Source organism: Pleurodeles waltl, chromosome 3_1, assembly GCF_031143425.1.
Source record: "Pleurodeles waltl isolate 20211129_DDA chromosome 3_1, aPleWal1.hap1.20221129, whole genome shotgun sequence".
Taxonomy (NCBI): domain Eukaryota; kingdom Metazoa; phylum Chordata; class Amphibia; order Caudata; family Salamandridae; genus Pleurodeles; species Pleurodeles waltl.
This window is the reverse complement of record NC_090440.1, coordinates 334,975,039-335,047,127: the sequence shown is the minus strand read 5'-3', so window position 1 is coordinate 335,047,127 and position 72,089 is coordinate 334,975,039.

Genomic DNA, 72,089 nt, shown 5'->3' with positions numbered 1-72,089 from the left:
GCAGGGGTTCTGGGCACTAATAACTATGAGACTACATCAAATACCAGGCAAAAAGTGGGGGCTAATCATGACAAAAGAGGCCTTTTCTCACTTACCTAATATGCATAGTAGAGGTAAAATATTGCATGATCATTTTAGATTCTGAATGAAATACATATGAATTAAGGATGCGTAGGCTGAGGTGCCATTCCATTGGCAACTACATAGTTTTCACAGTGGTCTACTGAAAGTGTAATGCATGTTTTTCGGCCGCCCTTCATTTTTGTTATTCAAAAACACTTTCTTCAAGTATGCTTCTGTTACCTATTAAAATGGTTTTATCCTTTTAAAGCCAAGACCCGAAAGTCAAACATTCTATGCTATAATTCATTATTTCAAAAAATTTATGTAGGGTCATTGTAAACCCAGTAGTTGCCGATTTTATTACTTGTGAATTATGTGGTTTATAGTTTTGTTTTTCTATTTTTAAACAATTCGAGAAATTCTTTTAAACATCATTTTTATTGATCTACATCATTTTCTTGTTTGTGTCAAATTACACTGTTTATATTCATTAGAATGTTAAACTGTTTTTTGGATTTTCATTCCCAAAACTATCATTTTCAAATCCATGTGCATGCTTTTCAAAGCTTACCAACGACTTAGGCCTACTTGCCTCTAACAAAAGTTCTACAATTACTCTCCTAAAGGCATCCTCAGGTCATCAGGTACAGGATTGTTAGTCATTTTTAGGTTTTGCCGTGTAGGCCTAGCAGGAAAAGGTGAAAAATGAGTAGTTTTAAAAATTGTGTCGTTTCTGCTCTGGTTGCCACCCTTGTTTGCGCTTTCACTTTCTTCCTCCTTCATTGATTAAATGTATTCACCAATAAGTAGTATCCTTGCTCATAATAAATACATTAACGATTTACCAAGAAATTGGTTGCTCTCGCACTAGAAAATACACAAAGTAATGTACGGATTAAAAGTAGTTCACTTCCACTGATATCGTGCAAAGAATGCAGTGGCAAAATGTCTTCTATTAAAGTGTCAGATTAAATTCCTGGGTTTGTGCGATTAAGGGCTGTAGTGGTCTGCATACGAATTAACGTTACTGTTGAATTTGAAGATAAATCATTTCGTAATTAGCATTTCATAATTACATTATTTTAATTAATTATAATAATACTATGGATTGCGCATTATATTAATTAAGGCACTGATTGTAATTAGGTTAACAATATTCATGTTGTTATTAAATTAAATAATCACATTACTTGCATCGAATTCCATTAAATACGATTCCCTTCATTTAGAATTCAGGCTAATTTTAACAATCAATAAATTATTATTTATCCATTCTTATCAACATACCTACGTTCACAAGAGTACCAATTGTATCACCGAGAGCAGTAGTAAAAAGTGATACATGGAAACCATCCACCATGTCAAACAAAAACAGTGCGCATTTTTGATGTGGCCCCGAAATATTGAGTACAGGACATCTGGGACACTAATATTGTGGACAACATGTCAAAGGAGCAGAATCTCGATAAGTAGTTTAGCATGGATTTTCTACACAACTCCACATAAATGTACCTTGCAAATTATGCTAATCTTCAAGGTACATAGATGTGAAGTTAAGATTAGTAAAGGTGTACTTCCTCTGTGGACCTACCTTTCAATATGTTGTCCCTAAATATATTGTCCATGATATTAGGGTGCCATTTCATTCTTGTACAAGAGTCTTCTTTTGACTCCAGCAGAGGATTCCTTTTTACTAATTGTGAAGCCTTCCGCAAAGAACAAAACTTGCACGATTTCACAAACAAAGGTGGCAGCTTCAGTGAGTCCTCTTAAGTGTGAGACCCGCTTCCTGTGCCCTTCAGAAAACGTGTTGAGTGGTGCCCTTTGACAGTTATCTTACCGCTCTTATTCAGCTCTTAACCCCAGGGGTCACTGCCTCCTCAGCACAAAGCCTTCTTATCCCCTTTCCATACCCGGCACTAGACAATACTTTGCTCCCGAGCCTGAAGCATTTCCCAATCCCGATATAGGGGGTCATGACCGCCAGGGGTCGGGGACGGAGGAAGCACCGCCAACAGGCTGGCGGTGCTTCAGGGGCAATTCTGACCGCGGCGGTAAAGAAAAGGGAAACCGCCATGGGGATTCCAACCCCCTTCCCGCCAGCCTGTTCCTGGCGGTTTACACCGCCAACAAGAGGCTGGCGGGAACGGGTGTCGTGGGGCCCCTGGGGGCCCCTGCAGTGCCCATGCCAGTGGCATGGGCACTGCAGGGGCCCCCTAACAGGGCCCCATTAAGATTTTCAGTGTCTGCAAAGCAGACACTGAAAATCGCGACGGGTGCCACTGCACCCGTCGCACACCAGCAACTCCACCGGCTCCATTCGGCGCCGGCTTCATCGTTGCTGGGGCTTTCCCGCTGGGCGGGCGGGCGGCCTTTTGGCGGTCGCACGCCTGCCCAGCGGGAAAGTCAAAATGACCGCCGCGGTCATTTGACCGCGGTACGGTCTTTTGGCGGTCTCCGCCCGGCGGGCGGCGCCCGCCGCCCGCCGGGGTCGGAATGACCCCCATAGTCTTCTGTTGTTCTCTTATAGTCTTCTGTTGTTCTCTTTTTTAACCTTTTACGTCATGAACACTGGGAGGACTGGTTGGCTCAGTAAATATTGTGGTCATTACAACCCTGGCGGATGGTGTTAAAGCGGCGGTAAGACCGCCAACATGCCGGCGGTAAAAAATGTGCAATTACGCCATAGTCTTCTGTTGTTCTCTTATAGTCTTCTGTTGTTCTCTTTTTTAACCTTTTACGTCATGAACACTGGGAGGACTGGTTGGCTCAGTAAATATTGTGGTCATTACAACCCTGGCGGATGGTGTTAAAGCGGCGGTAAGACCGCCAACATGCCGGCGGTAAAAAATGTGCAATTACGCCGAGGCGGAAACCACCAACAAAGACAGCCACTTTAACACTCCGACCGCCATGGCAGTACAGACAAACAGCGCGGCGGTCACCGCCAACAGACAGGCGGAGGACAATGTCCCACCCACACTCTTACAACCCACCAATCCGCCACCTTTTCCGGAACGGATTCACCGCGGATAAAAACACGGCGGAAACAGGAATTCCGAAGGGAAAACGCTCACCTCTACACACCCCACGAGGAACGAGGACACCATGGACCCGGAACTCCAAATTCTCCCTGTGATAGTCTTCTTGCTCCTCTGCCAGGAGCACGAATGCAGGAGGCGAAGACCACGGTGAGTACTGCACCTACGACACAGGGGAGGGAAAAAAAAGGGACACACACACGCAACACGCAACACCCCCACCCTCACCCACTACAACACACACACTAATGCATATTGATACATCACAGTTACACCCCCTAGCCCCCCACGAAAGAATGCAAAGACAGTAGAAAATGAGTGTAACCATTGTAATCTATTAAAATCAAGCAAAGCCACAGTCTCTCAAGTCTCTACAGTGGGTGGCTTGCCCACTGTTCCATCCTGGGGTGTGCAAAGCCACAGTCTCTCAAGTGGATAACAGTCTCCACTGGTTCTGGAGGGGGCATGGTGCCCAGAGTGCTTCATCCTGCTAAGGACAGAGGTAGTGGATGGATCTCTCCACTGGTTCTGGAGGGGGCATTGTGCCCAGGGTGCTTCATTCTGCCCGTGACGGACTCAGTAGCATCAGTGCCCTTGGCACTCATGGGCCAGCAGTGCTTGAGACCGCGGGGCCCTGTTCAGCGGTGCTTGAGACGGCGGTGCCCTGTTCAGCGGTGCCTGAGACGGCGGTGCCCTGTTCAGCGGTGCCTGAGACAGCGGTGCACTATTCAGCGCTGCTTGAGACGACGGTGCCCTGTCAGCGATGCTTGAGACTGCAGTGCCCTGTTCAGCGGTGCTTGAGATGGCGGTCTATATTGCAGTGACTCAGCTGCTGGCGGACCTTCATGGTCCATCGGGGCTTGTGCTGGCGGTCCTTCATGGCCCAGCAGGGCTTTTGATGGTGGTCCTTCATGGCCCAACGGGGCTTTTGCTGGCGGTCCTTCATGGCCCATCGGGGCTTGTGATGGCGGTCCTTCATGGCCCAGCGGGGCTTGTGCTGGTGGTCCTTCATGGCCCAGCGGGGCTTTTGCTGGCGGTCCTTCATGGCCCAGCGGGGCTTTTGCTGGCGGTCCTTCATAGCCCAGCAGGGCTTGTGCTGGCGGTCCTTCATGGCCCAGCTGGGCTTTTGCTGACGGTCCTTCATGGTCCAGCTGGGTTTTTGCTGGCGGTCCTTCATGGCCCACCTGGGCTTGTGCTGGCGGTGGCCTCCTGGGAAGCTGGGCTTGTGCTGGTGGTGGCCTTCTGGGCAGCTGGGATGATGGCGGTCTTCTCCGGTGTGCTGCTCTTCCCAGACTTGCTGACCTTCTTGTGCCCCTTCCCCACCTTGGAAGGTGTCGCAGTTGACTCCACACTCCCACCTGTACCCCCAGGAGCGGCTTTGGTGGCTGGATCCCCCTCTCCCGCCGGGCACTGGCCAACTTCTGATGCTTCACAGGTGGGGGACTGTCTGTGCTGTGGCTCCGTGCCACACTGGCTGTCCTGGTGGCCGGTGCACTCCATATTCCCGTGACTACAGACACCACTGGTCCCGGAGATGTTGTGGCTGAGGTGCTAGTTCGGGACCTATGAGACGAACGGGGTGGGGGAGGTGTGGGAAAGAGGTCAAGGCTGGACAGGAAAAGTTTTTGGGACACACTGGGATGGGTAGCTGGAGGGGGTTTGGGAGTAGAGGAAGAGGTTGTGGTTGTAGGAGGTGTTCGTTTTCTGACTTTGGGTGAAGGTGCATGCGCTGGAGGCTGTGGTGAGGTGGATGGCTGTTGGGTGGGTGTGTGCCTGCGTTTGTGTATCTTGGGAGGGGGCGTCACAGACACACTGGGAGAGGACACAGGGGACGTGTGAATGGTAGTGGCGGTGGTGACTGCACGTGATCGGGGTGTGGTGGTGGGTGTGCTGGTGATTGATGTAGTGGCTGTAGAAGTAGTGCATGCAGGTGTGAGTGTAGATGAGACAGGGATAGAGGAGGGAGACGAGGAAGAGGGGGACACAGTGGAGGCAGTGGATGTTGCTATGTCTGCATGTGTGTGATGCTTGCATGAGTGCCTGTGGGATGTGTGGTGCTTATGTTTGCTTGAGCTTCCCTTGGGTGTTGACGTGTGTGCATGCTGGTCTGTAGGTGTGCTTGGGATAGGGTGAGGTACAGGGGGATTGGGTCGAGGTGGAGGAAGTTGGAGGGGGGAGGCTAGACACAGGAACAATGGCTGCCATCAGTGCTGAGGCCAGAGTCTAAAAAGCTTGCTGAAGGGCCACCTGACCAGAATGAATGCCCTCCAGGAATGCATTTGTTTGTTGCAACTGCCTTTCTACACCCTGGATGACATTCAAAATGGTAGACTGCCCAACAGTGAGGGACCTGAGGAGGCAATGGCCTCCTCACTGAGGGCAGCAAGGGTGACAGGGGCAGGCCCTGAGGTGCCTGGGATGAAGGTGATGCCCACCCTCCTGGGTGAGCGGGCAGGGGCCGAGGGTGAGGGGCTGCTGGGAGGGCAGTGCTGGAAGGCGGGTGGCGGCTGTACCTGTAGATGGGGGGGAACAGATGTTGCCGCCACCACAAGGGAGCTCCCACCAGAGGACGAGTCCGTGTCACTGGTTTCAGCTCCTGTCCCTGCTTTGGAGCTCCCCTCGCCCTCCGTCCCACTGGTGAAGTCCGATTCTGTAGTGTGGCCCTCCATGGCCATGTGGGATGCAGCCCCCTCGTGCTCCGGTGCCACTGCTCCTCCGCCTGATGATGCTAATGCACACAAGAACAGGGAGACCACAAAAAGGGGGGGGCGACAGAAGAAAGACATGTTGAGTGCATGCATTACCGCTACCGTTGGCTGACACGACAGACACAGAAGCCCCCTGCACTACGCCGTGCTCTTGGGCTCCGCTGTTCAATTCCTGGGAAATGGCCTACAAGGCTATGGACGACATCTGCACACATGGGTGACACAGGGGACATGTGAGAAGATGGCAGCATCCTCCGGTGTACCAACCGTTGGTGGACCTGTCGATAATGGAGGAAAGACATGTGATAATCACATACAGGCTTGACCGTGCCACAATCCAGGAACTGTGTACCCAGTTGGAGCCAGACTTGATGTCCGCTATCCGCCATCCCACAGGAATCCCCCCTCCAGTGCAGGTGCTGTCAGTGCCCCATTTCCTTGCAAGTGGGTCATTTCAAACAACAGTGGCCATAGCATCAGGGATGTCCCAGCCTATGTTCTCCAAAGTGTTGTCCAGAGTGTTGTCTGCCCTGCTGAAAGACATGTGGAGCTACATCGTTTTCCCTCAGGTGGAGGATTTGCCTACAGTGAAAGTTGATTTCTATGCCCTGGGACATATCCCCAACGTCATAGGTGCCATTGATGGGACATATGTAGCTTTGGTCCCGCCCCACAGGAGTGAACAGGTGTACAGAAACCGGAAGAGTTATCATTCCATGAATGCACAGATGGTATGTATGGCAGACCAGTACATCTCCCATGTGAATGCCATGTTCCCTGGCTCAGTGCCTGACACCTACATCCTGCGGAATAGCAGCATCCCTTATGTGATGGGTCAACTCCAGAGGCACCGTGTGTGGCTATTAGGTGAGCACCTGGAAGCTAGTCAGTGGTAATGGTTGTCTGGGTCTGGGGATATCCATCCAGGTTAGTGTGTGTCTAACAGTTGTCCCTCGCCATTTGCAGGTGACTCTGGTTACCCCAACCTGTCATGGCTACTGACCCCAGTGAGGAATCTCAGGACCAGGGCAGAGGAACGCTACATTGAGGCCCATGGGCGAACTAGGAGGGTGATCGAGCGTACCTTCGGCCTCTAGAAGGCCAGGTTCAGATGCCTCCATATGACAGGTGGATGAATATTCTACTCACCAAAGAAGGTGTGCCAGATCATCGTGGCCTGCTGTATGCTTCACAACTTGGCTTTGCGACAACAGGTGCCTTTTCTGCAGGAGGATTGTCCAGGTGGCAGTGTTGTTGCAGCTGTGGAGCCTGTGGACAGTAAAGACGAGGAAGCAGAGGAAGAAGATATGGACAACAGGGACTCAAGTGATCCAGCAATATTTCCAGTGAGATAAAAGGTAAGAATACAAACCTGCCTACTACATGTACTTAAACACTACTACCTCTCTACTGTCTGTCGTTTTCACCCAGTGTATGGTCACTGAGTTGTCACTTTCCCTTACGATTTCACAAATGTGGGTCCCACAGTGTGACATCTGCTTTGATTCCTCATGGACTAGAGCTGTGTGACATAGGTATGTTGACATTACCAATGAAAATGCTTTTTGCTACAGATATTGCTAATACAGTATTCCGAAATCACAGACAGACTCCAGATTGATTTGTGCTTTAAGGGTGTTAATTTAAGTGCTCAATGTTGGAGGGGGTTGTAAAATGGTGAGGGGTGATGGCGGAGGAATGTCCATTGCTGGGTCCAGTCTATTAGTCTCACAGGTGCATTGCCCATATGGGCATAGAAAGTGGAGCTGGGGCAGTTTAAGGATGGACAGGGTGACAAAGTGGGACAGTAGGATGACAATCAGGGTGGTCTCATTTCTTGGCGGGGGTCTTGGCATCGTTCTCTGTCTTTGTCCTGGATCTCAGGGACCGTTTGTGAGGTGGTTCTCCCTCTGCAGGGGGTGGGGTGCTGGTGTGGTGGTCCTATGGTGGTGCCTCCTGTCCACTAGCGCCGGCGGAGGTGGTGGGCAGTTCATCGTCCATGCTAGTGTCAGGGGCCCCTTGTAGTACCACAGTGTCCCTCCTGGTGTTGAGTACTTCCTTCAGCACCCCTATGATGGTGCCCAGGGTTGAATTGATGATTCTGAGTTCCTCCCTGAAGCCCATATACTGTTCCTCCTGCAGGTGCTGGGTCTCCTGAAACTTGGCCAGTACTGTTGCCATCGTCTCCTGGGAGTGGTGGTAGGCTCCCGTGATGGAGGAGAGGGCCTCGTGGAGAGTGGGTTTCCTGGGCCTGTCCGCCCCCTGTCGCACAGCAGCCCTCCCAGTTCCCCTGTGTTCCTGTGCCTCCGTCCCCTGGACCGTGTGCCCACTACCACTGCCCCCAGGTCCCTATTGTTGTTGGGGTGGTGGGTTAGCCTGGGTTCCCTGTAGTGGTGGAAACACAGCTGATTGACGTGTCCTGGGGAAGGAGGTATGGGCCCGCTGGGTGGGTGCTGTGGTGGTGTTTCCAGAGGGGGGAAGCTCTGTAGTGGCCTGTGACTGGGTGAGGGTAACCGACAGTCCCGAGGTCCCCGATGGGCCGGGCTGGTCATCTAGATCCAGTTGGACAGAGGTGCTGTCATCACTGTGGGCCTCTTCTGTTGGTGGTGTGGACGTGTGTGGTCCCTCCTGTCCGGTGACGTTGGGTAGGGGTCCTGCAGGGGTATAAAAGCATGATTATTGCATCTGTGTGTGTCATGGTGTGCAATGGGTGGGTGACCGTGTACCCCAGTGCTAGCATTCCTGTGTGGGACCTTGTGTGATGATGGTTTACGGGGGTGAATGGGTATGTGTAGTGGGCATGCTTTAGTGATGGGTGTCCATGCTTTGTTGTTGCATGCAGGGCTTGGTGTTAGGATGTGTGGTTTGTGATGTTGGGACATTTGTGATGAGTTGGAGTGATGGGGGTGAGGGTGAGGGTGGGGGTATGTGCTTGCATGCTTGTAGGGTGGGGGATGCAATAGTTAAGATTTGACTTACCAGAGTCCATTTATCCACCTACTCCTGCGAGGCCCTCAGGATGCAGAATTGCCAAGACCTGCTCCTCCCATGTTGTTAGTTGTGGAGGAGGAGGTGGGGGTCCAACGCCAGTCCGCTGAACCGCAAGGTGGTGTCTTGAGACCACGGAACGCACCTTCCCCCGTAGGTCGTTCCACCTCTTCCTGATGTCCTCCCGATTTCTTGGGTGCTGTCCCACTGCGTTAACCCTGTCCACTATTCTTCGCAATAGCTCCATCTTCCTTGCAATGGAGGTGTGCTGCACCTGTGATCCGAAAAGCTGTGGCTCTACCCGGACGATTTCCTCCACCTTGACCCAGAGCTTCTCCTCCAAGAACCTGGGGTGTCTTTGCCATGCCCTGGGGTGGTGTAAGTGATGTATGGGGTGGTTTGTGGGGTGATAAGTATGCTGATATGTAGTGGTGTGTAGTGTGAGGTACGTGGAAGTTATGTGGATAATGGTGTTGTGTGCCTGTGGATGCTTGTATTGTTGATGGTGGTGTCTCTCTCTGGCCTTTGTTCGTGATTTGTGGTCGTAAGGGTTTGTGGGTGATGTGGGTGTGTGTTTTATATTGTATTGGGTGTGTGGGAGTGGTGTGTGTATGTGTATCAGGTGTGTGTATTTGGAATTGTCCAATGTGGTTGAGTTTTGTAAGAGTGTGTGTATTTTGAACGCGGCAGTGTGTACCGCCAATGGAATACCGCGGTTGAAAGACCGCCATGTGGATTCGTGTGTCGTGATAGTGTGGGCGTATTTCTGTTGGCGTGACGGTGGAGGATTTGTTATCGCCAGTTTATCACTGACCTTTGGTGTGGCGGACTTGTGTGGGTGACTGAATTTTGGCGGATTCCGAGCTGTGGGTCATAATAGCTGTGGCGGAATTCTGTGGCCGCGGTGGTGTGTTGCCGGTCTTCTGCACGGCGGTATGCGGCTTTTACCGCCAATGTTGTAATGACCGCCTATATCTTGTAACCGAAATGTGTCCGTTCTGATGAGCAGGGCATATTAACACAAAGCACAGTTGGCAAAGTGTGCAAACTCCTTATAATTTCTTCTGTTTTCTGTTATCATGATCATCCAGCACTTTGCCCAAAACTATGCCTTCTGCTTTCATACTTTCCCTGAGATGCTTAGACATATTCGTAATTTGTCCTCTATATGCCTATCATGGGACAATGCTCCCTTGGACCTAAAGTCAGTATTATGATGAAGGTATTTAAATGCTCTGGTGCTATCAAGATTGGGTCGATCCACTTTCTTTCTGGCAGTTTGAGGTAAGTCAAATGTCTATGGCTGCTAGACAGACAGTTTAACATCATGTTTATTGATGAAATACATGTTAAGCACATATGGCAGACAGAGCATCTAACGTGTTTGCTTAGACGTAGATGGCAATTGGCCAACATTGCCATTTGCATGTTAGTTCTGAGTCTGGGAGAAGATTAAAAATGAAATGACGGTCATTTTAAATCGGAAGGATGTGGAATAATAGGTCCTATTAGTTAGTTCTGAGCATGGCGGATGAATCCAAGAAGAAGATCAGAACAATTATGCTAATTAATGAGAAGTGTGAATATCCTTTGTGAGGTAGGTAGCAGCATTGGGGTATGCCAAGGCAGGGGAGGGAGCTCAGAGTGGCAAGAAAAGTCTGGTAATGTTTACAGACCCACATGGCTGGTTGAGACATTGGCTTAAAAACATTTGGGATAGCAATGCTGAATTACTGAACACATATGTAAGCAGCTGTATTACTCAGCCTTCAACTAACATGGTTGTATGGTTGTATGCCAAGTCCATGGCAGCAATGGGGGTTGGGAAAGATGGGAAATCACAATGGCCACAAAAGAAACAGAGTGAGGAGTGAACCCTGAGACAAAAGATGCCACCTAGCACAAAGGTGGATTCCATGTCCTATTTTTGTTGAAATGTGTAACAGAGTAAAATCCTCATGACAACATCTGCACTTAGTTTAAGAAACGTATCCGACATTCTAGGCTAGTACAACAGAGATGCTGACATGTGGATATCTTTCCTCCCAGGAGAATTGATAAATGTGTAATGCAAAAAAGTAGACCAGTGATGGAGGTCGGATGTATCATTGTGCCTGATGCTATTTTCTGACTTGCTTATTATTTGTGCACAGGTAGCTGTCACAGATATAACTCAGAATAAATTGGTTATTGCTTGTTAATAAATATATTTTAATTAGAAATGCAAGTCTGTTGTACCTAAGTTTATTATATTTTGTCAGAAAACTGTTTAAGATGTAAGCTAGGGTTGGCGTAAACATTAGTCCTTTTCCTTCACTATGCCAAAAGCCAGAGAAGCTATTTTTTTCCATGTATCACTGGGTACCAAATACAAATAAACTATACATTTTTATACAAGACATGGGCAGAAGAACGTTACAATGAGGCACATGGGCGAACAAGAAGAATAATCGAGAGGACATTCGGTCTCCTGAAGGCCAGGTTTTGGTGCCTCCATCTAACAGGTGGATCCCTGTGCTACTCACCCTAGAAGGTCTGCTAGATCATCGTGGCATGCTGTATGTTGCAAAGCCTTGCCTTGAGATGTCAGGTGCCTTTTCTGCAGGTGGATGAGGCTGGAAATGGGTGTGTGGCAGCAGAAGACCCTATGGACAGTGACGAAGAGGAGGCAGAGGATGAGGATGAGGACAACAGAACAGCAATCATTCGACAGTACTTCCAGTGACACACATGTAGGACACTGTAAATTCACCTTCCATTGACAGTTTTGTGTTGCACATTGTATATGGCAGGCTGTTTTTCACACTACTATGGCCACTTAGTGAACCCTTTGGCATCTCTATTTGCAGATATCTGTGTCCCACTCTGGCTCCTGGTGTGTTGATTGCAGCCAACTACAGGTCATACCTATGTATACATTACTTTACAGTTGAATTACAATGTTTACAGCTTTTTAAACTAATACAAAGTTCAATCAATTGACAGACTCCATACTTGTAGTTTTACCAAGGGTGTTTATTTAGGGCCTAATAAGTGGAGGGGGATGAGCTGTGGGCTGGGGTGATGGTGGTGGAATGTCCAAGATAGAGTCCAGTCTATATGGATCACAGGTGCATTGTCCAAGGGGCACACAAAGTGGAGCAATGGAAGTTCAAGGTGGACAGGGTGACCAAGTGGGACACAAGGGTGACATTCAGGAGAGTCTTATTTACTGGCGGGGGTCTTAGCAATGTTCTCTAGCTTCTGCCTGGATCGCAGCAACCGTTTGCTGGGTGGTTCTCCAGCTGCAGGGGGAGGGGTGCTGGTGTTGTTCCTGTGGCGCGGCCGCCTGTCCACTTGCGGCAGTGGAGGTGGAGGGATGTTCATCGATGTGGCTAGTGTCAGGGGCCCATTGGTGTGCCACTGCCTCCCTCATGGTTTTGGCCATGCCTGCCAGTACCCCTGCAATGGTGAACAGGGTGGTGTGGATGTCCCTCAGGTCCTCCCTGATCACCTGGTACTGCCCCTCCAGCAGCCGCTGGGTCTCCTGCAACTTGGCCAGTGTCTGGCCCATCGTCTCCTGGGAATGGTGGTATGCTCCCAGGATGTTGGTGAGTGCCTCATGGAGAGTCGGTTCCCTGGGCCTGTCCTCCCCCTGGTGCACAGCAGTCCTCCCAGCTTCCCTGTTGTTCTGTGCCTCTGTCCCCTCTACCGAGTGCCCACTGCCACTGACCCTATGTCCCTGATTGTCCTGTGTTTGTGGGGTGTCAATGTAGTGGTGGACACACTGCTGATTGACGTGTCCTCAGGACAGTGGTATGGGCCCGCTGGGTGGTTGCTGTGGTGGTATTTCCTGAGGGGGGAGGCCCTGTGGTGGTATGGGACGGTGCCTGGGTAACCGACTGTCCGGAGGTCCCTGATGGGCCAGGTTGGTCATCCAGATCCAGGTGTCCAGAGCTGCTGTCATAACTGTGGGCCTCTTCTGGGGGGGAACTGGATGTTGCTGGCACCTCCTCTCCGGTGACATTGGATGGGGGACCTGTGGGGATGTAATAGCAGTGTTATTGTTTCTGCGTGTGATATCTTGTGCATTGGTGTGTTGCCCTGTATGGTTGATATTGCCCTGGAAGCTTTGTCTTGTGTGAATAGTGATTTGGTGGACTAGGTGATGGTCTCTAGTGTGCATGTTTTAGTGATAGTTGTCCATGCAGGTCTGTGATGGGTGTCCATGCATTGGTGTTGCATGCAGGGCTTGGTTTTGGGAGGATTGGGTTGTGATCGTCGGGTGTGTGTGAGGTGCTGAAGTGATGGGAGTGAGGGTGAGGGTGGGGGTATGTGATGGCATGCAGGTAGGGGGGTGAAAGTAGTAAAGAGTTGATTTACCAGAGTCCAGTCCTCCTGCTACTCCTGCCAGGCCCTCAGGATGCAGTATTGTCAAGACTTGCCCATCCCATGTTGTTAGTTGTGGGGAGGAGGTGGGGGTCCACCACCAGTCCTCTGTACTGCTACCTGGTGTCCTGCTACCAAGGAACACACCTTCCCAGTAGGTCGTTCAACCTCTTCCTGATGTCATCCCTTGTTCTAGGGTGCTGCCCCATGGTGAAGATCCTTTCCACGATTCTCCGCCATAGCTCCATCTTCCTAGCAATGGATGTCTGCTGCACCTATGATCCGAACAGCTGTGGCTCTACCCGAATGATTTCCTCCAGCATGACCCTTAGCTCCTCCTCTGAGAACCTGGTTTGTCTTTGTGGTGCCATGGGTGTAGTGTGAGTGGTATGTGTGAGGTTGTGTGGGGTGATGTGTTGGGGTGTGTGCTGTAAGGTGCGTGGATGGTGTATGTGTGATGGTGTTTTGTGGCTCTGGGTCTGTGGGTGCTCTTGGTCTGTCTCTCTCAGTTGTAAATATTTTTGGGTTGTAAGGGGTTGTGTGTAGTGTGAGTGTGTGTTTTATAGTGGTGTGGGTGTGTGGGTGTGGTGTGTGTATGGGTGTCAAGAGTGTGTTATTCAGATTGACGTTATTTCACTCAGGCTTCAGTGGCAGTCATGTGTAAGAATTGTCTGAGCTCCCTATGGGTGGCAAAAGAAATGCTGCAGCCCATAGGGATGTCCTGGAACCCCAATACCCTGGGTACCTAGGTACTATATACTAGGGAATTATAAGGGTGATCCAGTGTGCCAATTAGAATTGGTGAAAATAGTCACTAGCCTGCAGTGACAATTTTAAAAGCAGAGAGAGCATAAACACTGAGGTTCTGGTTAGCAGAGCCTCAGTGATACAGTTAGGCACCACACAGGGAATACATATAGGCCCCAAACTATGAGCACTGGGGTCCTGGCTAGCAGGATCCCAGTGACACAGGCAAAAATAAACAGACACACAAGTAAAAATGAGGGTAACATGCCAGGCAAGATGGTACTTTCCTACAGGAAGACTGCTTAAGGACCAAGGGTGCACAGGCCTGAAAGGCTTGCACATGCCGAATATTAAGACCGGGTTAAGGTCCAACTAGGCCATCACAAATGGTTTCAGAGGGAAAATATGTATCAAACATTCTGGCTTTTTAGAACACTAGCAGGGAATGACCCTCTATGTCTAAAATTTGTATTTTGTCTGTACAAACAACGGAGAGTGCTGCGGTCTAATAACCTCAGTCCGATGCCGACCCTGAAATTCTTTAAGGCCTGGCTTGGAGGCAGCTCCTCTACCCTACTTATGGACAAACTCTGGGATGCCTTGCTGCTTAATCTTCACAGGACTCAGTGTGTTGCCATCTTTAAAAGAGATTTTAAGACTTTGTTGTTTGAGGTTAATATTTTGGAGACTCTGTGTGATATCGTTCTTTCACTGTGAGTTCTGGGAAGCTTCAGCTAAAGCAACTGCTCACTTTACAAATGCTTTATAATAGATTGTTTGATTTTTCTTGAGACCAGAAGGGAGTCCGGAGGCCTGCTTTGACACTATGCTCACTGTGATTTGAGGTCCATTGCAGGGTTCACATGTGCATCTGATGCTGTGATGAAGAGAATACACAAGTAGAAGAGGCCAAAAGGTCAAGAAGCCTCAGAGCGATCCTCACCAACTTCCAGGACTGAATGTGAAACATTGGCATAATTCCCAGAGTTTGTGGACTCAGTGGCTGCAGTGGAGGAAAGGGCATGAATGACGCAGTATACAGATTTAGCTGAATTAAGGGAAGTCTCTGTGTAGGGCTCAGATGAGAGTTTGGTTCATTGATTGTGTAATCCAGCAATATCAAGAGTTCTACTGTCACCGAAGGCAGTCTACTACTAAACACAGTGAGCCTGCTTTTATCAGCCAGTCATTGGAGGATGGAACATGTGTACTCCTGATTTCTGAAGTGGGGTGGCTCGGCCATCACCATCACTCTTGAGAACACTAGAAGGACAAAGGTGAGGCTGAAAGGATTTATGGCAAACTGAGAGTGTTACTGGCCCACCTTGCACTACAGGAAATGTCTGTGGAATTTCAGGCCTGGAACACAGAGATATTCACCCTCACGTCCAGGAACATCATCCAGTCTCCAGAAACCAGGATGTATAGAATCTGAGCCAGGATGAGCATGGTGAATGTACTTTTCTATTAAAAAATATTCAATGAGCGACGGTCCAGGATAGACCCGAGGCCTCCATCCTTTTTCATTATGAGAAAGTAGTAATGGATACAATGGATCACCAGAGAGAGTGGAAGTACTCAAACCTTCCTCCCACCCGCCTTACATGAGCCTGTGAAGGCAATTAAAAGATGCTTGGCAGCCATTGCAGTGGAGAAGGAGTCACTGGAGGACTGATATGCCTGCACTGTGTCTGTGGGTGATGTGTGATGTGTGCGGACCTTAAAGGACTAGATTTTCTGCAGTACCACTAGTAGTGAAGGTTGACAATACCCATTGGCTAGTCCTCAGGAATAGCCTCTGAATTTACTAAATTGATGGGAAAAAGTTACATGGGTGTCAGTAAACCCCAAAGAGTGTTCAGTGATTCGGCTCTCTCTAAGTATCTCTATCGCTGCATCTTCTTTTTCACCACAAAGCCTGGTCTCATTGAAGATCACATCCAATGGGGATGTTCATACATCAGCAGAATAACCTGTCAACCTCATCCATGATGCCAACAGATCTGCTAAGCAAATCAGTAGTATTCAGACCTGCATGGATTACATACATTGCTGCTTCCTTTCCCTCATGTATTGTTTGAGCCAGATAAGCTCTGAGCTCCTCTAGAATGCCTGCAAGATTTTGCTATTCATTTATCATTGGACATGATTGCATCTGCTCAGCAAACACACATCATTTATGTATCAAAGGGCCAGGCTGGCAGAAGAAAACATTCTTTTACCATAAGCATCATCTTTTTTAGATTGTGGCCCTCATTATGACATTGGTGGTAAATCCTACTTACTGCCACACTGACGGCTGCCAACTTACTGTGGCGGCGGTGGATATTCGTTCACCATATTATGACACACACACACACCAATCCGACAGAATTCAGCCACACACACAAATCCGCAAGCCCAAAGGTCAGTGATAAAGTGGCAGTATCAAAACCCACACCGTTACGCCAACAGAACAACGTCCATCACATTATGACCCATGAATCACCACGGAGGACATTCAATGGTGGTAAACCATTGGTGGTACAAACCGCTGTGCTCAGAATGGACACATACACACATCACACCCACCCACCCACAGCACCATAAAACACACACCCACATTACTCAGAACCCTTTACGAACAAGAATTACTGCCAGGAGATTGACACAAACAGCACAGAGACAACTAGACACACACACCACCTACATCCATTCATCTCTCACGCACCCCACATAACACCCCACCACATTACTCAACACATTCTCACCAACACACAACACCCATGTCCCCACAAAGGCACCCCCATTTCACTGATGAGGAGTTAAAGGTCATGGTGGAGGAAATAGTCAGGGTAGAGCCACAGATGTTTGGAGCATAGGTACAGCAAATATCCATTGCCAGGAAGATGTAGCTATGGCTGTGAATCGTGGACAGGGTGAACGCCATGGGACAACATCCAAGAACAAGGGACAACATCAGGAAGAGGTGGAACAACCTACTGGGGAAGGTACGTTCTGTGGCAGCAAGGCACCAGCTTGCCATACAGAGCACTGACGGTGGACCCCCACCTCCTTCCCCACAGCTCAAAGCATGGGAAGAGCAAGTCTTGGCATTGCTGCATCCTGAGGGGCTCGCTGGATTAGCCGGAGTTATGGACATTTACCACCTCTCACCCCCCATACCTGCATGCCATCACACCTCATCACCCTCACTCCCATCTCTCCATCCCTGCATGGACACCAATCACTAAAGCATGCAGAGCATAGGGAAACTAACAATCACACAATACATCACCCTACACAAACAAAGGTGGCAGGGCAACAGCAACGATAGAGGGGATGCCAGGGATGTACAATATGTCACACACATGAAGCATAACACATCACTTACATCTCCACAGGTCCCCAGCCAATCCCAGTGGAGAGGAGTTGCCATGACTATCCAGTCCCCCAACAGAAGATGTGTGAGAAAGTAGCCTCTTTCTAGAATGGTTAACCCCACTATTGGCCTGTTTGTGAGTGTGTGTCAGTGTGTTTTTACTGTCTCACTGGGATCCTGCAAGCCAGGAACCCAGTGCTCATAGTTAAAACCCTATTTGTCAGTGTGTTTTCCCTGTCTCACTGTGATCCTGCTAGCCAGGACCCCAGTGCTCATAGTTTGTGGCATAATGTGTGTGTTGTCAGTAGTGCTTAACTGAGTCACTGAAGATCTGCGTACCAGAACTTCAGTGCTTATGTTCTCTCTGCTTCCAAATTAGTCGCTATAGTTTATTGACTTCATATTCCAATTCCAATTGGCACACTGGACCCCATTTATAAGTCCCTAGTATATGGTACCTAGGTACCAAGAGCATAGGGGTTCCAGGAGATCCTTATGGGCTGCAGCATTTCTTTTGCCACCCATAAGGAGCTCAGACAAACCCTTTCACAGGACTGCCATTGCAGCCTGTATGAAATAGTGCACACAGCCATTTTCCACTGCACCAGGTAACTTACAAGTCACCTATATGTCTAACCTTCATTTACTGAAGGCTAGGTGCAAAGTTACTAAGTGTGAGGGCACCCTTGCACTAGCAAAGATGCCCCCATGCTGTCCAGGGTCAAATCCCCGGACTTAGTGAGTGCGGGGACACCACTACCCATGTGGACTACATATAGGTCAATACCTATATGTAGCTTCACAATGGTAACTCTGAATATGGTCATGTAAGGTGTCTAAGATCATGGAATTGTCCTCCCATTCCAAATATGGTATTGGGGGACCAATCCCATGCATCCGAGGGGCTCCACGATGGGCCCCAGTACTGCCAACCCAGCTCTCTGAGGTTTACACTGCAGCTACAGCTGCTGTCACCTCACAGACAGGGTTCTGCCCTCCTGGGATCTGAGCAGCTCAGTCCCAGGAAGGCAGAACAAAGCATTTCCTTTTGGCGGAGGGTGGAACACCCTCTCCCTTTGGAAATAGCTGTTACAGTCTTGGGAGGGGTAGCCTGAAAATGCTTTGAAGGGCACAGATGGTGCCCTCCTTGCATAAGCCAGTCCACACCAGTTCAGGGACCCCCGGTCTCTGCTCTGGGGCAAAACTGGAAAAAGGAAAGGGGAGTAACCACTCCCCTGTCCATCACCACCCCAGGGGTGGTGCCCAGAGCTCCTCCAGTGTGTGCCTGGTGTTAGCCATCTTGTTTTCCAAGGTGTGGGGACACTCTGGAGATGTCTGAGCGGCCAGTGCCACCAGGTGATGTCAGAGACCCCTCCTGATGGGTGCATACCTGGTTAGGTAGCCAACCCCCCTCTCATGGCTACTTAGGGTCTCCCCTGTGGGTTCCTCTTCAGATTCAGCTTGCAAGTTTCACCAGGAAGCCTCTGAAACTCCTGCTTCATCCTCTGACCATCGGATCATCCACAGACTACTCCAGGAACCTCTGTAACTTCAACAGAGTATCAAGAAAGGCTACTCTGACTCGGCAACCTCAGATCCAGCCAGCAACTGCAACAGTTTCCATGGTGTGCATGCTCTGGGGACTCCCTGTCTTCACCCTGCACCAGAAGGACCAAAGAAATCTCCTGTGGAGTGACAAAGCACCTTCTAAGACGATGACTGTTTTTTTAGGATGCCTCTCCTGGCAACAAGCGTGCTCCCTGGAACACAGGTGGTGGACCCTTTTGACAAAGACTGTCCTAAGGTCCAGCTGTCCAAATTTGGCAGAGGTAAGAGCTTGCCTTCCCTGTTTGTGACAGTACCTCAGTGCACCGCGTCATCTCTCACTCCTGAGGCCTCTGTGCACTATTTGCAAGAATCCTTCATGCACAGCTCCCCAGCACTCTATCCTGTGATGCTCAACTCTCTGAGTTGTTTTCTGGCGGTGTGGGACCTTCTTTTGTAGTGTTGCAGCAACCGCAGTTTGCACCTTCTTTGTCCTTTGTCCTGGGACCTCCTTGGGTGCTGCCTGGTCATCTGTGGGTTCCCTCCAGTGTTGGGAGCCCCCTCTGCCTCCTCGGTCTGAGTTTAGGCCCCCAGGTCCCTCCTGGGTCCAGGCAGCACCATTTTGACACAATCCTTGACATTGCTTGAACCAAGGCTTGTTGGATGAATCCAGCATTGCAACTCGCCGGCATCCAACATCTCGACGTGGGACATTCTTTGCATCACAAAGGAACCTGCAGCCATCTTCTTTGGTGCTTTTCTGTAGACTTCTTCCAACCAGAGAATCCTCTTTTGCACCATCTTCTAGGTTTACAGGGGCTCCTGTCCTTCTTGGAATCTTCTGCGACTTCTGGACTTGGTCTCCTCTCTTTACAGGTCTTCAGATCCAGGAATCCACCATTTGTTGTTTGCAGTCTTGCTTGTTTCTTGCAAGAACTCTAATCACGACTTGTAGTGCGTCCTGGGGAAACTTGCTAAACTTTTCTTCAATTTTCCTGGGATCTGGGGTGGGGTATTTTACTCACCTTTGTGGCTTTTTACACTCTCAGCACCCCTCTACACACTGCACTTGCCCAGGGGGGAATTTGTGATTCACATTCCACTTTCTTAGTATATGGTTTGTGTTGCCACTGGTCCTATTTCTTGCTATTGAATTCAAAGGTATTTTCTACTGTTTGCACTATTCTGTGACTATTTACCTACTTGATTTTGGTCTCTAGTGTATATATTATGTATAATACTTACCTCCAGAAGGGGTATTACCTCTATTATAATTTTGGCCTTGTGTCACTAAAATAAAGTACCTTTATTTTTTGGTAACAGTGAGTATTGTCTTTTATTGCGTATAAGTACTGTGTAACTATAGTGGTCCTGTAGGAGCTTTGCATGTCTCCTAGTTCAGCCTAAGCTGCTCTACTACAGTTACCTAGAACACTACTACATTTCACTAATAAGGGATAACTGTACCTTGTATAAGGTGTAAGTACCCAAGGTTCCCAATACAAGCCAGGCCAGCCTCCTACTCTGGACTTCAGGATCTGGACCAACAACTTGGCCCATCAGAGACCACTGTACAGTCGGTCACCCAAGCCCACTCACAGTCCACCACAGAGCCTCCCCCATCAGTATCCAACACCACAGCACCCACCCAGAGTACCCACACCTCTGTCCCCAGGGCATGTCAATCAGCAGTGTATCCACCTGTACAGGGACCCCAGGCCACACCTCGCCGCCAAGACAATCAGGGACCTGTGGTCAATGGCAGTGGGCACACCATTCAGGGGATAGAGGCATAGGGGAACAGGGACACCGGGAGGACCGCTGTGCGCCAGGGTGAGGACAGGCCTAGGGAACCCAACTCTCCAGGAGACACTCACCGAGGTCCTGGGAGCCTACCAACATTCCCAGGACACGATGGTCCATATCCTTGACAACGTGCAGGCAGGAGAACAGGCAGCTGCAGGAGGAACAGTATCAGGTGATCAGGGAGGACTTGGAGGCCATCAACACCACCTTATTCTCCATAGCAGGGGTGCTGGCAGGCATGGCCAACATCATGAGGGAAGCAACAGCACACCAGTGGACCCCTACCACTAGCCAGTCCATTGACCAACACTCCACTTCCGCTGCAGCTAGTAGGCAGGAGGCCCCACCACAGGACTCATAGGCCACCAGCACCCCTAACCCTGCAGAAGGTGAACTGCCCCGCAAATGTTCCCTGCAAACCAGACAGAAGCCAGAGACACTTGCCAAGACCACTGCCAGGAAATGAGACTCATCTGATTGTCCCCCTTGTGCCCAGCCCTGTCACCTTGTCCACTTTGAACTGCATTTGCTCCCCTTCCTATGGCCCCTTGGACACTGCACCTGTGCTACAAATAGACTAAAACAATACCCTGGACTTTCCTCCATCATCACCCCATTCCATTGCACTTTTCCCTCAATTTCAATAAACACCCTTGAACACAACTTGACTACTAGTATTTTATGTGTTGAAAATGGGCATTTATGGGAACAGTCATGTCTAGTGCAAATGATCTGAACACTGTGAAAGCATAGGATTAATGACCTGTAGCTGTCTGTTCTCATCACATGAGTACACAGTTGTTATCTCACTAACATCTGTAAAATGACAAGCCATAGTTGACAGTAAGTTGAGATGCAATGGAAATTAATGCATTCATGCTACAGCCACACAGAAAACATCAATAGTCAGGGGAATGGTCAGTTTCACTGTCTTACCTGTGTGTCATTGGAAGTATTGACATATAACTGATGTATGGTTGTCCTCATCCTCATCCTCTGCCTCCTCATCCTCACTGTCCTCAGGGTCCACTGCTGCCACAGGTGCATCTCCAGTCTCCTCCTCCTGCAGAAAAGGTACATGCCATCTGAGGGCCAGGTTGTGCAACATGCAGCATGCCACTACTATCTGGCAGACCTTCCCGGGTGAGTAGCACAGGGATCCACCTGTCAAATGGAAGCACCTGAACCTGGTCTTCAGGAGCCCAAAGGTCCTCTCAATGATCCTTCTGGTTTGCCCATGTGCCTCATTATAACGTTCCTCAGCCCCTGTCCTGGCATTCCTAACAGAGGTCAGCAGCCACAATACCCCCAGAGTATTGGGGTTCCAGGAGATCCCTAGGGGCTCCAGCATTTCTTTTGCCACCCATAGGGAGCTCAGACAATTCTTACACAGGACTGCCACTTCAGCCTGAGTGAAATAATGTCCACGTTATTTCACAGGCATTTTATACTGCACTATGTAACTTATAAGTCACCTATATGTCTAACCCTCACTTAGTAAAGGTTAGTTGCAAAGTTACTAAGTGTGAGGGCACCCTGGCACTAGCCAAGGTGCCCCCACATTGTTCAGGGTGATTTCCCCGGACTTTGTGAGTGCTGGGACACCATTACACACATGCACTACATATAGGTCTATACCTATATGTAGCTTCACAATTGTAACTCCGAACATGGTCATATAACATATCTAAGATCATGGAATTGCCCGCCATGCCAAATATGGTATTGGGGTGCCAATCCCATACATACCCGGGGCTCCAGAATGGACCCCGGGTACTGCCAAACTAGCTCTCTGGGGTTTTTACTGCAGCTACCGCTGCTGCCAACCCACAGACAGGCTTCTGCCCTCCTGGGGTCTGGGCAGCCCAGTCCCAGGAAGACAGAACAAAGGATTTCCTCTGAGAGAGGGTGTTACATCCTCTCCCTTTGGAAATAGGTGTTAAGGGCTGGGGAGGAGTACCCTCCCCCAGCCTCTGGAAATGCTTGGAAGGGCACAGATGGTGCCCTCCCTGCATAAGCCAGCCTACACCAGTTCAGGGATTCCCCATCCCCTGCTCTGGCACGAAACTGGACAAAGGAAAGGGGAGTGACCACCCCAGGGGTGGTGCCCAGAGCTCCTCTAGTGTGTCCCAGACCTCTGCCATCTTGAATGTGGGAGGGGACAATGGAGGCCTCTGGGTGGCCAGTGACAGCAGGTGACGTCAGAAACCCCCCCTGATAGGTGCTTACCTGGATTAGGTGGCCAAATCGTCCTCTGAGGCCTATTTTGGGTATCTCCTGTGGGTTTCTCAGCAGATAACGAATGCAAGAGCTCACCAGAGTTCCTCTGCATCTTTCTCTTCAACTTCTGCCAAGGATCGACCAATGACTGCTCGAGGACGCATGCAAAACCGCAACAAAGTAGCAAGTTGACTACCAGCAACATTGTAGCACCTAATTCTGCCGGCTTTCTCGACTGTTTCCTGGTGGTGCATGCTCTGAGGGCTGTCTGCCTTCACCCTGCACTGGAAACCAAGAAGAAATCTCCTGTGTGTCAACGGCATCTTCCCCCTGCTAACGCAGGCACCAAACTTCTGCTTCACCGGTCCTCTGGGTCCCCTCTCATCTTGACGAATGTGGTCTCTGGAACACAGGAGCTGGATCCAAATGACCGTGACAGTTCAGTGGTCTTTATGTCCAAATTTGGTGGAGGTAAGTCCCTGCCTTCCCCCGCCAGACAGTAATCCTGTGTACTGCATGATCTGCAGCTTCTAGGGCTTCTGTGCACTTTTGCAAGGAATCCTTCATGCACAGCACAGCCCAGGTCACCAGCACTCCATCCTGCAGTGCTGAGTTGACCACCAGCTTTATGGGACCCTCCTTTGTAGTGTTGAGACGACCGCCATGCTCAGATTTCTTGAATGCCTGTTCTAGTGCTCCTTTGCACATTGTTTGTACTACTTTCTGACTATTTTACTTACCTGATTTTGGTTTGTGTGTATATTTTGTGTGTTTTACTTACCTCCTAAAGGAGTATATCCTCTGAGATATTTTTTGGCACATTGTCACTAAAATAAAGTACCTTTATTTTTAGTAACTCCGAGTATTGTCTTTCTTATGTTACAGTAACTATATGATATAAGTGGTATAGTAGGAGCTTTGCATGTCTCCTAGTTGAGTCTAAGCTGCTCTGCTATAGCTACCTCTAACAGCCTAAGCTGCTAAAACACTACTAATCTACTAATAAGGGATAATTGGACCTGGCACAAGGTGTAAGTAGCATCAGGTACCCACTAAAAGCCAGGCCAGCCTCCTACACCCTCCATCCCACATCAGCACACTGGCCATGCACCTGCACCTGCACCCAATTCCACCAGACATACACCTCCAACTACCACTCCCTTAACCTCCACTCCCATCCCTCCTCCCTCACCCCCCACCATCCTTAAGAAGCTTTTTCTTGCCCATCTTGACCTTTTCCCTCCACCACTACCTGCCAGTAAGAGCAGGGTCCCAACGACTCAGCCGAGCACGTCAGCCAAACAGTCCACGCGGACAGTGGTGGCACCACCTAGTCGTGGTTGCAAGTCAGTGAAGGATCCCAATCCACCAGACAGGAAGGTTATGGATCCCACACCTCCTGTCATGAAGGAGAAGGTGCCCGCACCTCCTGCCATGAAGTGGAAGAAGCCCTCGACTCCTGCCAGGAAGGCTAAGGAGCTGGCACATCATACCATGAAGAAGAAGAAGCCCTCAAACCCTGCCAGGAAGGGTAAGGATCCAACTCCTCCTTCCATGAAGGAGAAGAAGCCCTCAACTCCAGCAGAGGCTGTCAGGGTGACACCACCAGCACCAGTCGACAGAGGGCCCTCACCGTAAACTGAGGAAGTGCAGCTCTCACCTCCAGCAGAGGCTGCCCAGGAGGCACCTTGTAGGAAGCTAGCCGGGTTTGTAGTGGGTACACTAGGTACTTGCATCTTATGCCAGGTCCAGTTATCCCATTTTAGTGAAGTCTGGTCAGCTTAGGCTGTCTAGAGGTAGCTGTAGCAGAGCAGCTTATGCTGAACAAGGAGACATGCAAAGCTCCTGCAATATCACTATAGTTACACAGTACTTATACACAATAAAAGACAATACTCAGTGTTACCAAAAATAAAGGTACTTTATTTTAGTGACAGAAGGCCAAAAATATCTTAGAGACAATATGCCTTCTGGAGGTAAGTACTGTACACAATATATACACTAGAGACCAAAATCAGGTAAGTAAATAGTCATAAATAGTACAAAAAGTAGAAGATACAATAGAACACAATAGGCCTAGGGGCAACACAAACCATATACTAAGAAAGTGGAATGCGACTCACAAATTCACCCCTAGGCAAGTGTAGTGTGTAGAGGGGCACTGGGAATGTAAGAAAACACCAGGGGTAAGTAAAATACCCCACCCCATAGCCCAGGAAAGTAGGAGTAAAGTACTGCAAGTTTCCTCAGGACACACTTCAAGTCGTGATAAGAGATATTGCAAGAACCAAGCAAGACTGCAAGCAACAAATGGTGGATTCCTGGACCTGAAGACCTGTAAAGAGAGGAGACCAAGTCCCGAAGTCATAGAAGATTCCAGGAAGGACTGGATTCCCTGCCAACCTAGAAGATGGTGCACAAAGGATTCACCGGTTAGAAGAGGTCTGCAGAAGAGCACCAGAGAAGATGGCTGCGGGTTCCTGTACGATGCAAAGGATGTCCCATGTCGAGATGTTGGATGCAGGTGAGTTGCAGCACGTCCAACAAGCCTTGGTTCAGGCAATGTCGCAGATTGCATCAAAATGGCACTGCCTGGACCCAGAAGGGACCTGGGGGCTTCAATTTAGACTGAGGAGGCAGAGGGGGGTCCCAACACTTGAGGGAACCCACAGATGACCAGGCAGTACCCCAGAGGTGTCAGGACATGGGGGAAAAGAAGGTGCAAATTGTGGTTGCTGCAGCACTACAAAAGAAGGTCCCACGCCGCCGAAGGACAACTCAGTGAGTTGAGTGTCGCAGGATAGAGTGCTGGGGACCTGGACCAGGCTTTGCATGAAGGATTCTTGCAAATAGTGCACAGAGGCCTCAGGAGGTAGAGATGACGCGTTTCACAGGGGTACTGTCGCAAACGGGAAGGCAAGCTCTTACCGCCACCAAATTTGGATAGCTGGACCTTAGGACAGTCTGTGTCGAATGGGTCCACCACCTGTGTTCCAGGGAGCACGCTTGTTGCCAGGAGAGGAGTCCCAGAGAACTGGTCGTCATCTTATAAGGTGCCTGCTGGAGCAGGGAAGTGACTCTGTCACTCCATGGGAGATTTCTTCAGTCCTTCTGGTGAAGGGTGAAGACAGGGAGTCCCCAGAGCGTGCACACCTTAGGAACCGTTGCAGTTGCTGGCTGTAGCTGAGGTTGCAGATTCACAGTAGCCTTTCTGGATACTTTGTTGCAGTTACAGCGGTTCCTGGAGTAGTCTGCGGTTGATCCGACGGTCAGAGGATGAAGGAGGAGTTGCAGAGGATTCCTGGTGGAAACTTGCAAGGTGAATCTGAAGAGGAACCTAACCAGGTATGCACCTATCAGTAGGGGTCTCTGACATCACCTGCTGGCACTGGCCACTCAGAGATCTCCAGAGTGTCCCCACACCTTGGAAAACAAGATGGCTAACGCCATGGACACACTGGAATAGCTCTGGGCACCACCCCTGGGGTGATGATGGACAGGGGAGTGGTCACTCCCCTTTCCTTTGTCCAGTTTCACCCCAGAGCAGGGACTGGGGGTTCTTGAACAGGTGGAAACTGGCATATGCAAGAAGGGCACCATCTGTGCCCTTCAATGCATTTCCAGAGGCTTCCTCTTCCCAGCCTGTAACACCTATTTCTAAAGGTAGAGGGTGTAACACCCTCCTCCCAAAGGAAATGTTTTGTTCTGCCTTTGTGGGACTGAGCTGCTCAGACCCCAGGAGGACAGAACCTGGGAGGTGGCAGCAGCTGTAGCTGCATTGCAAGCCTCAGAGAGCTGGTTTGGCAGTACTGGTGGTCCATGGTGGAGCTCCCAGGATGCATGGAATTGGCTCCCCAATACCTGATTTGGCGTGGGGGGAAAATTCCATGATCTTAGACACCTTACATGGCCATATTCGGAGTTGCCATTATGAAGCTATATATAGCTATTGACCTATATGTAGTGCATGCATGTAATAGCGTCCCGCACGCTTAAAAAGTCCCGGGAATTGGCCCTGAACCATGTGGGGGCACCTTTGATCATGCAAGGGTGCCTCACACTTAGTAACTTTGCACCTAACCTTCAGCAAGTGAAGGATAGACATTTAGGTGACTTATAAGTTACTGAAGTGCAGTGAAAATGGCTGTGAAATAGTGTGTGCACTATTTCACACAGGCTGCAATGGCAGGCCTGTGTAAAGGTTTGTCTGAGCTCCTTATGGATGGCAAAAGAAATGCTGCAGTCCATAAGGATCTCCTGGAACCCCAGTGCCCTGGGTACCTAGGTACTGTATACTACGGACTTATAAGTGGGGTTCAGTGTGCCAATTGAACTTGGTAAATGAAGTCACTAGCCTGTTGGGACAAATTTAGAAGCAGAGAAAGCATAAGCACTTAGGTTCTGGTTAGCAGAGCCTCAGTGACACAGTCAAGCACTAAACACGCACACACATTAGGCCATAAACTATGAGCACTGGGGTCCTGACCAGCAGGATCCCAGTGAGACATGCAAAAACATACTGACATACAGGTAAGAATGGGGATGACATTCCAAGAAAGTTGGTACTTTCCTACAGTATTCAACTGGATTTCCCAAGTTACGGTCATTTTCTCCAGATGTTCCATATGTCATCAAGATGATATACGAGCAGGCTTAAAAAAATCCTTAGTAGAGCACCCCCTTTTTCTGAATTATTGGGGTATGTATTTGCTAAAAAAATAAAATGATAGCTTGTGTTTTTTATTCTTTGCTGGACCAGTCTTGAGGGATGAGTGTTGATTAATTTGCCCTGAAGAAGTCTTTATTCTAAAGACTAAACAAGTGTTTGCTGTTTTTTCTTCGCTTCAACTTGGTATAGATTAAAATACAGACAATAACTACAACTGAAAACCTTTAAAACTGCTTGTATATCATCAGTTATGGAACATGTGGAGAAAATGTTTGTAACTCTTTATTGTAGGAGGCTGGCCTGGTTTGTAGCGGGTACCATAAGGTATTTACATCTTATACCAGGTCCAGTTATCCCTTATTAGTGAAATGTAGACAGTGTATAGAAGCCAGACTCTCTAGGGGTAGTGTGGATGAGCAGCCTAAGCCTAACTAGGAGACATGCAAAGCTCATGCAATACCATTGTACATACACACATGAAAGAAAATACTCAGGTGTTCATTACAACCCTGGCGGTTGGTGTTAAAGCGGCAGTAAGACCGCCAACAGGCCAGCGGAAGACAATGCACCGCCCACAGTATCACAACCTACCAATCTGCCACCTTTTCCGGGGCGGATTCACCGCGAACAAAAACACAGTGGAAACAGGACTTCGAAGGGAAAACGCTCACCTCAACACACCCCACGAGGAACCAGGACGCCATGGAACCAGAGCTTCACATATTTCCAGCTTTCATTTCTTGCTCCTCTACCAGGAGCACAAACGTCGGCGGCGAAGACCACGGTGAGAACTGCACCTATGACACAGGGTAGGGGGGAAGGAAAAAAACAGGGACACACATACGCAACACGCAATTCCCCCACCCCCACCCTCACCCACGACAACACACACACTAATACATATTGATACATCACAGTTACACCCCTCAACCCCCCCCCCAGGAAGAATGCAAAGTCAAAAGGAAATTAGTGTAACCATTGTAATCTATTACATTCCAGTATGCAAAAATATATATAAACTATTAACAAATATATCCACCAAGAATAGAAGTCCAGGTATTGCTCCATTTAAGCCCGTGGAACACTGGGCCCACACTGCATGGGCGAGGCCCATACAAGGTACCCGAACATAACGGAGAGAACACTGCAGGGGCATCAGATAGAAATAAAACAGGCACCTCAGGGGGAAGGGAAAGGGGGACACCTCAGCCGGATGAGGGCACAACGCCAAATCCACGAGGGGGCCACATGCCCACTGTTCAATCCTAGGGAGTGCAAAGCCACAGTCTCTCAAGTCTCTACAATGGGTGGTTTGCCCACTGTTCAATCCTGGGGAGTGCAAAGCCACAGTCTCTCAAGTCTCTACAGTGGGTGGGTTGCCAACTGTTCAATCCTTGGGAGTGCAAAGCTACAGTCTCTCAAGTGGATAAGAGTCTCCACTGGTTCTAGAGGGGGCTTTGTGCCCAGAGTGCTTCATCCTGTCAAGGGCAGAGGTAGTGGATGTAAATCTCCACTGGTTCTGGAGGGGGCTTGGTGCCCAGAGTGCTTCATCCTGCCAAGGACTGAGGTAGTGGATGCCTGTCTCCACTGGTTCTGGAGGGGGCTTTGTGCCCAGAGTGCTTCATCCTGCCAAGGACAGAGGTGGTGGATGTAAATCTCCACTGGTTCTGGAGGAGGCTTTGTGCCCAGAGTGCTTCATCCTGCCAAGGACAGAGGTAGTGGATGCCTGTCTCCACTGGTTCTGGAGGGGGCTTTGTGCCCAGAGTGCTTCATCCTGCCAAGGACAGAGGTGGTGGATGTAAATCTCCACTGGTTCTGGAGGGGGCTTTGTGCCCAGAGTGCTTCATCCTGTTCGTGGTGGACTCATTAGCGTCAGTGCTCTTGGCACTCATGGGCCAGCGGTGCTTGTGACGGCGGTGTCCATTGCAGCGGTGCTTGTGGTGGCGGTGTCCTTGGCAGCGGTGCTTGTGGCGGCAGTGTCCATTGCAGCAGTGCTTGTGGCGGCAGTGTCCTTGGCAGCGACTCAGCTGCTGGCGGTCCTGTCTGGGCCTGCGGGGCTGCTGCTGGCGGTCCTGTCTGGGCCTGCGGGGCTGGTGTTGGCGGTCCTGTCTGGGCCTGCGGGGCTGCTGCTGGCGGTCCTGTCTGGGCCAGCGGGGCTGGTGCTGACGGTCCTGTCTGGGCCTGCGGGGCTGGTGCTGGCGGTCCTGTCTGGGACAGCGGAGCTGGAGCTGGTGCTGGCGGTCCTGTCTGGGCCAGCGGGCTGGTGCTGGCGGTCACATCCTGGCCAGAGGAGCTGGTGATGGCGGTCCTGTCTGGGCCTGCGGGGCTGATGCTGGCGGTCCTGTCTGGGCCAGTGGAGCTGGTGTTGGCGGTCCTGTCTGGGCTAGCGGGGCTGCTGCTGGCGGTCGCATCCTGGCCAGCGGGGCTGATGGCGGTCAACTCCTGGGCAGCGGGGCTGATGGCGGTGGCCTCCTGGGCAGCGAGCGGGGCTGATGGTGGTGGCCTCCTGGGCAGCGGGGCTGATGGTGGTGGCCTCCTGGGCAGCGGGGCTGATGGCGGTGGCCTCCTGAGCAACGGGGCTGGTGCTGGCGGTGGCCTCCTGGGCAGCGGGGCTGATGGCGGTAGCCTCCTGGGCAGCAGGGCTGATGGCGGTCTTCTCCACCGTGCCAATCTTCCCAGACTTGCCGGGTTGCTTGTGCCCCTTCCCCACCTTGGAAGGTTTCGCAGCTGACTCCACACTACCAACTGTACCCCTGGGAGCGGCTTTGGTGGCTGGTGTCTTCCCCCTCTCCCACCGGGCACTGGCCAACTTTTGATGCTTGGCAGGTGGGGGACTGTCCGTGCTGTGGCTCCTTGCCACACTGGCTGCCCTGCTGCCTGGTGCACTCCAGAATCCGGTGACTACTGGCACCACTGATCTCGCCGATGTCGTGGCTGAGGTGCTAGGTTGGGACCTGGAGAGTTGGGCCCTAGGGGACTGACGGGGTGGGGGAGGTGAGGGAAAGAGGTCAAGGGTGGACAGGAAAAGTTTCTTGGGAACACTGGGACGGGTAGCTCGAGGGGGTTTGGGAGTGGAGGAAGAGGCTGTGGTTGTAGGAGGTGTACGTTTGGTGACTTTGGGTGAAGGTGCATGTGCTGGAGGCTGTCGTGAGGTGGATAGCTGTTGGGTGAGTGTGTGCCTGCGTTTGTGTACCTTTGGAGGTGGCGTCACAGACACACTGGGAGTGGACACAAGGGATGTGTGAATTGTAGTGGGGGTGGTGACTGCACGTGAGCGGGGTGTGGTGGTGATAGAAGTAGTGGCTGTAGATGTATTGCATGCAGGTGTGAGTGTAGACGAGACTGGGAGGGAGGAGGGAGACAAGGAGGAGGGGGACACAGTGGAGGCAGTGGATTTTGCTACATCTGCATGTGTGTGATGATTGCGTGAGTGCCTGTGGGATGTCGGTGCTTATGTTTGCCTGAGCTTCCTTTGTGTGTTGGGGTGTGTGCATGCTGGTCTGATGGTGTGCTTGGGATAGGCTGAGGTACAGGGGTGTGGGTCTGGGTAGAGGGTCTGGGTAGAGGAAGTTGGAGGGGGGAGGCTAGAGACAGGGACAATAGCTGCCATCAGTCCTGAGCCCAGAGTCTGAAAAGCTTGCTGAAGGGGTGCCTGACCAGAATGAATGCCCTCCAGGAATGCATTTGTCTGTTGCAACTGCCATCCCCAACTGGGCCTCCGCCGTCTTCTTAATCCAGCGGCGAATGTCCTCCCATCACTTATGGCAGTGGGTGCTCCTTCTGTGATAGACCCCCAAGGTCCGGATGTCCTTGGCGATGGCACGCCAAATATCCTTCTTCTGGTGGGTGCTGACCTACAGGAATTGTACAGGGGAAAAAGAGAAGTTATTTCCAACTCCACCGTCACAGTAATTGGCCCGCATCCCTACCCTTGCCATGTGGCACATGCACTCACCGTTGTTTCATGCACGCCTCATTCTCCCCCCCTATCTTTCATCCACCCCACTCCACACAGGCATAGCCCATACAGCATGCTCCCAGTGTACTTACCTGTTTGTCTGGAGGACCGTAGAGTAGCGTGTACTGTGGGAGGACCCCATCCACGAGTTTCTCCAACTCCTCCGATGTGAAGGCAGGGACCCTTTCCCCAGACGCACGAGCCATTGTCTCTTCCAGACTGAGGTCACAGCAGCACTTGCAGTGTAGGTCCTCTCCTGTCGAAGATCAGGTATTGAGTGATTAAACAGACAGAATATGGCGGTCACGTCCGAGGCGGTGCGTACCGTCACCGCCGGCGTACATCTTCATTGGCTCCTGGGACCAATAGGGTCCACTGTTAACCAATGCAGAATTGCGCTGCGGTCTTCGACCGCGTACCGCAACGGTGCACAACGCCAGCGTATTTACCTCACATCCCATTGTCCCACTTTACAGGTCAGGCAGCCGCCATTTCAGGGGCCCACATGGCTTTATTTTTAACTGTGTCACACATAACTAGACCTTGCCTCAAAACTCATACATGCTTATTTCGGATTATGAATCGTGTTCTGTGTAAGCTGTGTGCACGTACCTCTGAGTTGGTTGACTCTGTGCTCGTTGTTGTCCTTCATAGGCACTGTCCCCTGGGACATGCGAGGAGATGGCGGCATCCTCCGGTGTACAGACCGCTGGTGGACCTGTCGACAATGGAGGAAAGACATGTAATCATCACATACAGGCCAGATCGTGCTCAATCCTGGAACTGTGTGCCCAGTTGGAGCCAGACCTGATGTCAGCTATCCGCCATCCCACAGGAATCCCCCCTCAAGTGCAGGTGCTGTCAGTACTCCATTTCCTAGCAAGTGGGTCTTTTCAAACTACAGTGGCCATAGCATCAGGGATGTCCCAGCCTATGTTTTCCAACGTGTTGTCCAGAGTGTTGTCTGCCCTGCTGAAACACATGCAGAGCTACATCGTGTTCCCTCAGGTGGAGGATTTGCCTACAGTGAAAGGTGACGTCTATGCCCTGGGACATATCCCCAACATCATAGGTGCCATTGATGGGACACATGTGGCCTTGGTGTCCCCCCGCAGGAGTGAACAGGTGTACAGAAACCGGAAGAGTTTTCATTCGATTAATATGCAGATGGTGTGTTTGGCAGACCAATATATCTCCCATGTGAATGCCAAATTCCATGGCTCACTGCATGACGCTTACATCCTGCGGAATAGCAGCATCCCTTATGTGATGGGGCAAAGCCAGAGGAACCGGGTGTGGCTAATAGGTGAGCACCCGGAACCAAATCAGTGTGAATAGTTGTCTGGGTCTGGGGATACCCCTACAGGTTAGGGTGTGTCTTACAGTTGTCCCTCGCCTTTTTCAGGTGACTCTGGTTACCCCAACCTGTCATGCCTACTGACCAAAGTGAGGAATCCAAGCACAAGGGCAGAGGAACGCTACAGTGAGGCCCATGGGCGAACTAGGAGGATTATAGAGCGGAACTTCGTCCTCCTGAAGGCCAGGTTCCGGTGCCTCCATATCACTGGTGGTTCCCTATTCTACTCACCAAAAAAGGTGTGCCAGATCATTGTGGCCTGCTGTATGCTTCACAACTTAGCTTTGCGACGACAGGTGCCTTTTCTGCAGGAGGATGGTCCAGATGGAGGTGTTGTGCCTGTGGACAGTGAAGATGAGGAAGCAGAAGAAGAGGACATCGACAACAGGAACTCGGTTATCCTGCAATACTTCCAGTGAGACACAGGAAAGAAGACAAAACTGCCTACTACATGTACTTTAACACTACTACCTCTCTATTGTCTGTCCTTTTCACCCAGAGTATGATCACTGAGTTGTCACTTTCCCTTACGATTTCACAGATGTGGGTCCCACTGTGACATCTGCTTTGTTTCCTCATGGACTAGAGCTGTGTGACATAGGTATGTTGACATTACAATTGAAAGAGCATTTTGTCACTGTAATTGCTAATACACTATTTCGAAATCACAGACAGACTCCAGATTGTTTTGTGCTTTAAGGGTGTTTATTTAAGTGCTCAATATTGGAGGGTGCTGTAAAATAGGGAGGGGTGATGGTTGAGGAATGTCCATGGCAGGGTCCAGTCTATCAGTCTCACAGGTGCATTGTCCAAAGAGGCACAGGAAGTGGAGCTGGGGCAGTTTGAGGATGGACTGGGTGACAAGGTGGGACAAAAGGATGACATTCAGGGCGGTCTCATTTCTTGGCATCGTTCTCTGTCTTTGTCCTGGATCTCAGGAACCGTTTGCGGGGTGGTTCTCCATCTGCAGGGGGTGGGGTGCTGGTGTGGTGGTCCTGTGGGAATGCCTCCTGTCCACTAGCGCCGGCGGAGGTGGTGGGCAGTTCATCGTCAATGTTAGTGTCAGGGGCCCCTTGTTGTGCCACAGTGTCCCTCCCGTTGTTGAGGACTTCCTTCAGCACCCATACGATGGTGCCCAGGGTGGAATTGATGGATCTGAGTTCCTCCCTGAAGCCCAAATACTGTTCATCCTGCAGCCGCTGGGTCTCCTGAAACTTGGCCAGTACCATTGCCATCGTCTCCTGGGAAGGATGGTACTCTCCCATGATGTTGGAGAGGGCCTCGTGGAGAGTGGGTTCCCTGGGCCTGTCCTCCCCCTGTCTCACAGCAGCCCTCTCAGTTCCCCTGTGTTCCTGGGCCTCTGTCCCCTGAACGGTGTGCCCACTGCCACTGCCCCCAGGTCCCTGTTTTTGCTGGGGTGGTGGGTTAGACTGGGTTCCCTGTAGTGGTGGACACACTGCTGATTGACGTGTCCTGGGGACAGAGGTATGGGCCCGCTGGGTGGGTGCTGTGCTGGTGTTTCCAGAGGGGGGAAGCTCTGTGGTGGCCTGTGACTGTGTGAGGGGAACCGACTGTACCGAGGTCCCAGATGGGCCGGGCTGGTCGTCTAGATCCAGTTGGACAGAGCTGTTGTCATCACTGTGGGCCTCTTCTGTTGGTGGTGTGGACCCTCCTGTGCGGTGATGCTGGGTAGGGGTCCTGCAGGGGTGTAAAAGCATGATTATTGCATCTGTGTGCACCATGGTGTGCAATGGGTGGGTGACCGTGTACCCCAGTGCTTGCATTCCTGTGTGGGACCTTGTGTGAAGATGGTTTAGGGGGGTGTATGGGTATGTCCCGTGGCCATGCATTGGTGATGGGGGTCCATGCTTTGGTGTTGCATGCAGGGCTTGGTGTTGGGATGTGTGGTTTGTGATAGTGGGACATGTGTGAGGAGTTGGAGTGATGGGGGTGAGGGCAGGGGTATGTGATGGCATGCAGGTAGGGTGGGGGTTGTAATAGTTAAGGTTTGACTTACAAGAGTCCATTCCTCCACCTACTCCTTCGAGGCCCTCAGGATGCAGAATCGCCAAGACTTGCTCTTCCCATGTTGTTAGTTGTGGGGGAGGAGGTGGGGGTCCGCCGCCAGTCCTCTGTACCGCAAGGTGGTGTCTGGATACCAGGGAACGCACCTTCCCCCCTAGGTCATTCCACCTCTTCCTGATGTCATCCCTATTTCTTGGGTGCTGTCCCACTGCGTTGACCCTGTCCACTATTCTTCGCCACAGCTCCATCTTCCTAGCTATGGAGGTGCGCTGCACCTGTGATCCGAATAGCTGTGGCTCTACCCGGATGATTTCCTCCACCATGACCCTGAGCTCCTCCTCAGAGAACGTTTGCCATGGGGTGGTGTGGGTGATGTGTGGGGTGGTGTGTGTTGTGATTTGTGGGGTGATATTTAGTGCTGTGTTGTGTGGGGTGCTTGGATGTTATGTGGGTGATGGTGTTGTGTGCCTGTGGATGCTTGGTTGTAGATTGTAGTGTCTCTCTCTGGCCTTTTTTCAGGATTTTGGTCGTAGGGGTTTGTGGGTGATGTGGGTGTGTGTTTTATATTGTATTGGGCGTGTGGGAGTGGTGTGTGTATGTGTATCAGGTGTCTGTATTTGGAATTGTCCAATGTGGCTGTGTTTTCTAAATGTGTGTGTGTATTTTGAGCGCAGCAGTGTGTACCGGCAATGGAATACCGCGTTGAAAGACCGCCGAGTCGATTAGTGGGTCGTGATAGTGTGGGCGTATTTCTGTTGGCGTGGCGGTGGAGGTTTTGTTTTCGCCAGTTTGTCACTGCCCTTTGGTGTGACGGACTTGTGTGGGTGTCTGAATTTTAGCGGATTCCGAGCTGTGGTTCATAATAGCTGTGACGGATTTCCGCAGCCGCGGCGGTGTGTTGGTGGTCTTCTGCAAGGCGGTAAGCGGCTTTTACCGCCAATGTTGTAATGACCCCCTCAGTGTTACACAAATAAAGGAACTTTATTTTGGTGACACAAATGGCAAAAATACCATAGAGACTATACTCCCTTAGGAGGTAAGTAATTCACAGATCATATACACTAGTATGCAGAAATAGCTGTAAAAACAGTTAGAAAATAGTGCAAATAGTGAAACTTACAATATTTGGAAATGGGCCTAGAAGAAACACAAATCATATACTGAGAAAGTGGAATGCGAAAGTCGTTTTCCCATCTAGGCAAGTGTGGTGTGTAGAGGGGCGCTGGGAGTAATATAAAACACCAAAGGTAAGTAATAGAACCCATCCCAGAGCCCAAGAAAGCAGGAGTAAATCACTGTTACTTTCCCAGAACACACAAGAACACGATAAAAAAGATTATGCAAGAACCAAAAGAGACTGCAAGACACCAACAATGGATTCCGGGACCTGAAGACCTGTGAAAGAAGGGGACCAAGTCCAAGAAGCACTGAAGAGTCCAGGGAGAACAGGAGCCCCTGCTAACCCAGATGAAGACGCAAAAGAAGAACCAACGGTGAAGAACAACAGTGAGCACTGCACCCAAGAAGACAGATGCAGGTTCCTGGTTGGTGTAGAAGATGCCCCACGCCGGATGGATGATTGCAGTCTGGTTTGCGTCACTGGATTCTGCCAACAAGCCTTAGCAAATGCAAAGCTCACAGTTAGCGGACAATGGCGCTGCCTGGGACCAGGAGGGATTTGGTGGACTCCACCTAGGAGGGGGAGTCAGAGGGAGCTATCAGCATCTCAGAGAGCCCTCAGAAGGCCAGGCAGTGCACAGAGGAGTCCCACAGCACAGGTACAAAGAAGGTGCAAAAAGAGGCCCATGCAGCACTACAACAAAGGGTCCCACGCTGTTGGAGAACCAGGCAGGAAGCTGTGTGTTGCAGGATAGAGTGCTGGGGGCTGGAGCTGCATGGTGCATGAAGAACTTCATGAAACAATGCCAACAAGCCCTGACAACTGCAAAACACACAGTGCACTGGGGTGCTGTCTTGCGTGGGTATTTAAGCTCTTACCTCCACCAAAGTTGGGCAGTAGGACATCAGGACCAACTGGACCACTTAATTCTACCACTTGTGATGCTGGATCCATGCAATTCATCAGGAGAGGGAACCCACGCCACCAGTCATCAATGCAGAGGGGTTCCTGCTGAAGCAGGGGAGTGACTCCTTCACTCCAAGGGATATTCCTTCGTTTTTCTGGTGCAGGCTCAAGACAGGCTCTGCTTGGACGATGCATGACCTGGAAACAGTTGCAGTTGCTGGCAGGAGCTGAAGATACAATGTTTCAGAAGTTGTCTTTGCTTCTTTGTTGCAGTTTGTAGAGGTCCTGTAGGGTCCAGCAGCAGTTTCTTTGGTAAGAGGTTGAAGTAAAGGATGCAGAGGATTCCTGCTGGATTCTTGCAATCTGAAACTGAAGAACCACCCACAAGAGAGACCCTAAATAGCCCTGAAAGGGGATTGGTCAGCTAACCAGGTAAGCATCTATCATGGGAGGGCACTGCCGGCACTGGTCTCTCAGATGCTCCCAGAGTACCCTGTTAACTTGGAATCCAAGATGGATAAACCCAGGGACCCTCTAGAGGTGCTTTGAGCACCACCCTGGTCACGGTGCAGACTGGATTATGCAAGAAGGGCACCATCTGTGCCCTACAAAGCATTTCCGGAGGCCTGGGGAGCCTGTAACACTTATTTCCAAAGGGAGAGTGTGTAAAACCCCTCTCCCAAAGGAAATCCTTTGTTCTGCCTTCCTGGGCTTGAGCTGCTCAAGCAACAGAAGGGCAGAAATCTGTCTGAGAGTTGGCAGCAGCTGGGACTGCCTGGAAAACCTCAGAAGGCTGGAATTGCAATACTGGGGGTCCTTTAAGGAGCCACCAGAGGAGTGCATGTAATCATACAACCAATGCTTGCAAATGCATTGGGGTATGATTCCAACATATTTGATACCAAACATGCCTATGTTCAGATTTACCATTATGTTGCTGGACATAGGTAATGATCTATGTTCAGTACACGTATAAAATGGTGTTACTGCACTCACGAAGTCTGGGGAAATGGTTCTGGAGGTTGTGGGAGCACCTCTGCTCATGCAGGGGTGCCCTCACACATAGGTACTCTGCACCCTGACCTCAGGGCTGGAAGGCCTGCTATAGGGGTGACCTATAAGTGACCTAGTGCAGCGTAAATGGCAGTGAAAGGGTGCAGTCCCATAGAAGTCTTTGCATGGGCTCCCTATGGGTGGCAAAAGATATGCTGCAGCCCCTATGGATCTCCTGGAACCATAATGACCTGGGTACCTAATTACCATATACTAGGGACTTATAAGGGTGCACCAGTATGCCGATTGTGGGTGACTTACTGGATTACCAGGATGCAATAACCATAATTTAAGGGAGAGAGAATAACTACAGGGGTCCTGATTAGCAGGATCCCAGCAGACACAGTCAAACACACTGATAAACAGGCCAAAAGTGGGGGTAACCATGTTAGAAAGAGAGCACTTTCCTACAGTTATAGGGTCCCATTGCTGCAGTTTGTAATAGTAGCTTTCTATATGTGACCTACATGACTGACATGTTGAGCATGCTTTTTGAGGCTACAACTGGAAACCTTTAAGAGTGCTCATATATCATCTCAATCACATATGGAACATGTGGAGACCATGTTTGTAACTTGTTCTAGGGTACCATTGCTGAAGTTTGTAGTAGTAGCTTTCTATATGTGACTTACATGACTGATATGGTGAACATGCTTTACTTACATGACTGACATAATGAACACGCTTTTTGAGGCTAGATGAATGTGGGAAGACTCCCTGGAGTATGGCCTTGCTGATAAAACTTGGGCATACTGCTGTTCACAAGTGAAGAACACACCACTCCAATATAGACACAAGCGGATACAATTTAAATACTTGCAGCAATACTATCATACTCTATAACATGTAGCCAAACTTAGTAAAGGAACTGCATTAAATGTGTTAGAAGTGGCACTTTGTTAAATGACTTCTTACATATGTCAATGGCAATCCTGGTGCTCACATTGTACTGGCAATACGTTTTCCATAGTGTGGCAGCTAAAATAGATGTTACCAGTGATCCCTCGCCCCAGATTGCACTGCTGGAGGACACCTCAAAAATTCCTGTGGCCTGGTGACAATTTGCTAGCATCCTGTTATTTTAGCTAAGAGAAGAGTTGCCCTGCTCTGGAGGCAGAGGAGGGTTCCTCTGATAAAACAATTGTTCCATGATGCAGCGTACTGTCAGGAGATGACTGAGCAGTATTCTGAGACTCTACATCCTTCAGCCCATTTGGGCCTATCTCTGCACTATGGACAGTCTCTCTTTCCCCCATCCAGCGAGACTCTTCACTCACAAACCTTGCTCATGTAGCCAGTGTAGGATAGTACACTGAGGCCCACATTTATATATTTTGCTACAAAACTATGCAAATGCTGGTTATCAGCAAAAGGGATAGCGCCGGCTGACACCAATCCACAGTGCCAGCAGGGCGCCATAATAAAGGAATGGCATAAGCCGGCACTAAATTTGGGCTAGCTTCTTAAAAGACGCTAGTCGGGTGTGAGTGGCGGTAGGAAAGGAGGGGGTTGTGCATCAAAAAATTACGCTACCTTGGTTAGAGGTAAAAAAAATGCCTCTAACCAGACTAGCACCATTTCCTGTTGCACAACCACAAAAATATGACTCCTGTCTTAGGAAAGACAGGAGTCATGCTCACGACCCCAATGGCCAGTACAGGGGACAAGTGTCCCCTGGGCATGGTCATTGCACCCTGTGCCATGCAGGGGGCCCCAAGTTAGGGCCCCTGATGGCACTTTAAATAAAATTCAAAATACCCATACCCTATCCTCTGGTGTGCCTCTGGTCTGGGTGGGGGTGTTCCTCGGGCCTGGGAAGGACACCTGTGGACCCATTCCATGGTGTTTAACCATTGAAATGGGTCCACAGGTCCCCTAACGCCTGGTCTGACCCAGGTGTTGAATAATAGCGTGACCAGAATTTACTTTAAAAACAATGACGCAAATATGGCACAATTCAAGTATAAATATGGGCTTTAATGTATTGCTGAATGGTGAACGCATAACATTTTCCTAATTGCACCCCTATTAACTGATGCTGTGGGACTCCTTTATGTTGTAACTGCTATTAGTTTAATTTTCAAAATCTAATTAAAAAAAAGAAGAGTTTACCTCAAGGTTTACTGGGGGCAATTATGGAGCTTCTGCTGTGAAGATAGTGTGATGCTATGACTTCAATAACAGGTACGCCTAAGTGGTAGCTGCTAATTTCTCAAATAGCCATATCTTGACTGCCAGAAAAAAAATCTGGCTAGAGGGCTAACACTTCAAATTCAAAAGTGTGTGAACAAGGGAAGCCTAAAAGGTTCATGTGCCTGTCTAACATGTCTATGGTTTCCAAACCATAGAAGTAACAATGCCGATTATTACTTCAACTGAGGAAAAAATGTTCAAATATACCCCAATATAGCCACGTTCCCTGCATGCAATTGCACACCATGCATACTTGAAGAACGTTTATTAATCGGAAAAATAATGCCTAATGTAGATGTGCTTAAATTAGCATAACTAAGCTGAAGATAGCTTGTATTGGCATATATTCCTATTTGTAGTAAGAAATGTACACTTTTATTTTATTTTAATAAACCTTCCCAAATGCATGGCATCAAAATAATGTTATTCTGTACTGGAAACACTAGCAATGCTAGGTTTTGAAATGTCCATGCATAGCTCTCTACGAGCATACATGTTCCTGCAGCCACCCCATGCTGTTGTATACATCTGACAGGCAATACTGAAACACAGACTAATGAATGAAATGAATGCCTAAAGGGACCATCCAGTTTACAAAAGAACTGGTCTCGTTATACAGTGTTATATCACTAACAATCATTTACGATACACTTTCCAGAATCTTGCTTTTTTATGATGCTTACATAGGTTTTATGGTGTATTGTGATATAATTCACTAGTTGGCCCATTTCTAGAAGCTATGCACTCTCTCATATTGATGTGAGGATAAATTAAAAATGTGACATTGTTTATGAGGTTTGTGATCATGTTATATTTTCATTAGCTCTCTATGGCTGTCTCCTGACCAGTTAAATGATGCAGGAAAGCAATAAATAGAATCACAAAATCACGTGAGGAAAGGACATTTGGATATCATTTTAGATGTCATTTTCACTTACTGTAAGCCACATGTGTATCTCAGAGAAAAACATATGTTACCTATTGAGATCCCCAAACTGAGTCCAGAATCAGTGGCAATACAAAGATGCTCAGTTGCTGGCAGCCTTAAATGCATAAATACACATAAGATAGTTTTTTTCACTAGATATAGAAATATGGGAAAGCCTTATCTAGCTTCCCTAAAGTGCCAGAATTTCTATCAAATCCTCCGTCCAAGAGAAGAAACAACAATGGTATGATTGGAGGGCTGTAAAACATGCCTAGCTATTTGCCAGCAATGAATTCACTTTCACGTAGGGGCTGTGATACGGAAGTTGAATATGTGGTATTTAAAATTCAAATGACCGAAAAGGAAGGAGAGGCTCAGATGTCCACACTGTACATTGAGTACATTGTAGAACGTGAGTGTTCTGCACATATGGCATGTATGGAACTAGCACAGACCAATTAACGGCCTTATTTATATCCTGGCGGAGGGACTACTCCATCACAAATGTGACGGATATCCTGTCTGCCATATTCCGATCCCCATAGGATGCAATGGGATCATAATACAGCAGATGGGATATCCGCCAGGCTTGTGATGAAGTAACCCACTCTGCCAGGATCTAATCAGGCCCATAGTGACTGTGCAAAATAAGAGCTAATCAATATAACTGGCGGGCATTTTAAATTGTGCCATTTAAGGAATGTTATTTAGATCTCCAGGATCATAACAGTACAACATAATACAGTACACATAAAACCATCCTCAGAGAGGCATATAGGATTTCATCAAGGATCAAATAGACACATCAAATCAGGTGGTCAGTCAAGATTTTCAAAGCATTTTTAGAAATTTAAAAACAATGAAGACCAGTATAAGCTAAAAACATTAAAAAAGACAGACAGAGGGGAACCCTTTTTTCTGCAGATTTACAAGTAGCAGTAATGTGCTAAGCCACAAACTGTACAAGGTTGCAATAAAATGCTAGGCCGCACTGAGTACAGCTTACTTTAGCATGCTACTCTCTGGTCTAGAGTTTACCAAAGCTCTACCCTTCCCTTGGCTGCCTTAATACACTTAGCACCCCTAATTCATACAGACAATAAATATCAGGTGATTGAGAATAGTAGAGGAAAATCTATATGTCTCCATGGAGTGGCCAGTTCCCACTTTCCTTTTCAAACTACATATGTTCTTGCACGTATTTTCTGTTTTATCCACTTTTTCTTGACTTTTTGCATACCTTACTCACGTTCTTTCTTCGGCGCCTATACACAGTCACTCCCGGAGTTTACTTACACTGTACTGTTGGGAGCAATGGGGAGCCTATCCCCCCTTTTCACTTAACATGCACATATGGTGTTTCCTCGCTAAGTTTTCTATTATACTCTTCAGTTTTGCCATGTCCTCGGTTATCATACTTGGACTTTCCGTCACAAGAATTTCTTCACTTACCTTAGGGTTCCTCTCCAAGGACGGTAAACGTTTTCCTGGTGGTTGACCATTTGGTCGTGTCTATTTCTTATAAGGTTCAGATAAGAACAAATTATTAAGTATGGATGCATGTATATGTTTTTCTGCAGTCTTGAAAAAGTCACCAGTGTGACGAAACATGTGTTGGCTGTGTTTGGAGTGAAGTTCTCCTTTACTGAATGTAACTGCGCTTACGAATAAAGAGACTTTCAAGAAAGATGTGAATACCGAAGTGCTGTCTTCCTCTTCTGTCCATACGGAACTTCATGCATTGCAGATCTTAATATTTATATCATACTGTTGGTCATACTGTGTGCTGTGGTCTGTTCTACTCACCTTTAGTTAAGGACATATGCATAGTTCATTGGTCTCTACAAGTGTGCATGTTCCTGCAGCTACCCCATGCTGTTCTGTATATCTGACAGGCAATAGTGAGAAACAAACTAATGAATAAAACATATCGTTCTCGGTGGGTTCACCTTAGAACACTGTGAGAGAGCATTCAAATTCTGCCTCAGATTACAGTACAAAACACAGCAGTCTGAGTTGGATTTCTTGGATCTGATGATGTCAAAAGCTGTGGGAAAGAATTGGGTTATCATCAGAAGGTAAAAACCTAAAGAGAAACCGCGATATGAAGCAAGTAACCAAGCAGAACAACTGAAGGTATACATTATGACAAATTGACTTGCACTTTCTTACGTAGTAGTCTCAAATATGGTGAATAGATGAACATTTTAAAAAAAGTAGCTGAAATGATAGGCTGTTTATATTTATATCCTTGACATGACATATTCGTAATGTGATTATCTTAGAGTGTATCCATTAGACCAGTATATATATCCGTCAGTTGCATGCAAAATGGTAATCCACACACATCCTGGGTATCTGCCGCTAACAGGTATCAAAGAGCTTATTCCAGAAAAGGTTTGGTTGCTTTCTTATAAGGTTGCATGAATATGGATAGGCACATATTTACAAATGAACACGATACACAAACACACATGTGGACTACTTAAAGGATCTGAGCTAAACAGATGCTTGTGGTGTGAGGAACCTTTTAGCACCCAGGTGCAGCACCCCTTTCTTAGCTTAGTTTTAAAGCATGTGCCTTTGTTTACTTTTATAAGCATTTGTATTCATGATTTAGCTAGCCTGCTTTGGCCTTTGCTTTTACATATTTTATCAGCTGTTTCTTATAAGAAGGCAAAGTTCATGGTGCTCATTTATTCAGCCTTCTACCATGTGTAATCTATACTCCTTGTCCAAGCCTGATACACACAGTACATGATATGATAACTTGTGTTGCCAGCCCAGGGTCAGCTTCTATTTGCAAGACACACCATTACATCAGAACTGTTGTCCAAATGATGTATGGGTCATTATATAAATTACACTTAGGCCCAAGGAGGATAGAGGGCACTCTGGTCATAAACATCCTGGGACGCATGCCACACAACAGACAGCTTTGCTGATGCTGGTGCTGACTTCTCGGCCTCCAGATAGGATTGTCATCCACACAACACGTGGACCCTTGCTATCTGATTCAGCTCAGGGCCAGCGCTAAGCCATTTAGCCGAGGTAAGGCAAAGGGCTACAACTACTAGGCTTTCAGATCTAGACATAGAGTTTTGGTAGGAACCTCTAGGCTCTTTAGAAACACACAACATGGTGGGGTTGTTTATCCTCTTCACTTTGGCAGTAATGTTGGTAACAGTGCTCTGTTTCATCTGTTTAATTATCACAGCACATGCTTTTTAAACCGGAATGCAATTGCTTCAATAAACACATAGAAATCCAGTTTGCATTTGGTGTTTTGCCTTAGCATGCATGAGTGACTGAGTGATAGGGGGACAATCTGTTTCCACGGCTTCCCTGAGGAGTCAGAGTGTCATGTTGAGGCTGTTGTAATCACCTTTTACCCCAACAGGTTTGGAGGTTCGGGTGAGGCACAGTGGGATTGCCAGCAGTTAGGCTAACAGCTACCAAGAGGCGTGGGTTCCACCCTTGGTTGCTGCTGACCTAAACATGCAGTCCTATTACCAAAGTGGGAACCACATAACACTTGATTTATTTTGAATGATTTGCATGGGATGATATTTACATAATATCAAGGATAAGAAAGAAGTCATTCAGAAGTAATGGAAAACAAGCAGAGGAGAGGGAGGCAGGGAGACTCACACAGTGGACATGTAGGTACTGGCTAGCTTGTGGGGGAGGTATCAGATAAACAAGAGAGTTTTAACTATTTCCTGATGTTCTAAACCACATTGCCCAGTCTCAGATGGAGCATAAGATAATTTATAGGTTGTGGCCATCCAACAAGAAGGCCTTTCTCCCTGTTTTGCTCTGGTTTGATCAGGTTTATGATGTGGGAGTTGTATATGGTTAGAAAACAATCAGTCTGTCAGCTGGGTAGCCCATTTTATGGTGTGGATTGACCTTTGTGAATAATATTTGTATGTCAAATGGTTCTATATCAGAAAAAAAAATTCATAAGCATCTTTTGACATAAATGTTTTGCCCTAAAAATTGTTTTAAAAAATATTGCACCATTAAGTGAAGATTTTTTATTATTATTGTGAGAAACTAGGGCTGATTGCAGAGGCCCCATAACTTTTTGCCCCCATTTTCCACTTTATGCTGGTGTTTTCCTGACTCTGATGGTGCCCTGGGTACTGCTAACCAGTCCCAGAGCCTGTGCTCTGTGTAAAATGGATATGCAAATTAGGCTAATTATAATTGGCTAAGTTAACCTACCTATAAGTCCCTAGTATATGGTAGGGCATGTAGGTTTAGGGACCACAGCATAGGTGGTGCACACCTAGGTGCATTGCTGAGGTGCCCAGTGTCATTTTAAAAGCAAGCCTGCCTTGCTGGCTGCTTTTAAATTAAAGTTATATGCAAATTCGACTTTGGAATTAAAGGTACTTCCAAAGTCTTAAACTACCTTATTTTTACATTTAAGTCACCCCTAAGGTGTGCCCTATGTGCCCCTAGGGCTGGGTGCCATGTAACTATAAGCAGGGACTTTATAAAAATAGATTTATAAGCCCTGGTGAGGTAAAAACAGCCAAATTCGTTTTTCCCTCATTGAAGTAAATGGCCTTCATAGGCTAGAATGGGCAGACTTTATTTTAAATTTTAAAGTCTCCTTAAATGTTACATACCAAGAATTTGCTATCAAATTGATTGTTGTAATAAATCCCACAACTTCCAGTTGTTGGATTTAATATAACTTGTCCAGGTAAAAAGTTTAGACTTTACCTAAAAAGTTGCCAATTTCAGCTCTGCATTGTTTTTGCCGCTGTGCTCTGATTGGCCAGCCTGCAGCAGCTTCTGCCAGGCTACCTTGATGAGGTGTGAAGTGGCCTGACTTCACACAAAGGAATGTGCTTGGGGGAGAGAATCTCCCCTCAGCAGATGGTGAGGCAGGAAGGGGGAGGGCTGCCAAACTGGTCTTCAAAGGCAGAGAAGGACATCTGGAGCACCCAGCAACACCCCCACATCCTGCAACCCCAGACAGCTAGGGGCCCCCTTGATTAGATTAGGAGAGGGCAGGAGAGGGGTGTGTTTATGATTTTTAGCCACACCAGTGGGTGGGCTCAGCCAGATGTAACCTCCAAAAATCAGATTCAGCCATGTTGGATTTTTAGAGACTGTTGCCTTTTGGGATGGATTTTTGCCACACTTCCCAGGAAGTGGTCATCACAGGGGGACGACCCTGTACCTGATTGGAGGACCAGGACCCCCCTGCTTTTCACCCAGGAGCAAGGATAAAACTGGCAGACCTGCCCCCACACCTCAGATCCCCTCCAGAATTCAACAAGAAAGGAACTAAAGAAGAAGAAGGACTGCCCTGCTGGACCCCTGGCCTGCACCTGGACCCTGCACTCAGAAGGACTGCACCAGCTGCACACTTGGGCTTCACCACAAGAAGGACTTTGCCTGGCTTCAACTGGTTCAAGGAGGGACTCCCTGTTTGCTACAGGTGAAAAATTGCTAACCAGAGTCCCCTGCACCAACTCCTAAAGAAAGCGACCAGCCGACCACTGTCCAGTGGCCAAAAAGGAGTTTGCGCCAGGTGCATTCTGGGAGTTGAAGTCCGCAACCCCCAAGGACCATCACAGAACTTCTGGATCCTTGGGGTGAGCTGTGGACCCCAAAAGAACCTTAAAAGAACATCTGGGTGAAGCCCCAGAAGTTTGGAAAAGATTTGAGAATTTTTGGAAAAAAGCTCCAGAGAGGGACCAACCCGCCGCGGAAATTCTAGCCGGCTTGCCTCAACCGCGACCCGGCCTGACTTCGTGGTTCGTCCCGGTAAAGAAAAACATCCAAAAAAGAGACTAAGTCCGAAGGTAAAAAGTTGACCGGGACCTCCCAGCCATCGTATCCGAGAAGGGCTCCATGGACGTCGGATCAAGATCCAGGTTTACCCCGGTCGAAGGATTTTCATCTCGAAAAAACGACTAAGTCCGAAGGTAAAAGTCTCCACCGAGGAAACCCACATCGCGTATCCGGACAAGGGCTCCAGGAGGTTGGATTCAACTGGCAGGTTCGTCCCGGTGAAGAAAAACTTCAAAATAAAGACTAAGTCAGAAGGTAACTTTTTAACCGAGGCCTCCCGCGACCTGTAGCCGAGCAGGGCTCCATCGAGGTCGGCCTGAAAGTTTGACTTTGCCCCGGTCGAGGTGCAACCAGATGACCCGATTGGCGCTTTTTGTTTCTAAGCGCTAGAAAAGTAATAATTCTTTAAAAATTCATATCTCCGGTTCCCCTGAACCGATTTTAATCGTTTTTGTGTCATTTTAAAGATAAAAATATAAACTATTTTTATAAATTGGTTTTGGATTTTTAAACTGTTTCCTGTGTTTTATTTAATTACTGTTTTGTGATATTTGAATGCTTTACACTTTGTCTCCTAAGTTAAGCCTTGACGCTCGTTGCCAAGCTACCAAGGGTTGAGCTGGGATTAATTTACTGAGACCTAACTGTACCTAGGTGGAGGTTAGTGGCTTGTTGCTAGGTGTAGGTACCTACCTGCCCTACCAATAACCCATTTTCCAACATAATTGGAGGCAGCGACGGGATCCTGTACTTGTGTTCAATATCACGTTACAGTTTTAAGTAAAACAAATTAAAAATCCTTTAAATTGTCCTAGTGCAAAAAAAAATTTTTTTTAATTTGGATTAATTTCAATTATTGAATTTTTGTAATTTTTCTAAATTCTTATTTCCAATTTTTGCAAAAAGTTTTTGTTGACACAAAACTAGGGAACCATGGAGCTTGATCTGCCTAGCCTACCCACACTGACAGTAGTCTAGCTTAGGGGGTTGTGTATTGAAAGAGGGTTGCCTGCAACCACTGATCTCAGGAAGCAAATCCTGATCACATCCCTTACAGCATGGGCTGAGGCCCAAGAGGTAGAGTCAGAAGAAGCTCCAGAGGAGGGAGAAAAAGGGGAAGATGCTAACTCTAACCACTCAGGGGAGGGAAGGCATCTGAGCCTAAGTGAGGATGAGGAAGAACGGTCCTCAGTAAATACAGTCACTAGGGGCAGATCCAAAGCTAGTGGTGGGAAGGGGGTCCTTTCAGGAGGAGAGAACCCATCCATCAGAGAAAGAGAGCTGGAGGCCCAGCTAGCATACATAGCTTTGGAAGCAGAGAAGCTGGCCCTAGAAAAGAAAAAGTGGGCATACAAAGAGAAAAGAGATGGAAGCAGCGATAAAGAAGCTGAGGTGTCCATGGGTGGGGAAGTTTGCCCCAGATTACCCAAGGGGGTGGTTCCTGCTTATGTAGAGGGGGATGACATAGATAAGTGGCTGGGGGCCTTTGAGAGGGCACTCCAAATGAGAAGGGTTAGGCCTCAATACTGGGGTTCCCTTTTGTGGGAGTTGGTCCCCAACTCAGGGAGGGATAGGCTTCTGACCTTAAGGGGGGAGGAGGCAGATTCATACCCTAGTATGAAGAGGTGCTTAGCCAAGAAGTTTGGTCTGACCCCAGAGCAATATAGAATGAAGTTCAGGGACACCCAGAAGGTCAGTACCCAGTCTTGGGTTGACTTTGTGGACATTTCACTAAAGGCACTAGAGGGCTGGAATTTTGGCAACAAAGTAAATACTTATGAGGGGTTATACAATCTGATCATGAGAGAGCACATCTTGACCAATTGTATCCAAGAAAGGTTACGCCAGCATCTAGTGGACTCTAAGCAGACCAACCCTAGAGAACTAGGGGAGGCAGCTGATGAGTGGTTGAGAACCAGGGTGGTTGTCAAGTCCCAGGGGGGAGACTCCAAGAAGGGGGGGACAGGTCCCCAAAAACCTAAGGAGGGAGGTGGTAAGCCCACCACAGAGACTCCCTCTGTACCCCAGAACCCTAAGAAGGAGGAGAGTAAATCCCACTCTGACCAGCAGAGACAGTTAGACCCAGGGTTAAAAAAGCTCTTGGACAGTAGGGCTTGCTTTGACTGTCAGCAGACAGGTCACTTCAGAGGAGATGCAGCCTGTCCAAAGAAGGTGGTTAGCACTGGGCTGTCCAGTGTAGCCATAGAGGAGGATTCCTCAGATGATGAAGTCCTCCTAGCATTGTGCTGGGAGACAGGACCAGATGGTAAGCTGGTGATCCCTGAGGGTGGGAGTAGGCACTTCCACCACATTCAAGTGAATGGGATCCCTACCACTGGCCTGAGAGACACCTGTGCCAGTCACACTATAGTGAGTGACCGGTTAGTGACGCCAGACATGTATGTCCCAGGAAAGACAAAGAAAGTCAGGATAGCCACAGGGGAGGTCACCTCCAAACCTGTAGCCATAGTGCCCCTAGAGAGGGAGGGTATCCTTGACTGGATTAGGGTGGTAGTCAGTGCTGACCTTCCCCTAGATTGTATCCTGGGCAATGACCTCCCAGAGGTGAGTCTGGTCACAGATGGGGTGGTCGCCCAGGGCGCCCCCCCAACCCAAAGTCCTGGGGAGTCAGTCCCTACAGTTAGGAGACAGGGGTCCCCAAGAAAAGGAAAGAAGAAAAGGAAGGGTAGGCCACTCTTAAAGAGAGTTCCAGGGAGCCAAGGGCCTTCTGCCCCAGTAAGGGGGGAGCCCAGAGTTGGCACTGGTGAGGCCTCACCTGACCCCAAGGAAGTCCTGAGTAGTCAGGCAGCTGTCCAGATGCAAGGTGTTGCCCCTGCACTGACAGAAGGGAGAGTGGAAGGAGGATGACTGCCACAGGATGTGGTAGCACCCCACTCTAGACAGCAAGAGGAGTGCCAGGACCCCAATGATGCCCCTAAAGCCGGTCAGCCACCTGTCAGTGGAGAGCTTAGGGTGTGGTTCTGGGTACTGACAGCTGTCAGTAGCCTCTGCTGGGTGCTAGCCTTCCAGGAAGCACTGTACTTGGCCTGGGAGGCAGACCCCAGGGCCAATAGCAAAGTAGGCCCCCTGACCCTATTGGTCATGGTGGGGTTGCTCAAGTGTTGGGTGACCTCTTTGGGTAAGCTAGGTGTTGCCCTAGCAAAGTTAGGAGTAGGGGAGGTGGGCACCTCACTACCCAAGTTGGCAGAGAGAGAGGAGGAAGACCCCCCTAGAGGGAAGTTTCAGTTTGAGTTGGGTCCTTTTACTGTTGGGATGGCTTCACTACCCAGAGGGAGTGACCCTGACAGGAGGATATAAGGCAGAGTAGGCCCTGCAAAGGGACAGCCAGTTTTCTTCACTGTCTTCCTCGCCTAACAAGCCAGGAAGACTCTCCCAGGGTTGGGCTGAGTCTCCTGGGCGTGTGGGCTGGGGGGGGGTTGTGTGAGAAACTAGGGCTGATTGCAGAGGCCCCATAACTTTTTGCCCCCATTTTCCACTTTATGCTGGTGTTTTCCTGACTCTGATGGTGCCCTGGGTACTGCTAACCAGTCCCAGGGCCTGTGCTCTGTGTAAAATGGATATGCAAATTAGGCTAATTATAATTGGCTAAGTTAACCTACCTATAAGTCCCTAGTATATGGTAGGGCATGTAGGTTTAGGGACCACAGCATAGGTGGTGCACACCTAGGTGCATTGCTGAGGTGCCCAGTGTCATTTTAAAAGCAAGCCTGCCTTGCTGGCTGCTTTTAAATTAAAGTTATATGCAAATTCGACTTTGGAATTAAAGGTACTTCCAAAGTCTTAAACTACCTTATTTTTACATATAAGTCACCCCTAAGGTGTGCCCTATGTGCCCCTAGGGCTGGGTGCCATGTAACTATAAGCAGGGACTTTATAAAAATAGATTTATAAGCCCTGGTGAGGAAAAAACAGCCAAATTCGTTTTTCCCTCATTGAAGTAAATGGCCTTCATAGGCTAGAATGGGCAGACTTTATTTTAAATTTTAAAGTCTCCTTAAATGTTACATACCAAGAATTTGGTATCAAATTGATTGTTATAATAAATCCCACAACTTCCAGTTGTTGGATTTAATATAACTTGTCCAGGTAAAAAGTTTAGACTTTACCTAAAAAGTTGCCAATTTCAGCTCTGCATTGTTTTTGCTGCTGTGCTCTGATTGGCCAGCCTGCAGCAGCTTCTGCCAGGCTACCTTGATGAGGTGTGAAGTGGCCTGACTTCACACAAAGGAATGTGCTTGGGGGAGAGAATCTCCCCTCAGCAGATGGTGAGGCAGGAAGGGGGAGGGCTGCCAAACTGGTCTTCAAAGGCAGAGAAGGACATCTGGAGCATCCAGCAACACCCCCACATCCTGCAACCCCAGACAGCTAGGGGCCCCCTTGATTATATTAGGAGAGGGCAGGAGAGGGGTGTGTTTATGATTTTTAGCCACACCAGTGGGTGGGCTCAGCCAGATGTAACCTCCAAAAATCAGATTCAGCCATGTTGGATTTTTAGAGACTGTTGCCTTTTGGGATGGATTTTTGCCACACTTCCCAGGAAGTGGTCATCACAGGGGGACGACCCTGTACCTGATTGGAGGACCAGGACCCCCCTGCTTTTCACCCAGGAGCAAGGATAAAACTGGCAGACCTGCCCCCACACCTCAGATCCCCTCCAGAATTCAACAAGAAAGGAACTAAAGAAGAAGAAGGACTGCCCTGCTGGACACCTGGCCTGCACCTGGACCCTGCACTCAGAAGGACTGCACCAGCTGCACACTTGGGCTTCACCACAAGAAGGACTTTGCCTGGCTTCAACTGGTTCAAGGAGGGACTCCCTGTTTGCTACAGGTGAAAAATTGCTAACCAGAGTCCCCTGCACCAACTCCTGAAGAAAGCGACCAGCTGACCACTGTCCAGTGGCCAAAAAGGAGTTTGCGCCAGGTGCATTCTGGGAGTTGAAGTCCGCACCCCCCAAGGACCATCACAGAACTTCTGGACCCTTGGGGTGAGCTGTGGACCCCAAAAGAACCTTAAAAGAACATCTGGGTGAAGCCCCAGAAGTTTGGAAAAGATTTGAGAATTTTTGGAAAAAAGCTCCAGAGAGGGACCAACCCGCCGCGGAAATTCTAGCCGGCTTGCCTCAACCGCGACCCGGCCTGACTTCGTGGTTCGTCCCGGTAAAGAAAAACATCCAAAAAAGAGACTAAGTCCGAAGGTAAAAAGTTGACCGGGACCTCCCAGCCATCGTATCCGAGAAGGGCTCCATGGACGTCGGATCAAGATCCAGGTTTACCCCGGTCGAAGGATTTTCATCTCGAAAAAACGACTAAGTCCGAAGGTAAAAGTCTCCACCGAGGAAACCCACATCGCGTATCCGGACAAGGGCTCCAGGAGGTTGGATTCAACTGGCAGGTTCGTCCCGGTGAAGAAAAACTTCAAAATAAAGACTAAGTCAGAAGGTAACTTTTTAACCGAGGCCTCCCGCCACCTGTAGCCGAGCAGGGCTCCATCGCGGTCGGCCTGAAAGTTTGACTTTGCTCCGGTCGAGGTGCAACCAGATGACCCGATTGGCGCTTTTTGTTTCTAAGCGCTAGAAAAGTAATAATTCTTTAAAAATTCATATCTCCGGTTCCCCTGAACCGAATTTAATCGTTTTTGTGTCATTTTAAAGATAAAAATATAAACTATTTTTATAAATTGGTTTTGGATTTTTAAACTGTTTCCTGTGTTTTATTTAATTACTGTTTTGTGATATTTGAATGCTTTACACTTTGTCTCCTAAATTAAGCCTTGACGCTCGTTGCCAAGCTACCAAGGGTTGAGCTGGGATTAATTTACTGAGACCTAACTGTACCTAGGTGGAGGTTAGTGGCTTGTTGCTAGGTGTAGGTACCTACCTGCCCTACCAATAACCCATTTTCCAACAATTATCTACAATTAGGTGTTTTTGTAAACTACATTTGAAACACATATTCATGCCAGGCAATAATCTAGCAATGATTTTTCTGGTACCATACTGTGTAATTGTGTTTTTATATAGCATGAACTTAGCAATAAAGCAATGAAGTACTGTAAAGTAACTGCTGACACAATTCAAGTTGTGTGTTCATAAGGGAGGTAAAAAAAAAGTGGTGATAAAGATTAGGTAGAGACTAGGGGTGAAACAACTCCTTCCTGGAACCACTGCTTAAATTGGAGCTTATACAGTGACTAGGTTTTGCTTGAAATAGCATCTTCCCCTCCTTCCTAAAGTGGAACTGAGATGCAAGTAGATTTTGGGATGGACTGAATTTCCTACAACATGAGGAAGTCTGGCATCTTGACTTATATTTTCTGCATTTACTAGGCTCATGTTTTATGATCCTGCTGATGCATGTCTTGCACTTTCCTGTTGAGCTTTCAGTCTTGGATGGCAGGAAAGGTGAACTGTTACTGTGTAGTGCTTTGTAGTTTATACAATAGTTTTTTAAAGTAATGTGAATGGGACAAACATCCAGTGTTTGTCTCTGAACAAAGAAGTTATCCTGTCCAATTTTTTAAGACTTGGCTGATGAATGCTAAAGTATGAATGATGCATCAGTTACGTTTGTGAGACTCCAGTTAGTAAAGTCTTCTGAGGAGGTGAATCAATGTGTGCTTTGAAGTGAAGGATGGTTGCTGTCAGTGCAGAGGCTCAGTAATTGAATATCCATGGTTAGATGGCGGCAATGCAAACTTTAAGCTGGAAGAGCATGTAGCCAGAAGTAAGCATCAGCTAGAGTACATAAATTTGAAATTACTACCTACGGGGAAGGGAAACCTGTGTAGGTGCATGAGGGTGATAATTAGGTATGCTTTGGTTTGGTGATTGAGTGTGAAGGTTGTGCTTCCCTTGAGCTAGGTATTGGTATCATCAGTATGAAAGATTTGGGTTGAGAGGAATAGGTTGATTTTTCTAAAGAGAGTCATTTGATGCTAGATATTTGTTTAATTTCACTTTGTTAGAGATCGGGGTATCTAGTGGGCAAAGGTATGCACCCTGTCCAAGCAGGAACCACAATCCTAGTCCAGGGAAGTCAGATACACACCATAAATTAACCTGTGCTCACCTTCTGGTAGCCTGGCTCAGAATAGGCAGGCTTAACTTAAGAGGCAATGTGAAAGTGTTTGTGCAACACCTCACAGAGTACTCCAGTGAAAACACCACTGAAAGACTACACAGGTCAGAACAATAGAGATTAATTTAATAAAGAAAATATTACCAAAATAACAAAAATCCCATATGTAGAAGTTGAGATGTGAACTTTTAAATAATAAAATGCAATATAGTGCTTAAAAGCATGGAGCACAAACAGGGGATATCTGGTTGCACCCAGACTGTGTTAAATTCAAAAGTCCAGACTGTTCGGGATGGAAAGTGGGTTGGATACAGTCCCAGACAAGTCTTCCTGAAGTTTGACCTTCTCAAGCATTGAAGCAAGAGTCCTGTTTGCGGGGAAGAAGTCATAATGAGCAAGGAGAGCATTGCTGGTGGTGATTCACAGGTGCAAAGAGTCGGCTCGGCATCGCGGGTGGGAGGACTGGAGCCTCATGGTCACAAGCGGTGATGCTTGCTGTGCAAAGAGACAAACTTGCTGTGACTCGCACCAATTCTTTGGTCAAGGGGCACTGTTCCAGTGCAAGCAGGCTCATTTGCAGTCCTGAAGATCCCAAAAGCTTGATTTCAAGAGTAATAAATAACTTGCAAGGGCCAGGCCTGGAGGGGTGCCTCTTTGAGGTCAGGAGCTGGTTGAAGACAGGTCCAGGAGGTGTGGCAAGTGAGCCTTTTGTGTCCCTGAGACTTCAGAAGAACAAAAGGAAAGCCAGCAAGCCCTTGTACTCACTCTGGGTTCAAGTGAGATGGGTTCAGCCCTCCCTCAGCAGGGCAGAGGGCAGCAGGGCAGCACAGCAGTCCTTCATCCTGGTATAGTTCAACACGGATCCAGCAGTGTACTACGTTGGTGTTGTCTGAGGTCCAATTCCTATACCCAATGGTGTCTTTGAAGAGGTAGAGACTTCAAAGAGAAGCCTTTTAAGTGCACAGAGTACCTGCCCTTTCTGCCCTGCCTCCAGACTCACTACAGGGGACAGGGAGTCATGCAGCCCTTTGAGTGGGATCAGGACACAACTAATTCAGGTATAAGTGTCAGCTCCTCCCTCCCATCCTGCCCAGGATTGCCCATCAGGCTGTGGATGGCCCATCAGTCACACCTAAGCTCATATGCTCCCTTTGTGTGTAGGTGTCTGGAGTGAATGCACAAGAGCCCAATTGTCACCCACCCAGAAGTGTATTCAGACACAGAAAGAAAGCAACAGATGGTTAAAGAAAATGACAACTTTCTAAAAGTGGCAGTTTCATAATTGCAATTTAAAATCTGATGTCACTGTATGTTGTGATTTTAAATTGTGATTTGAGGGACACCAAACTTCCTTGGGGGTCCCATCTCTTTCCAATTGGAAATTACACTTACAAAGCACAATAAGGTAATCCCAATGTTCTCCTGTGGGAGTGATAGGCCTTGCAGTAGTGAAAACATATTTGTAATCACTAGGACATGTAAAACCAAAAAGTATGTCCTATGTTTAAAATACACAGGACCCTGACCTTGTGCTGTCTAGGGACTACCGTAGGAGTGATGTTTATGTTTTAAAAGGGACAGTTTGGGCCTGGCAAGAGGGTAAATTAGGCAGGTCAATATAGTAGTATAAAAATGCACTCACAGGCTCGGCAGTGGCAGGCCTGAAACATGTTTGAAGGGCTACACAGGTGGGTGACACAATTAGTGCTGTAGGCCCTTTATTAGGCACTGGGCACATGTAGTGCACTTTACTATGAACGTATAAGTAAATTAAATATGCCAATTGTGGATAAGGAAATGTTACCATGTTTTCAGCAGAGAGCACTGGCACTATAGCACTGGTTAGCAGGGCTAAAGTGCTCAGAGTCCTAAAGCCACTAGAAACAAGGTCATAAAAAAGAGGAGTAAGGCCAGTCATTCAGTCTGGAAAACTTTGTTTGGTTAATTAAAAGCATAAAAGCATCCATAAAAACAACTGCAGTGCCAAAATGCAAAAGAATGTTAACACTTTTCCAGAAATTACATTCAAATCACATTCAGAATTGGGGAATAAAAATAATTTAAGAAGAATAAAAATCATTACAATCTAATAATACATTTATCTGAAATGCTAATCACAGTCAACTTTAATTAGCAGAACCAATTTAACCGAATAGCCTTTCCCTAATTCTTAGAGTTCCTGGTAGAAAACCCACCACATTAAAACACACCAATGGGCTGGGGATCATTTGTAGATGTATTAAAGCTGGTCTAACTTGCTGGAATTATTTCTCTCTTAACAATGGCACTATAAAACATTGCCTTAATGTGCAGCCGTGATTACAAAACATGATGAAGTGCAATGTATCTTGCGAGGAAAAGCTATCACAAGAGCAAAGGTCCATCTCCTCCACCATATATTATCCTTCTGGGGCAGCCAAAAGGTGATGTAAAATGCTTAACCTGAACCTTCTCAACAGGAAACGGTGGTGGGGAATTGTAACCGTAACTAAATAGGGCTCTACTGCTATGCAGGCTTTCAACAAGATGTAGGCTCTTACTAAGTGTAGGAAATTAGCCTCGTTCTAGCATGGTTATCCACACTTTTGGCCTGTTTGTGAGTGTGTGTCAGTGTGTTTTTACTGTGTCACTGGGATCCTGCTAGCCAGGACCCCAGTGCTCATAGATAAAAACCTAAATGTCAGTGTGTTTTGCCTGTCTCACTGGGATCCTGCTAGCCAGGACCCCAGTGCTCATAGTTTGTGGCCTAATGTGAATGCCTGTGGAGTGCCAAACTGCGTCACTGAGGCTCTGCTCACCAGAACCTCAGTGCTTATACTCTCTCTGCTTTTAAATTTGTCACTGCAGGCCAGTGACTTCATTTGCCAATTTCAATTGGAATACTGGATCCCCCTTACTTACTAGTATATGGTACCTAGGTACCCAGGGCATTGGGGTTCCAGGAGATCCACATGGGCTGCACCATTTCTTTTGCCACCCATAGGGAGCTCAGACAAACCCTTACACAGGACTGCCACTGCAGCCTGCGTGAAATAGTGCACACACAATTTCACCGCCATTTTCACTGCACTTAAGTAACTTATAAGTCACCTATATGTCTAACATTCACTTGTTGAAGGTTAGGTGCAAAGCTAATAAGTGTGAGGGCACCTTTGCACTAGCAAAGGTGCCCCCACATAGCTCAGGGCCATTTCCCCAGACTTTGTGAGTGTGGGGACCCCATTACACACGTGCACTACATATAGGTCAATACAAATATATAGTTTCACAATGGTAACTCTGAATATGGCCATGTAACATGTCTAAGATCATGGAATTGTCCCCAATTCCAAATCTGTTATTGGGGAGCCAATTCCATGCATCCTGGGGGCTCCACCATGGACCCCCAGTACTGCCAAACTAGCTCTCTGAGGCTTGCAATACAGCTACAGCTGCTGCCACCTCACAGACAGGGTTCTGTCCTTCTGGGGTCTGGGCAGCCCAGTCCCAGGAAGGCAGAACAAAGCATTTCCTCTCCAAGCAGGGTGTTACACCCTCTCCTTTTGGAAATAGGTGTTACAAGCTGGGGAGGGGTAGCCTCCCCCAGCCTTTGGAAATGCTTTGAAGGGCACAGATGGTGCCCTCCTTGCATAAACCAGTCTACACCGGTTCAGGGAACCTTTCTCCCCTGCACTGGAAGGAAACTGGAGAAAGGAAAGGGGAGTGACCACTCCCCTGTCCATCACCACCGCAGGTGTGGTGCTTAGAGCTCCTCCAGTGTGTCCCAGACTTCAGCCATCTTGCTTTGCAAGTTGTGGGGCGCTCTGTAGGGCTCTGAGTGGTCAGTGTCAGCAGGTGATGTCAGAGACCCCTCCTGATAGGTCCATACCTGTTAAGGAGGACAATCCTCCTCTCAGGGCTATTTAGGGTCTCTCCTGTGGGTGCTCTTCAGATTCTGCTTGCAAGTTTCCTTCAGGAATCATCTGCAACAACTTCAGCATCCTCTGACCTCGTATGAGCTGCAGCCTGCTCCAAGAAACGCTCTAACTGCAACAAAGTGTCTACAAGAGACACTTTTCTTCAGCAACCTCAGCTCCAAGTCAGCAACTGCAACAGTTTCCATGGTGTGCATGCTCTGGGGACTCCCCGTGTTCATCCTGCACCAGAAGGACCGAAGAAATGTCCTGTGGAGTGACAGTCACTCCCCTGCTCCAATCAGGCACCTTCCAAGGCGACGACCGGAACCCTGGGACTCCTCTCACAGCAACGAGCGTGCTCCTAAGGACACAGAGGGTGGACATGATCAACAAAGACTATCCTAAGCTCCTGCTGATGCAATTTGCAGACGGTAAGACCTTGTCTTCCCTGAGAGTGACAGTATCCCTGTGTTCTGTGTCTTCTTCACCTCCTGAGGCCTCTGTGCACTCTTTGAAAAATTCCTTTGAGCACAGCCTGACCTAGGTCCCCAGCACTCCACCCTGTGACACTCAACTTGCTGAGTTGTTCTCTGGCGGTCTGGGACCTTCTTTTGTTGTGCTGCATCAACCACATTTTGCACCTCCTTTGAACCCAGATCCTGCAGCTTCTGGGGGTGCTGGATGGCATCCTGAGGGATGAATGCTGAGAGCCTCCTATTCCTCCTCACACAGAGTTGAGGCCCCCAGGTCCCTCCTGGGTCCATACAGCACCATTTTGATGAAAAACACACTTTTGCCACAGCCAAGTCTTGTTGGTGCCTTCCAACACGAAATCTTCTCTGCAACAATCTTCACACCGTGGGACATCTTTTGCATTATGCATCTTCCTAGGGTATATTTCTGCAGGCTTCAACTAACCAGGGGCTCTTCTTTTGCACCCTCTTCTGGGTTGGCAGGGGCTCCAGCCCTTCCTGGAACTTCTTTCGACTTCTGGACTTGGTCCCCTTCCTTTGCAGGTCTTCAGGTCCAATAATCCAGCAGTTGTTCTTTGCAGACTTGGTTGGCTGCTGCAAAATCCCAAACACGAGGTGTAGTGTGTCCTAAGGAAACTTGCAGTACTTTACTACTGCTTTTCTGGACTCTGGAGTGGTGTAATTTACTTACCTTTACTGTATTCTTATTCTCTCAGCAATTCTGCACACACTACACTTGCCTAGGGAGGAATTTGCGATTCACATTCCACTTTTTTAGTATATGGTTTGTTTTGCCCCTAGACCTATTTTCTCCCATTGCATTCTATCGGATTTCCTACTGTTTGCATTGTTCTATGACTATTTACTTTTCTAATTTTGGTGTCTAGTGTATATATTGTTTATAATACTTACCTCCAGAAGGAGTATTGTCTCTAAGATATTTTTGGTACTGTGTCACCTAAATAAATACCTTTATTTTTGGTAACACTGAGTATTGTCTTTACTTGTGTATAAGTACTATGTAACTATAAGTGGTATTGCATGAGCTTTGCATGTCTCCTAGTTCAGCCTAAGCTGCTTTGCTATAGCTACCTCTATCAGCCTAAGCTGGTAAAACACTACTACATTCACTAACAAGGGATAACTGGACCTGGTGTAAGGTGAAAGTACCCAAACCAGGCCAGCCTCCTATACTAAGAGTTTAGTACACTCTGTCATCCCTCTCTCTGCCACTATACATTTAAGAAACTGCATTTTAACCCTTATCAAATCTCTCTTTAAAATGCTCTTCCGGTTCTCAAATAACTCTGGGTGTCCCAATTTGACCAATAGGTTTTTAGTATAGCTAAGAGATGGGATATGGTGTGTTCCATATTGATCACTGTCTGATTAAGCTCTAGGTCTGGATTTAACCATATCCTTACCCATAGCAACAAAGAGGCAAGTGCCAAAAGGTCAGAGATGTACCCCACTGCCAGTTCTTCATGGAGTATATATGAAGGAACTGCCTGGGGCAACAATAGTAGCCTTCTCAGGAATGTATTCTTTTCTATTTGCAGGCCTATGATATTCTTATAGTTCCATACATCACTCCCATAACTTGCCATTTGGCTTCATTTTGCTTGATACACCTTAATCAGGACTTGCACTGGTTTGGCCTCTAGTCTTTTCGTGAAATCAAAGGCTGCAGCAATGGCTCTTGCCATTACATTCTTCTTAGCCTTCTTTGAGGTACCCATGATCCCCGCTTGTCAAAGAGGATGCCCAGATAAGGGAAGGTAGTTACCCTAGTCAATTCTATGCCACCTCCAAAATATTTTTTCTGATCTTTTTCTTGTGAGCGCACCACCATGTTATGTGATTTGAAAACGTCTGTGCTCAAATCTAACGCATACATAAAATCAATAAAAGAGTCAAGCAAGACCCACTGGTGTTCTAATTATTAGAACTGCATCATCCCTGTATAAAATGGCAGGAATTAATTGGGATACTGCCCAGGGGATATCCTTGCCAGCTGCACATACATTTGAGCCCAAATTATAAATATAAAGGTGAATAAGAGTGGAGGTAAAATACACCCTTGTCTCACCCTTCTATGCACTTTTACTGGTGAAGATAAGCTGCTATCCAAGTTGTTTCTCACTGATGTAGAGAGGTTCAAAAGGAGCTTGTGTAAAACGTTAACTATATTTCTATCCACTTCCAGCTTAATGAGCATATCTCAGAGTTTGGCTCTATCTACTCGGTCAAATGCTGATGTAAGGACCATGAAGGCCAGATATAGGCCCTCATTACAACCCTGGTGGTGAATCCCGCTTACCGCCGTGCCAACAGCCGCCAACACACCGTGTCCGCAGCGGAAATCCGCAACGGGTATTTTGACCCACACTGAGAATTCCGCCACTATACAGACACCCACACAAGTCCGCCACACCCAAGGTCAGTGATAAACTGGCGATAGCTAAAATCACACCGTTACGCCCACAAGAATACGCCCACAGTATCAATGCGACTGTCTTACAACCGCAGTAAACCATTGGTGGTACACACAGCCATGCTCAAAATACACACACATTTACAAAACTACACAACATTGGACAATTCAAAATACACACACCTGACACACATGCACACAACACACCCACACACGCAATCCAATATAAAACACACACACCCACATTACCCACAACCCCCTATACCGAAAAATTTGGAAGAAGCAGAGAGAGAGAAAAGCAAACACCACACCAGCATCCAGAGGCACACAATACCATCACTCATACACCATCCACGCACATCACACCACACACCCCAACACATCACCCCACACATCACATCAACCATCACCTCACACATCACCCACACCACATCATGGCACCTCAAAGACACCCCAAGTTTTCAGAGGAGGAGCTCATGTCATGGTGGAGGAAATCATCCGGGTAGAGCCACAGCTATTCGGATCACAGGTGCAGAAGACGTCCATTGCAAGGAAGATGGAGCCATGGCGGAGAATTGTCGACAGGGTCAACGCAGTAGGACAGCATCCAAGAACAAGGGATGACAACCGGAAGAGGTGGAATGACCTACGGGGGAAGGTGTGTTCTGTGGTATCCAGACACCAGGTAGCCGTACAGAGGACTGGCGGTGGACCCCCACGTCCTCCCCCACAACTAAAAACATGGGAGGAGCAAGTCTTGGCGATAATGCATCCTGAGTGCCTCGCAGGAGTAGCAGGAGGACTGGACTCTGGTAAGACATATCTTTACTACAATATCCCCCCACTCTACCTGCATGCTATCACATACTCCCATCCTCACCCTCACTCCCATGACTCCACCATCTCCCACACATCCCACCATCACGACCCACCACTCCCACAACCAAGCCCTGCATGCAACAACAATGCAAGGACACCCATCCCAGACATGTATGGACACCCATCACCAAAGCATGTCCAACAGAAAGACTCAGCCAGGGCACCCAATCAGCACTTACTCAAGAGCCAAGGCGATAGTGCAAGCACAGTAATAGAGGGAAACACACCCATTGCACATGATGGCACACACAGATAAAATAACAATGTTGTAAGTCAGTAGCGATTAGATCAAGCATTAGCAGAAGACATCCTGTATTTAGCAACTATTGTGAACATTTCGCGGAATCCATTTTGTATTCATGGCAGCCATTTTCTCTGCCATGTGCTCGCCATGTGCTCTGTCCTACCTTTCTGTTAACTACTCTTGAAAATCTGTCTAGTGACAAGTTATATTTAGCATCTCCCACTTTCGCACATGCCCGTAAGATCTGCAGCTGTTAGTAATCAGTAACAAACAGTAATGTGTCAACTAGTCCTTGAAAACTGTTAGCCCCTCCTACCTGTCGACTGTGCATTTCCATATGACCTTATATGTATGTAAGTCTTGCTTCTATAATTGTACCACCTTCTTTTAGCCCATGCGTGGGTATAAAAGGACCATGCTCTCTTAGTTCAGTGTGCTACTTCAAACATTACCGAAGGTTGCTGTTTGAACTGTAGTACCACTCATGAGGTTTAATAAACGTTGTCTTTTATTTCAGTTTCTGTGCCAACTTCTTCCTATATGGTCTGAGGACTTTGTGCAGAGAAGGGCGAACCCCTTGCACTAGTAGGCCTTGCTGAGGCTTACTTTGACAACAATGCATTTACACCCCAACAGGACCCCTACCTAACGTCACCGGACAGGAGGTGCCAGCCATATCCAGTCCCCGCACAGAAGAGGCCCACAGTGACAACAGCATCTCTGCACGCCTGGATCAAGATGACCAGCCTGGCTCATCAGGGACCTCTGGACAGTCGGTTCCCCTGCCACAGTCCCAAGCCACCACAGAACCATCCCCCTCAGGAAACACTAGCACAGCACCCACCAAGCGGGCCCATGCCACTGTCCCCAGGACACGTCAATCAGCAGTGTGTCCACCACTACAGGGACCCCAGGTAAACCCACTAACCCTGGACGATCAGAGACCTGGGGTCAGTGGCAGTGGACACACGGTTCAGGGGACAGAGGCACAGGATAACAGGTAAGCTGGGAGGACTGCTGTATGACAGGGGAAGGACAGGCCCAGGGAACCGACCCTCCACGAGGCACTATCAAACATCATAGAAGTATACCACCATTCCCAGGAGACCATGGGCACGGTACTGGCCAAGTTTCAGGAGACCCAGCGGCTGCAGGAGGGACAATACATGGGGATCAGGGAGGAATCACCAACATCTACACCATCCTGGTCACCATAGCAGGGGTGCTGGCTGACATAGGGAAGACCATGAGGGAGGCAGTGTCAAAACAAAGGGCCCCTGACACTAGCCAAATCGAGGAACAGCCCTCCACCTCTGCCAGCGCTAGTGGACAGGAGGCCCCATCACAGGAACAACAGGACACCAGCACCCCACCCCCTGCAGAAGGAGAACCACCCCGCAAACGGTCCGTGCAACCCAGGCAGAAGACAGAGAACATTGCCAAGACCCCCGAAGGAAATAGTACCCTCCTGATTGTCATCCTTATGTCCCACTCAGTTACCCTGTCCACCTTGAATTGCCATTACTCCCCTTCCTATGCCCCATTGGACAATGCACCTGTGAAACCAAGAGACTGGACTCTACTATGGACCTTCCTCCACCATCACCCCAGACCCTTCCACATACCCTATACTCATTAGCCCCTAAATAAACACCCTTTAATCACAAACCAATCTGGAGTCAGTCTGATCGTTCCCAAATGTATTATTACAACATCAGCAACAAAGAGCAATGTAAATGTTCATTTGTTCATACCAATGTTTGACAGTTGTTGGGCAGCAGTACATATATCAGAAAGCAGAATGAGATACCCAGATCTGAAAAGTTTAAATCCAAAGTGAACTGTCAGTGTCCATAGACAGAGGTTAAAAGGCAGACTTATACAATGTCCTACAGTATTCAGAAATGTGAGGAGCAGTTACAGTCTCTTACCTGTGTGTCACTGGAAGTACTACATGATGATGTTCGTTCGGTTGTCAATATCTTCTTCCTCTGCCTCGTCTTCCTCACTGTCCACAGGCTCCACCGCTGCCTCAAGATCATCACCAGGCTCATCCTCCTGCAGAAAAGGCACCTGGTGTCGCAATGCCAGGTTGTGCAAAATGCAGCATGCCACGATTATCTGGCACACCTTCTTCGGTGAGTAGTATAGGGAGCCACCTGTCAGATGGAGGCACCGGAATCTGGCCTTCAGGAGGCTGAACATCTTCTCAATAATACGCCTTGTTCACCCATGTGCCTCATTGTAGCGGTCCTCTGCCCTTGTCCTGGCATTCCTCACTGGTGTCAGTTGCCATGAGAGGTTGGGGTAACCAGAGTCACCTGCAAATGTCGAGGGATAACTGTAAGACACACACTAACCCTTAGGGACTATCCCATACCCAGACACCTACTCATACTGTGTGGGGACCTTGGGCTCACCTATTAGCCATACACGGTGCCTCTGGAGTTGGCCCATCACATAAGGGATACTGCTATTCCTCAAAATATAGGCGCCATACACAGAGCCAGGATACTTGGCATTCACATGGGAGATGTAATGGTCCGCCAAACACACCATCTGCACATTCATCGAATGGTAGCTTTTTCTATTTCTGCACACTTGTTCATTTCTGCGGGGGACAAATGACACATGTGTGCCAACAATGCCACCAATGATGTTGGGGATATGTCCCAGGGCATAAAAATCAGCCTTCACTGTGGGCAAATCCTTCACCTGGGGAAACACGATGTAGCTGCGCATGTGTTTCAGCAGGGCAGACAACACTCTGGTCAACACGTTAGAAAACATTGGCTGAGACATCCCTGATGCCACGGCCACTGTAGTTTGAAAGGAGCCACTTGCCAGGGAATGGAGCACTGACAGGACCTGCACTAAAGGGAGGATTCCTGTGGGATGGCGGATAGCTGACATCACGTCTGGCTCCAATTGGGCACACAGGTGTTGGATTGTGGCACGATCAAGTCTGTAGGTGATAATGATGTGTCTTTCTTCCATTGTCGACACATCCACCAGTGGTCTGTACACCAGAGGATGACGCCATCTCATCATCTGCCCCAGCGGATGTGGCCTATGGAGGAGAACAGTGAGCAGAGGGTCTTGTACCACATAGGTGGCACAAGTGTGTTTGCAGTAATGTGAGTAAATCTGTGTGTGGCGTAGTTAGTCCGTATATCTGCCAAATTGTGCTGTGACGTAGTTAGGTGCCATGCCATGTGCCCCCCTGAAATGGCGGGTGCCTGACTTGTGAGGAGGGACAAGGGGAAATGAGGTAACTGGTTGTGCAGCATCGCAGTAGGTGGTTGAAGACCGCAGCGCAATTCAGCATTGGTTATCATCGGGCCCTATGGGTTCCAGGAGCCAATGGTGATGTACGCCGGCGGTGATGGTGCACACCGCCGCAGACGTGACTGACATTTTCTATCTGTTCACTCAGTTGATACCTGACCTTCAACAGGAGAGGACCCACACTGCAAGTGCTGCTGTGACCTCAGTTTGGAAGTGACAGTGGCTACAGTGTCTGGGGAAAGGGCCCCTGCCTTCACCGTGCAGGAGTTGGAGAAACTGGTGGATGGGGTCCTCCCCAGTACACGCAACTGTACGGCCCTCCAGACAAACATGTGAGTACACTGTGAGCATGATGAGTGGGCAATGCCTGTTTGGAGTGGTGTGGATGGAAGATGAATGTGGGGGGTGGCTGAGGGCTGCATGTGAGGATGATGAGTGTATGTGCATCAGGGAATGGGTGGGAACTGGTGGCTAATGAGTATGATGGTCCGGACGGGTGAGTAATATCCATTCCTCCTGTACCTTTCCTCTCGGTCGGTGCCCACCTGAAGAAGGGTATTTAGCGTGCCATCGCCAAGGAAGTGCAGACACTGGGGGTCTATCATAGACGGAGCACCCACTGCTGCAAGAGATGGGAGGACCTGCGCTGCTAGAGCAAGAAGACAGTGGAGGCCCAGCTGGGGATGGCCTCCCAATGTGGAAGGGGTTCCCGTTGCACAATGACCTCCCGGATGTTCCGGATCCTGTCAGTGGCATACCCAGAGTTGGATGGGCACTTGAGGCAATCACAGCAGCCACAAGGAGGTGAGTACAGAGTCATAAAGCTGACTACGCTTTATGAAGTGTCTGGGTGGGAAATGTGGGCTGTGGGTTCCCCTAGGCCAGGGCGAAAATGGCAGGGTAGGTCCCTTGATGGGCAGGTTCTGAGGCACCCCAACTCCAATATTTTTAGTGGGCATCTACAACTGGGCAGGCTCCTGTGGGTTCCAGGTGTGCAGCAAATGGTGTTAGGCATTGTACCCCATGGCCTGGTGAATTTCCTACTAACTGCTAGTGCATGGCCTAGTGCATAGGGCTGCTCGCTGTGTGTTGTGTCCGCCAACGGCAGTGGTGTTGCTGGCATTGACCATGTGTGTTTACTGTCTCCCCCCCCTTCTTGTTTTGTCACCCTGTCCTTGTGTGTATTAGCATTATCTGGCAGAGGAGCAGAGGCACCGGTGACGGAGGGAGCTGCATCTCACATGGCCCTGGAGGGTGAATCCACAAAGGGTGAAGGCACCAGTGGGACAGAGGGCGAGGGAAGCTCCACGACGGGGCCAGGACAGAATACCAGTGACAGCAACTCCACCTCTGATGGAAGCTCCCTGGCGGTGGTGGACACCTCTGTGTCCACCCCAACAACAGGTACAGCCACCACCCCCCTACCAGCACCACCCTCCCAGCAGCCCCTCAGCGTCTTTCCCATGCCCGCTCACCCAGGAGGGTGGGCATCTCCTTCGCCCCAGGCACCTCAGGTCCTGCCCCAGTCAGCCCTGCTGCCCTCAGTGAGGTGGCTATTGACCTCCTGAGATCCCTCACTGTTGGGCAGTCAACCATTCTGAATACCATCCAGGGTGTCGAGAGGCATTTGCAGCAAACAAATGCATACCTGGAAGGCATTCATTCTGGTGTGGCGGCCCAACAGAGAGCATTTCAGGCTCTGGCCTCAGCACTGATGGCAGCCATTGTCCCTTTGTCCAGCCTCCCCCCTCCAACTTCCACTACCCAGACCCAATCCCCTCTACCTCAGCCTATCCCAAGCACACCATCAGACCAGCATGCACACACAGCAACACACAAAAGGGTCTCAGGAAAGCATAAGCACCACACATCCCACAGGCACTCACACAAGCACCATACCCATGCACACATACCAACAGCCTCTTCCACCACTGTGTCCCCCTCCTCCACGTCTTCCAGCTCCCTCCCAGTCTCGTCTCCACTCACACATGCATGCACTACATCATAAGCCTCTGCCTCCATCACCAGCACGCACATTACTACACACCGCTCACGTGCAATCACCACCCCCACTACCATTCACACGTCCCCTGTGTCCTCTCCCAGTGTGTCTGTGAGCCGTCCTCCCAAAGTAAACAAACGCAGACACACACACACACTCAACAGCCATCAACCTCACAACAGCCTCCAGCCCATGCACCTTCACCCAACCTCAGCAGACGTACTCCTCCTACAACCACTACCTCTTCCTCCACTCCCACACCCCCTCCATCTTCCTATCCCAGGGTGTCAAAAAAACTTTTCATAGCTAGCTTTGACCTCTTCCCTACACCTCTCCCCCATCCTCCCCCCGTCCTTCCCCTAGGGCCAGGATGTCTAGATCCCAGCCCAGCACCTCAGCCACCAAATCTGCATCCGCTGTGGTCCCTGCTTGTCCAGTATTCTCTAAGGGGGCACCCGTCAGAGCTGCCAATGTGCCACCGACAGAAAAGAAGGACCACCCTATTCCACCACCTGCAAAGGTCAAAAAGGGGCCAGCTTCCAGCCGGGGAACCACCTAGCAAGGCCTCGCCCAAACACCGAGTGGGCAGTGCCAAGGTCCCTGCAGTGACTGTCAAGATGGGGAAGGGCCATAAGCCAAAGGGCACGTCACCTCAGGGCACGATGTCTCCTGGTGAGGGGCTGGTGAACACCATATCATCAGAGATGGCAGCCACATGCACCACAGTCACCACCGCCGCTCTGACCGCCACCTGCACCGCCGCTGCCACAACATCAGTCTACAGCATCCTCCCCAAGGATCAGCTATCCGAGGCTCCCGGAGAAGGGATGGTGTCTCCATCCACCACAACCGTCACTTGCACAACGGCCAGCACTGGCAGCATCTCCGATGCAGACACTGCCACCTGCACTACCATCAGCACTGCCACGTGCACAGCCAACGCCACTCTGTCGGACGTCAGCCCGATCCCCAGTGGGCACCCGTCAGAGTCTGCAGGTGATGTCCTGGACCCTGGACACGTCACTTGAGACACCACCTCCAGCACTGACACGAACCAGCAATGGGCAGCCTAAGAAGTCGCAGGATGGCCTATGGCTCTGTCTCCATGGAGTATCATGCTACCTGTTCCAGGTACATCGCGTGGCTAAGACACCCAGGTGAGAGGATGTCAACTGCCACACCCCAGGTGCAGCATCACTGGGCACAAAGCCCCCTCCAGAACCAGTGGAAAAATGCATCCACTCACCCAGTCCTTAGCAGGATGAAGCACTCTGGGCACAAAGCCCCCTCCAGAACCAGTGGAGAAATGCATCCACTCACCCAGTCCTTGGCAGAATGAAGCACTCTGGGCACAAAGCCCCCTCCAGAACCAGTGGAGAAATGCATCCACTCACCCAGTCCTTGGCAGGATGAAGCACTCTGGGCACAAAGTCCCCTCCAGAGCATATGGGCAAACCACCCACTTGAGAGACTGTGGCTTTGCACTCCCCAGGACCAGGCAGTGGGCATGGAGCCCCCTTGAGGAGCAGTGACTTGCTTTTTGGGACCCCATGCTTTTTGGGACCACTGATCCACGGACATTTCATGCGACAGTGTATGGACTTGTGTACTTGCTGTAAATATTTGTGTATACTGATTATTTGCTGTTCTCTTGATCTATCTGATTGTTCCAATATTACACTAGTTAAAGTCATTTTGTTTGGTACTTGCGTTCTTCCAGGGGGTGACGGGGTGTATCTGTGATGTTATTGGATATATGTGTGTGTATTTTGTTGTTGGTAGGGTATGGGGGTGTTGCATGCCGTATGTGTGTGTCACTCTCTTTTCCCTCCTCCTCTCCCTCTGTGCTAGGTGCAGTACTCACCATCGTCGTCGCCGCCGACGCCGCCCTCTTTCCACATTGTGGTGCATTAATAGATACAGCAACATGGCTAGGATCTGCAATTCAGGCTCCATGGCGTCCTAGTTCTTCGTTGGGTGTCGAAAGGTGAGTGGTTTCCCTTCTGTATATTGTTCCGCCGTGCTTTTGATGGCGTTGGTACAGCCCCGGAAAAGCTGGCGGATTGGTGCCTTGTAATAGTGTGGGCATTACATTGTCTTCCACCTGTCTGTTGGTGGTTAACGCTGTGGTGTTTGTTGCTACTGCTGTGGCGGTCAGAGTGTTAAAGTGGCTGTATGTGTTGGCGGTTTCCGCCAGGGTCGTGATCCTATTTTTTTTACCGCCACTTTAACACCGACCGCAAGGGTTGTAATGAGGGCCATAATCTGCTCCTCTCAGACACCATGCATTTGCCAATGATCATCTGCAGATTTATTCATTGTTCTAGGGTTCCTTTCACTTGTCTAAAAACCCGTATTCTAGGTTTGAAATAACATTATTTTGCTCCAGCTATTCAACTAGTCCCCATGATTTTACAGCTGTATCTGTGAGAGAAATAGATTGATAATAATGGGGCTCTGCCTTGACCCCTTCTTGAAGACTGCAATAATGATGGATATAGACTAAGAGGTTAGGAGACCTGTCTTGCAAGCAGCATTTAACACCCCTGTAAACTTTTTTTGCCTAAGTTAAATGGGCCTCTTTGTATAAATCAGCAGGATACCCATTCAGGCCAAGTGCTTCATCTCTAGACATAGGGGGTCATTCTAATCTTGGCGGGTGGCGGGAGCCGCCCGCCAAGCGGGAACCGCCAGAAGACCGTACAGCGGTCAAAAGACCGCGGCGGTCATTCTGAGTTTCCCACTGGGCTGGCGGGCGACCGCCAGAAGGCCGCCCGCCAGCCCAGCGGGAAACCCCCTTCCACAAAGATGCCGGCTCCGAATGGAGCCGGCGGAGTGGAAAGGGTGCGACGGGTGCAGTTGCACCCGTCACGATTTTCAGTGTCTGCTATGCAGACACTGAAAATCTTTGTGGGGCCCTGCTAGGGGGGCCCTGCAGTACCCATGCCAGTGGCATGGGCACTGCAGGGGGCCCCAGGGGCCCCACGACACCCGTTCCCGCCAGCCAGGTTCTGGCGGTCAAAACCGCCAGAACCAGGCTGGCGGGAAGGGGGTCGGAATCCCCATGGCGGCGCTGCCTGCAGCGCCGCCATGGAGGATTCTTCAGGCCAGGGGAAAACCGGCGGGAACCCGCCGGTTTCCCTTTTCTGACAGCGGTGGTAGAATTGGCCTGGATGCACCGCCAGCCTGTTGGCGGTGCATCCGCGGTCCCCGGCCCTGGCGGTCTATGACCGCCAGGGTCAGAATGACCGCCATAATTACAATAGTGGGTAAAACCTCATTTTCTGCAAAAGTCATAGTAAGATCGCTAACAAATGTGTCAGAAATGTGTCCACCTGCAGTTACTCTCCCAGACGTACTCTGAAACTGCATTGACCCATGTTTGTGGCGCAATAGTGCAATCAATCTATTCCCCAACCCTGCAAATATTAGCCGATTATCTATTTCCCAGAATTTGGCACCATTTTTTCACACACTTGTCTGTAGGAGATCATTCCTGGCATTGTAAAAAAAAAGAGGAAACCCCATTCATATAAAAAGGAATTATCAGTTTCCCAGGTTTCTTGCATCTCCACTATATGCTGGCCATATATAAAACTGAGCCACCTTTCATCTTCTCTTTCTTTGTTTAACCCAGCAATGTTCCAACTGCCTACTTTCAAGGTAAACCTGATCTAGGTGGAACCTGAGCTGAGGGGCTTCTTCTATTGTGTGCCCTAGTGCCCCTGATCTAAGTGGGTATTGTGGATGAGCCGTTCAGTCAGTAGTTACTATCTAACATGCTCAGGGGCTAAAACCTATTCATCAAGGTGATAGGCCCATTCCCTCCCCTCCCAACACTTCTAGCCTTGCTCTTAGTGGAGAACCACCCTTTCTTGGGCAGCAAAAGTATTTAAAAAAGCTCAGAGGCTGGACCCTAATTTCTGTGACAGATCTATGGTCATTTTGTCAATGTTGTAGTAGCTCTCTTGTGTACCTGGTGTGCCTAACTTTAAACTTGTCTCTGTTCTCTTTTTGCCCCACCCAGCTTACTCGTCTTGCCTTTATTATGTAGGAGGACACAAAGGATCAGTCCTTCAGGGCATTGTGTTTTACTTTGCACATTAATTTGTGGGTTGACTCTACCACTCCCACTTTCAAAGGTGGCAAACCCACTAAAACAGCTTCTAAGGGCATCAATTTAAGAGGGAGATGTAATCTTATAGAGCTTCCCGAATGCTCTTTGTGCTTCTTTATGGGTCCTTGCATGGGCACCTGATTGACGCCACTAATCTGGCCAGAAGTCATCCTAGGAGAATTCAGATCACAACAGATGGACCCATCTCTCCCCTTCCCATTTTGGGTTGCTGTGTTTTGCTAGGGTGGTTACTTAGGATGGTCCTGGGCCCTCATGGTTCATCCAGGGTTTCTCTAGGGGTTGTTCCAATGGGCCTAATATCTGGGATCTTGTATACCCCCTTCATAATCACCGCAACTGTTTTGCATGCTATAAAGTGGATGGGCCAACAAACTCCCCTCTTTCAGCACTTTCATATTAGTAACTGAAACCTCTATATTCCCCATCTTTGCTTATAACCCCTCCACAGATGTTAACAACGATTTCATAACGTCTTCACATAGGCTTAGATTCCAGGAGAGATATTACATGGGGCCCCAGCACAGTTAGACTTGATTAACCAAATGAGGTGGAAATGGGTAATTGTGAGCTCTGGGCATTCACCATCTTTTAATCCTTGTCATTTACTCAAACCGTATCACCAATTATGAGGCTTGCTCTGGCACATTTCTTCTTTCTTTTCAGCCCCAGAGATGACGACTAGGTCATTTGAAATCCATTGTGTGGGTTGGCCTCATCCGAGGTGTGCTTCCCTGTGAAGCTCTCGCCATCTTTTGATTCACC